The sequence below is a fragment of the Rhododendron vialii genome, chromosome 6a, assembly GCF_030253575.1.
Source record: "Rhododendron vialii isolate Sample 1 chromosome 6a, ASM3025357v1".
NCBI classification, from domain to species: Eukaryota; Viridiplantae; Streptophyta; class Magnoliopsida; order Ericales; family Ericaceae; genus Rhododendron; species Rhododendron vialii.
In genome coordinates, this window is record NC_080562.1 from 21,834,165 (window position 1) to 21,906,253 (window position 72,089).

Genomic DNA, 72,089 nt, shown 5'->3' on the forward strand with positions numbered 1-72,089 from the left:
CGTGGGCCCACGCAAAACATTGAGGGCTCTGGATGTGTGCACTTTGGTCTGTGCCCATAGACACACACTTACGGTTTTATTATGAAACCAACAATTCTTGTTTGTTTTTTGAGTGTGTGTTTTCTTTTTGTAGGTACACAATCGACTATGTAAATTCAGGATGTGTGTACCGGTTGACATATGCAACTATCAAGGCAAGAAAAGAAAAGAAAAAAAATCCAACTAAGTACTCACTCCTTGGTCAATTTTTTTCTCAAGAAAAATCTGGGTTTGTAAAATAGAACTAAGTATCTAATTTCTATGGTTGCTTTATATAGGGAGCGGGTCCCACGGCTCCAGAGTACAAGCCGAAAGAAAGTCTTGCCATGGTAAAGAGGTGGCTTGCTACATACCCTATCTGATTGACACGACACTCAAGTGTCGTTTTCCAAATAAATTGCTTTTAGAAAGCCTATTTAGTGAGGGTTGGGATCCCGTCGTGGAATTGTCATATGCGAAAGGAAATGGAGCCCTCTAAGGCTCCATTTGATTGGTTCATTTTGTAAGTATCATTATGCAATCATCCATACAAAAATTTATCGGGAATCCGTAAGTGTCTACTCGAGTAGGCAGCCTTCACACTAAATTCCCCTTTGCTGCTAGTGATCAATGAAGGGTGGTCGGTCATCCATAACGCATATTTAGCAATGGAGTATGAAGTAATATCTTGAAGGTTAAATCCCACTCCTTGTCCTCATTAAGGTAATCAGCAACTTTGGACTCATCGAGGCGAAGGCCGCCAGGGAAGGTTAATCCTGCGCAGTATGGCATTTGAACCACACCACCAATATGTCATGCCATACATCTTTGCCTTTACTAAGGAACCATATCATATCCTACCTGGGCGTGTTTGATTGCAGATTTCGTTTTGAGGGGATTCGTAATGATATGGGATTAGGATTGGGATTGAGAATGAGGTGGGATTATTAATGAGGAGATGAATTATTTATTCATGTTTGTTTTGCACGGGATTAGGATTGGGATTCGATTGAGAATGGGAAGGGATTGTAAATAACATGTTTGTTTTGGCTAGGATTAGGATTGGGATTAGGATTGAAGTGGGTTTTTAAACATGTATTGCTCAATCCCATGGGGATGGGATTACTAGTAACATCCCCCCCATGGTATTGCTAATACCCCCATTTTGGGGGATTAACAATCCCATGGGACAACTAATCCCCCCAACAAAAACCTAACCAAACAAGGTATTAACAGCTCCATGGGATTATTAATCCAATCCTCCCCTCCCAAACCTCCTATCAAACACGCCCTTAAGGATGACCTAGCTAGCCTCCCTGCTGCTAAAAATGCTCCTCCTCAAAGTGTGGGTGGATCTCTGCTTGCCCTCCCAGTTTTTGAAATTTGTGATAACGACTAGGGTATTTTTTTTCCTTGGGAGCTGAACCCAAAGGGGCTTTTTCTCAGTGAAGCCTCCAACCCAACTGGCTATTAAATGAAGTCTATGTTATTCTCTCTCTCTGGCCTTTCTTTATGCCCCTTCTCTTTTACTTTTACACACACTATCCCAGTTATATAACCAAATGGACTTTTTCTCTCAGAGGGTGTGTCCCGCAAAAGGAAATTCCTATAGATATCGACCTATCAATTCTATATATCACAAATTAATGCTAGTGGGAAGGAAGGTGGTTTAATTTGCATAAGATAATTGGGGATGGTGGAGGTAACAACTTGGACTAGACTAGACTAGAGTAGCTCTACCCAGCAAGGAGAGAGTGGAGCTAGGCTTTCCACCCACTTGTAAGTGGTTACAAGATATATCCATAGGACATCTAAAGTAACTTGCCTTGAAATAATTCCTGGCAAAAAAAAAATGAAGAAGAAAATGAAAAAGAAAACCAAATAAAATTATCATAGGAAGTCTGGTCCACCTCCCCAGTTTTGAAACCCCCTCGAATCCCTTGATATCTGATATACCCGATTTGGACACCTAATACGCAAAACAGTCGAAGACAAAGCCTTAGGCTTTTGGAAGCGTGTACTGGGTAGTCTCTGAGCGCAATTACAATTCATGATTTTTGAGTCTTAGTTGTTTATACAAGTTCTCGATTTGATTCGTGGGTGCCCATGACTGGCACTTCGATTCTTTTGATGGGCATCATCCGGGATTTAAATCAGTCGGAATTTGAAACCCCCTCACTCTTGTTTGAAGTACTAAAGACCCATTGCAACTCAATTAAACAAATCAAAACACAAAATCTGAAGCACCCCATTGCAATTGTATATACCTGGTTTGGGATTGTATGTTTGTTGACCTAATTGGCTGAATTTGAGATGAAGAGATTTGCAGTTAAAGGGAGAGGGAGAGGGAGAGGGTTTGCATGTTGTGTAATGTGGTTAAGCCTTAACCTCATTAATTTTAATGAAAAGAAAAAAGGGACCAAAAACCACCTTGTTGGGACCTCAAAACATGTGTTACATTTTTGTTTCAAATTGGTTTCTAAAACACTTGTTATGATGCCCCAATCCGGTTTTGGGCATCCATGCTCCCATTATCCCCCAACCATTGGATTTCTTTTTTTTAATCTCAACTATTGGTTCAATTTCACTCATAGTCAAAAATGGCCATACATTGTGGTAAGTGTGAGTATAGACTATAGATTGTGGCCATACATTATGGTAAGTATAGCCATACATTATGGTAAGTGTGGTCATACATTGTACTAGTAAGTGTAGCCTGCGGAAAAATCATAAAACTACCTTGTTTTTGTGAGTGATTTTGATCTAATGGCTGAGATTTATGCCTTTTCAATCTAATGGTTCATACTTATAGGGGCATCAATGCCCCAATACCACTATGGGGCATGGAAGAAAAATTCCAGCAACACCAAACCAACAATCACTGACAGTTTAAAAATTCATGACTGCTAAAAACTCATTATAATTCAACAGCAACACAAATGAAACTGAACTAGGACTAGACTCAAAACGAAAGTATTCAGCCCAACATCGTCCAACACATGCCAAATCAAGGATTGAGCCTTAGAATCATCTTTTGAACTCTGTTGGTAAGCTTTATTAGAGCACTGCCACTTTTTCCATCAAACACAAGGTGTAATGATGACATCATCTCAAAATGATGACAATACGAAGGCAAAAACATCCCTGATGACCCTTTTTCAAACATACATTTGGTACGTATTGGTACCTCACCGACAAAATTAATCAGTTAATGTCAACTGTCAAAATTAATCAGTTAATCTGGTGAAATCTAACTTCTAAGAAATGTTGAAAGTGTACGAAGAAGAATTTGCAAGGCATCTACTAATGCAGTGCCACAGGGATTCAAAGCAATCAAATCCTACTTCACCAAAATAATTTCATATACTGCAAGTCAATGTCAACTGTCAAGAATCCTTACCTAAGAACTTTATGGCCATTGGGAGTCAGCCTTCTGGCATGACGTTTACCAGTGCTCAAGTTCACGTCTTCAACAATGCGGGGCTTGAAGTCAATCCATTCCTTCAGCGATCCTCCTCCCCAGTCCTAAAAAGAAGAAAGAAGAAAGAAGAAAGAAAATCAAATCAAATAGTTGATTACGCTCCCCGCATTGAGTTAAGAAAGACAACAAGCACGTGTTAGGACAAATCACATGTACAGTGGCGACGACGACTCTTCTTTGCGACACAGACAAAAGGATTCCTGCTCTCCTCGACCTATTGTCCCATCTTGCCCCTTTGACTCGTCGGGTCACCCAGGCAGCCAGAAAACTAGAATATCTTTTTCCATTACTAGATGATTTTATCTTTTACGAAATTGTGTTTAATGATTTTGTGCTGAAAATATAATAATTATTATTTTTGGATAGAAAGACAAATAAGATGACAGTCATCTTAGAGTTTTAATTGCGCTTTAACAACATCATATCTGTTGTTTCAAATATGACGATTTTAAAGCACTTTTAATTATATTTCACAACTGCCATCTTATCCTTTTAATTACGGTTACAAAGTCTCATCGTTATATATATTAATCGCAATTTTAAATTTCCATCTAAGATTTAGACTTTTAATGACACATCCATAAGTGACGGTTTCAAAACTATCATTTTCACTTTTATTAACACTTTTAAATTGTCATACTATTATTGTACTCCCTCCGTCCCCTTATTATAGTCCAGTATTCTATTTTGGCTATCCCTTAATAAGTATCCATTTGGTAAAGTTAGTGGGTAAAAGTTGGTACATTGTCTATTTTGTCCCTAAAAGTAGATTCCATTTTGAAAAGTTAGTGAGTAAAAAGTGTAATGATGACGGGTAAGTAGGGAAAGTGGAGGAAAAAGTTGATGTGAAAGGTATAATGATGATGTTTTTTTAATAAGCTGGAGTTACGAAATAGGACATTTAAAAAGAGACAGAGGGAATAATAGTTTTGAAAGTACAATGGTGGATTCAACCTTCATGTCGAGAAGATTCAAATCCCTACATTCAGAAACCCAATCTGTTTTGGACACTATTTAAAATTGTTTGGAAAAATGGATGAATCTCGTGGAACAAAAGAGGAGGCAAAGCGAGAATGGGGTAGTACAGAAGATTGGTCTTGCAAAAATAAGATAAGGAATATGCAAAATGGTATAGTTGTGGATGATGAGGAGGTGAAAGGAAATGAAGCAATAAGGGAGGAATACAAGACGATACTGGTATCACAAATGGAAGGGGTTGTGCTTATGTATTATCTAGGTGCTTTATTATAGTACTGAAAGATTATCTTTGATTCAAGCCAACGAAGATGGAGAACAAAAAGAAGCAACACAAATGGGGGTGATAACAGAAGATTTCAAGAAACTTTCTGCACAAAGGATTTCTTTGGATTGGAAAGAAAGCCATCAAAAGAATGTGGAGGGTAATTATGATTCTTGTGAACAGATATTTAGAAAAACTAACTTACGATACGGTTGATAAACTGTTGAAGTCATTCTGATTCAAGATATATAAACCACAAGTCACCAATAAGGTAAAAAAAAAGTTTTTTACCTTGTTGGTGACTTATATATGCTTTATCTATCTTGAATCAGAATGACTTCAACAGTTTATCAACCATATCTAAAAAAAGCTAGGTTTTCTAAATGTCTCTTCACAATAAGCTAAATTTTCTAAATGTCTCTTCACAATAATCATACTACCCTCCACCTTCTTTTGATAACTATCTCTCCAATCTAAAAAAAATCCTTTGTGCAGAAATATTCTTGAAATCTTTTGTAGCCACCTCCACTTGTGTTGCTTCATTTTGTTCCCATCTTCCTTGGCTAGAGGCATAGATGTTCTTCTAGTCCAATAAAGCACCCAGGTCATACTACATAAGCACAACCTCTTCCACTTGCGATACAGTATCTTCTTGTATCTCTCCCTTATTGCTTCATTTCCTTTCACCTTCTCCTCATCCACAACTATGCATATTCTTTATCTTTCTTTTGCAGGAATGATCTTCCGTACTTTCCCCCCTTCTTGTTTTGCCTTCTCTTCTGTTCCACGAGATTCATCTATATTTCCAAATGATTTTGAATAGCATCCAAAAGAGATTGGGTTTTTGAATATAAGAACTCTAATCTTCTCGATCTGAAGGTTGGATCCGACATTGTACTCTCAAAACTACTACAATAATAGTTAAAGATGACAATTTAAAAGTGTGATTAAAAGTGTCACGACCCAAATCTAGCGAATTTGAATGTCGTGACCGGCCAGTGAGTCTGTCTCACCAAAGGCCTCTATTGCTCTCTTTTCTTTTCCTTTTATTTTTTTTTTCAAAAAGAAATAACCATAACATTTATGGAAGCCTTCTCTAATAATCAACAATTACTATTTATTCATTATGCTAAGATCAACATAAGCTACACTCTTCTCTTATTTATTACATAATCATAACATAAGCTTAATAACATTGTTACTCGGCCCGCCCTTCTAATCCTGATTACCTGAAAAATGAAAGATTTCAACAACATAAGTCACTGCTTGTGTAAAATTATGAATTATCAGAGTTACATGAGCTACCATGGAATTCTTTTTATCAAAGATAAACAGGAATCATAAATTCAGTTTTTCATTGCTTGAACTATATCCAAAACCATAACTTCAGTTTTTCATGGCTTAAACTGTAACCAATATCATAAACAAAACCATATATACGATATACCATCCAACGATTACTGCCGGTAATGAGGGAGCGACCCCCAACGCGTATACAGTGAATTGATCAATTCAAACGGACACCCGGCTGTGCCCCTTTCCATTTCGCCCTTATTTCGCCATTCCCACTAGTATCTTTAACGTCCCCTAGATTCAAGGACATTGTTCGGATGTATCGGTAATACTTTTCCATATACTATTCAAAACATCATAACTCCATGGTATATTTGCTACAAAATAATTCATATGTTAAATAAAAATACTTTTGTAAGTCAAAAATATAATTTTACGAAAATTCATGTAACAGGGATAATTCATAACTCACCTTTCGTTCCGCCCAACTTGGCTTATGATTAACTAGTTCGAATGACTCGTACCTATTTTTTTTCCTCTTCTTTCCTCCTCTTTTCTTTCTCTCCTTTCCTTTCTCTCTTTCTTTTCTCTATTTTCTTGGTGGAGTGTGTGGTGTGATGTGTTTGTGGTGTGTGGAAAGAATTTGAAAAGGCCTGCCTATTTATACTAATGAAGGAAGATTCTAGATCATATCAAATCAAATCTTATATAATCTAAGAAAATCCTACTATATCGAATAATATCTAATCAAATCTTATATAATCTAACAATATCTTTCCAAATCTATATGTTATCTAACAAAATGCAACTATAATATTATCATATCTTGCAAGATTTAGTGTATCTAGAAGGATCTTGCATAATCTTTCATTATCTAAAATCTAGGGATATTCTAATAGGATTTGATCCGATTCGCCCTATAATGAGATGTCGCCTCTTTCTGGATTAATTGTTTCGGTTCGCAGGGACAATGTTAACAGGGTTAGAGCAATAACGTTTTATAAATTGACACATATGCAGAAAATAAGTCACAAACAATTTACTTCCTAAATCCTAACGGTAAGCGGCCCGTTAAATGATTATCCCCTTACTTTTTTCTTATTCTTTTTTGTTCTAAGAAGTTTGGGTGTTACATCCTCCTCACCTTAAGAAGTTTGGTCCTCCAAACTTGGTGAAACTTAGAGTAGAACGTAGTGCAATCATACCTTATTCAAAAAGCTCCGGGTATCGTGCTCTCATGTCATCCTCTTTTTCCCACGTGGCTTCTCCTCCGGAATGCACTACAAGAAAAAACACATTTGGCGACCAACTTTCGGCGACTAATCACATTTTGTCGCTGATTGACAACTTTTGGCTACAAAATATTTTTGGTCGCCGATTGTAGACATTTGGCGACTAAATTTTTTTTTGTCGCCGATTGTGGGGCCCTTTGGCGACTAAACCATACTTTGTCGGCGAAAGGCTATCATTTGGCTACCAAAGTTTATTTGGTCGCCGAAAACAAACAATTGGCGACTAAATTAATAGTCGACAAAGATAACATTAGGCGACAAACGTTTTAGTCGGTGAAAGCTACTATTTGGCTACCAAAGGTCATTTGGTCGCCAAAAACAAACAATTGGCGACTAAATTAATAGTCGGTAAAGAGGACATTAGGCGACAAACGTTTTAGTCGGCGAAAGCTACCATTCGGCTACCAAAGGTTATTTGGTCGCCGAAAACGAACAATTGGCGACCAAAAAATTAGTCGGCAATGAAAAAATTTATATATTATATCATAATAAACTTATGTAATTTATATCATCATATATCTTATTTTTCGTCCGATTATTTGACTACCAACATGCGATGAACTTGATGTTTTGTGGGGATCATCTAATCAATAACATCTACAAAATTTACAGATCAGATGAAAATAACATACTGTTTATGGGCCCATAATCTGAGTATATCAAAGTGTATTATCTTTATTGTATATAATAATTACCAATCTTGCGACTATAGCTATCTGATCAACTCCAATATTTTGCATGACTAGAGTATGCTCGGCGGACACTATAAATTCAAGGGTCCGATGATAGATTTTTTTTTATATGATTATATAGGTACAATACCATTCACTGGTAGCAAACATATATAAACTAAATTTGTATTGTTGTTGTAAGTGAATGTGTGGTAGCTATATAATCATAACATAAACACATGATCGGAATCATTCGGTTGGTATCCACCGAGCATATTAGTTATGCAAAATATGGAGTCGATAAGATAGGTATAGATGCATGATTGTCAATTATTAAATTCCGTAAAGGTACTTCACATTGATACACCTCTGATTATGGGGTCCATAAACGACATGTTATTTTCATCCGATCCGTACATTTTGTACATTGATGTTATATCATTAAACGAAAATCATTAAATTTTCTTGGTACACGTCCTAAAGCTTCATGCTCTCTCATTCTATATATAGCTAGTGGGTTAGTGGGACATGGCACTCCCCACCAATTTTAGTGGGATTGAAATATTTTCTTTTATACACACACACACACACATTCAATAAAAAATTGCTCAAATCAAATCATTCCCGGTCATTTTTTTTATGATTTCTTACGGGTAACCTTAAAATCACGTTCTGCACACTTTGAACGGTTCGGATCATCAAAATTTGCTCGAGAAATGGGAGGTCCGCATGGTAGATTGGTAAGGGATCCCTCACTGGATAATTTGTGTGTGTGTGTATATTAAAAAATATAGTTAAAATATAAGTGTTCAAATTTTCAATCCATTTGAACCAGTGGGAATATCTTATTTTTTTAATTATTTTATCATAAATTGTCATAATTAAATTTTGGCTGTAGGACTCTCAAATGAGAGCCCTAAAATAAAATAAAAAGAAGATATTTAATTATAAAAGTCCTAAAGATAAATATTAATTATTACATTTTAGGATAAAATGACCAAAAAAAATAAGATATTTGCAATGGTTCAAACGAATTGAGAATTGAAGCACTTAATTTTTTAAACTGTTTACATATTAAAAATATGATTAAAAAAGTAATAAAAAGTATGAGTTTTTCCATAGTTGGTTATGAAAAGCATCAATTACCAAAAAAAATAAATAATTATTTTATTTTATATATTTATAATTTTTCGTAAATAATAATAATAATAATTATTATTATTATTATTATTATTTTCATACATAATATATATATATTGTTTTTAGGAACTTATTACAAGTTGTCGCGTAGCCCAGTGGTTGGGTGTCTCTCCAGAGAGTTGGAGGTTGAGGGTTCAATTCCTGGGAAATGCATGTGTGGGGATTAATAGATGTGGGCCACGTGGCGGTCCATGAGTGGCCCACGTGGAGGCACTAGGATGGTGCCATGTGGCATTTATTTTTTTAATATTATTTATTTGGCATGTATGTATTCGGCGACCAAAATTCTAGTTGGCAATACCTTTTCGCGACAAAAATATTTAGTCGGCATAACCTTTTCGCAACAAAAATATTTAGTCGGCATAACTTTCTGCGACAAACTAGTTTGGTAGGCGAAATACTTTTTGCGACAAATTGTTTTGTCGGGAAAAATAGTCTTTGGCGACAAAAATAATTTTAGTCAGCAAAAACTTTCCCAGACCAAGTGTCGCCGACCAAACTGGCGACCAAATTTTTTAGTCGCGGAAACCTTTTGCCGACTAAAAACAACCATTTGGCGACTATTATTTTTGTCGGCAAAAGTGTTTTTTCTTGTAGTGATGGTTATCCCACCCGACTTTAACAAGTGGAATTATTTTATTTCTTAGTTGTTTTTCTTGACGATCCATGATGTTGGCAAGCTCGGGAGTCTAGGCTAATCAGTAAGCCGCCGGTCCTATCCTTTCTATGATCTCAAATGATCCAATGTAGCGGGGGTTTAATTTCCCTTTCTTTCCGAAGCGCAATACCCCTTTCATTGGTGAAATTTTTAGAAATACCCAATCTTCTTGAAATTCCACTTCTCGTTTCCTCGCATCCGCGTAATTTTTCTGACGGCTTTGAGCAGCTTCTAATCTCTCTCGAATGAGTTTGATCTTTTCTGTTGTCTCCTTAACGATATCAGGTCCAGGTAACTGTGTCTCTCCTACTTCTGTCCAACAAGCTGGGGACCTGCACCGCTTGCCATATAAAGCTTCAAAAGGAGCCATACCGATGCTTGCTTGATAACTATTATTGTAGGTGAACTCTGCTAGTGGTAGATGTTCCTCCCAACTTCCTTGGTAATCCATCATGCAAGCACGCAATAGATCTTCCAAAGTTTGAATTGTCCGCTCCCATTACCCGTCAATCTGCGAGCGAAATGCTGTATTGAATCGTAACTCTGTGCCTAAGGCCTTTTGGAAGCTTTTCCAAAATCTAGATACAAATCTCAGGTCTTGGTCTGAAATTATAGTGACCAGTACCCGATGCAATCGAATGATCTCTCGAACATAAAGAGCAGCCAACTGATCCGTTGTATGTACTGGTAGAAAGTGTGCCGTCTTAGTAAGTCGATCCACGATCACCTAGATTGAATTATTACCTTTCTGTGAGCGGGGCAATCCAACTACGAAATCCATTGTCAGGTGTTCCCATTTCCATTCTAGTATAGGCAGAGGATGCAACAATCCTGCAGGCTTTTGGCGTACAGCCTTAATCTGTTGACACAAAAGGCACCGACTTACAAAGTCAGCAACGTCTCTCTTCATGCCCATCCACCAAAAGACTTTCTTTAAATCCTGATACATCTTCATGCCTCCTGGATGGATGGAAAGCTTTGAGTTATGACTTTCTTCCAAAATCCGTTGCTTGATATCTGAAACATTAGGAACACAAATTCGACTTCGAAATTTCAGCATATCATCTACTATCTCAAAGTCAAGATGCGGTGTTGCCTCAAGTTGTTCGTGGATCTTCTGCAACTTTGGATCGTCTTTCTGCTTTAGTTTTATTTCCTCCAATATTGCCAGTCGGGCAATGATAGCTTTTCCAAAATCTAGATACAAATCTCAGGTCTCGGTCTGAAATTATAGTGACCAGTACCCGATGCAATCGAACGATCTCTCGAACATAAAGAGCAGCCAACTGATCCATTGTATGAGTTGTATGTATTGGTAGAAAGTGTGCCGTCTTAGTAAGTCGATCCACGATCACCTAGATTGAATTATTAACTTTCTGTGAGCGGGGCAATCCAACTACGAAATCCATTGTGAGGTGTTCCCATTTCCATTCTAGTATAGGCAGAGGTTGCAACAATCCTACAGGCTTTTGGCGTACAGCCTTAATCTGTTGACACAAAAGGCACCGACTTACAAAGTCAGCAACTTCTCTCTTCATGCCCATCCACCAAAAGACTTTCTTTAAATCCTGATACATCTTCATGCCTCCTGGATGGATGGAAAGCTTTGAGTTATGACTTTCTTCCAAAATCCATTGCTTGATATCTGAAACATTAGGAACACAAATTCGACTTTGAAATTTCAACATATCATCTACTATCTCGAAGTCAAGATGCGGTGTTGCCTCAAGTTGTTCGCGGATCTTCTGCAACTTTGGATCGTCTTTCTGCTTTAGTTTTATTTCCTCCAATATTGCTTGTCGGGCAATGATAGCCGTACAAATAGCGTTGGACCCTTGAATTACCAATTCGAGACCCATTCGATCCATTTCTTCTAATAAAAGTGGCTGCCCTATGATAATGTAGTTTAAAGCTCCTGTTGTCTTACGGCTCAAGGCATCTACAACAACGTTGGCTCTTCCCGGATGGTACTGGATGGCAACATCGTAGTCTTTAAGCAATTCCAACCCACAGCGCTGTCTTAAATTCAGCTCTTTCTGCGTAAAGATGTATTTCAAACTCTTATGATCTGTATAAATTTCACACGATACACCATACAAGTAATGCCGCCAAATCTTTAAGGCAAAAATTATTGCAGCTAACTCCAGGTCGTGTGTAGGGTAGTTTTTTTCGTGAGGCTTTAATTGTCGAGAAGCGTAGGCTATGACCTTTTCATGTTGCATTAATACGCATCCCAATCCTTGTCGGGATGCATCACTGTAGATTACAAATCCTTCGGTTCCTTCTGGCAGTGTAAGAACAGGTGATATTGTTAGTCTCCGCTTCAGCTCCTGAAAATTTTGTTCAAGCTTTTCCGACCACACGAAAGGCTCTCCTTTTCCAGTCAGCTCTGTTCACGAAGCAGCAATTTTAGAAAAATCTTTAACTACGAATTTCTGTCACTGTAGTTGGTTTTGGCCAGTTTACGATTGCTTCCACCTTCTGAGGATCGACTGTAATTCCTTCACTGCTGATGACGTGTCCAAGGAAGATCACCTTGTTCAGCCAAAATTCACATTTCTTGAATTTGGCATACAACATTTGGTCTTTCAGCGTACGTAGAACGATTCGTAAGTGTTCTGCATGTTCTTCTTCATTTTTGGAGTATATGAGGATATCATCGATGAAGACTATTACAAATTCATCCAGGTATTGGTTAAATACCTGGTTCATCAGGTCCATAAAAGCTACTGATGCGTTAGTTACCCCAAAGGGCATGACTAAAAACTCGTAATGTCCATATCGACTTCGGAACACCGTCTTCTCTACGTCATCTGCTTTCACTTTTAGCTGGTGGTACCCCGAACGTAAGTCAATCTTCGAGAACACGCGAGCTCCTTGTAATTGATCAAACAGATCATCTATCCTTGGTAAGGGATATTTGTTCTTAAGCATTACCTTATTTAGTTCCCTGTAGTCGATACATAGCCTCAGTGTGCCATCCTTCTTTTTAACGAAGAGCACAGGTGCTCCCCATGGCGATGTACTTGGCCTGATAAACCCCTTGTCCAACAGTTCCTGCAGCTAGGTCTTTAACTCCTTAAGCTCAACTAGAGCCATACGATATGAGGCCTTCGATATTGGCTGGGTGCCTGGTATGACCTCTATCTTGAACTCGATCTCCCGGTCTATTGGAGTCCCTGGCAAGTAATCCGAAAACTCTTGGACTACTGGAATATCTGCCACCTCCTGGCTTGTTGGGGTTGATATGACGCTACAGAAGAATCCCCGGCATCCTTTCCTTAGCAGTCGTCGAGCATGAGTAGCGGATACTAGGTGTGGAGGCGAAGATACTCTGACTCCTACAAATTGGATCTTCTCTCGTTCTGGACTACGGAGCTCGACACATTTGTTAGTACAGTCGATTGTGGCGTGGTTGGCAGCGAACCAATCCATACCAAAAATTGCGTCAAAATGATTCATCTCAAGGGGTATCAGATTAGCATGCAAACATATATCGTCAAAACGCACATCGCAACTCCTATAAACTGTCGTGCAAACTACTCCTTTACTCATTGGTTGTGAGACTAACAAGTCGTAACCGAGGGGTTTTGCTATCTTGAATATTTTTGTGGCGAGTTGTGGTAAATTAAATGAGTGTGTTGAACTGGAGTCAATTAGAGCATAGGCTGGTATCGAACAAATTGATACATTACCTGCTACAACTTCTTTAGTGTTTCGTGGGTCTCCTGGCATAAGAGCAAATGCCTTCCCTTGCCTTTGTCTGCCATCGTTTCGTTGCTCGGGAGTTGCTTGTCCTTGCCTCTGCCCCATTGTTTGTCCCAAGTTTTGCACATTGAACATTGCCGGCCTAGGATTAGGGCAGTCTTTTCTTAGATGTCCTACTTTACCACAGTTGAAACATCCACCTGTTGTCCTCATACAAATGCCTGAGTGGGGTTTCCCGCATGTTGCACATAATGGCAAGTTGTTGGTTGGTTTCCCAACTTCACTTCCAGTATTTTGCTTCTTAAAGCTTCCTTCTCCAGATTTCTTTCCACTATTGAACTTTTGGCGCTTTCGTTTCTCAAGGAACCTTTTGGACTCCTCATTCTCTTGCTCAACTAACAGGGCTCGATCAACAACTTCTGCATAGGTTGGAAGCCTCATCGGGCGTACCTCCTTTCGAATTTCAGGTTTCAGGCCATCCTCAAATTTACGGGCCTTTCAATTTTTTGTTGCTACCATATGAGGAGCATACTCGGCCAAATTAGTAAATTCAGCTTCATATTCTGACACGATTTTCTGGCCCTTCTGCTTGAGTTGTTGAAACTTGGTACACTTGGCATCTTGTAATGACTGCGGAACATACTTTTCTCGAAACACCACTAAAAATCGAGTCCAGACCATTCTCGGTTCCACTTCCTCCTTCATTGTCCTCCAACGGTGTGCTTCGCCCTCCAGTTGGTAACTGGCTAAACCCACCTTTTGGGTCTCGCTACAACGCATCACCTTGAAAATCTTTTTGATGGACTCTATCCAAGCGTTGGCTCGAGTAGGGTCCATACCACTGGTGAATGTTGGCGGCTTCAATTTTAAGAATTCTCTTATATTTAGCTCCTCCACTGGTGGAACTAGGATGAATCCATTTTGCTGATTGTGATTCGGATTCTCTGCTGACTGTTTTTCGGGTGATTGGCGTGAAACTCCTTCTACAGATTGGTTTAGCGGAGGTTGAGGGGTTTGTTGTTGTCGCTGATTTTGTAGTACCTCAATGATTAATCGCTCGAGGCGATCTAAGCGGGTATTTTCTGTCTCAGGTTGCTCAACGTCTGCCATGGCTTACTCTACAATTTATTATAAAAGTTTAGTCCTCATGATTAGCGATAAACTAAATCAATGCAACTTATAGCCTTTCTCTAGTGTCGCCACCAACAACTATTTTCCTTTTAAAGGAAACAGCAAGAAACAAACATATATGAATTAACACTGAAGTTAATCCAACTATTAAGAGTACATAAGGTAATATTTCTAGAATTGCAAACAGTTATTTATTTTTATTCCAAGAAACCCTAAGTCAGGTATCTAGTCCATAGCTATAAAGCTAAAAATCGTATTTTTCCCTTTCTTTTTTTACCTCACCTATTATAAATTAACCATTGCTCTGATACCAACTCTGTCACGACCCAAATCTAGCGGATTTGAATATCGTAACCGGCCAGTGAGTTTGTCTCATCAAAGGCCTCTATTGCTCTCTTTTCTTTTCCTTTTTTTTTTTTCAAAAAGAAATAACCATAACATTTATGGAAGCCTTCTCTAATAATCAACAATCACTATTTATTCATTATGCTAAGATCAACATAGGCTACACTCTTCTCTTATTCATTACATAATCATAACATAAGCTTAATAACATTGTTACTCGGCCCGCCCTTCTAATCCTGATTACCTGAAAAAGGAAAGATTTCAACAACATAAGCCACTGCTTGTGTGAGATTATGAATTACCAGAGTTACATGAGCTACCATGGAATTCTTTTTATCAAAGAAAAATATGAATCATAAATTCAATTTTTCATGGCTTGAACTGTAACCAAAACCATAACTTCAGTTTTTCATGGCTTAAACTGTAACCAATATCATAATCAAAACCATATACACGATATACCTTCCAACGATTACCGCCGGTAATGAGGGAGCGACCCCCAATACGTATACAGTGAATTGATCAATTCAAACGGACACCCGGCTGTGCCACTTTCCATTCCGCCCTTATTATGCCATTCCTACCAGTATCTTTAACGTCCCCTAGATTCAAGGACAATGTTTCGATGTATCGGTAATACTTTTCCATGTACTGTTCAAAACATCATAACTCCATGGTATATTTGCTACAAAATAATTCATATGTTCAATAAAAATACTTTTTTAAGTCAAAAATATAATTTTACGAAAATTCATGTAACAGGGATAATTCATAACTTACCTTTCGTTCCGCCAAACTTGGCTTATGATTAACTACTTCGAATGACTCATACTTATTTCTTTTCCTCTTCTTTCCTCCTCTTTTCTTTCTTTCCTTACCTTTCTCTCTTTCTTTTCTCTATTTTCTTGGTGGAGTGTGTGGTGTGATGTGTTTGTGGTGAGTGGAAAGAATGTGAAAGGGCATGCCTATTTATATTAATGAAAGAAGATTCTAGATCATATCAAATCAAATCTTAGATCATAATCTTATAATATCTAAATATAATCTTATATTATCCAATAATATCTAATCAAATCTTATATAATCTAACAATATCTTATAATATCTTTCCAAATCTATATGTTATCTAACAAAATCCAACTATAATCTTATCATATCTTGCAAGATTTAGTGTATCTAGAAGGATCTTGCATAATCTTTCATTATCTAAAATCTAGGGATATTCTAATAGGATTTGATCCGATTCGCCCTATAATGAGATGTCGCCTCTTTCCGGATTAATTCTTTCGGTTCGTGGGGACAATGTTAACAGGGTTAGAGCAATAACGTTTTATAAATTGACACATATGCAGAAAATAAGTCACAAACAATTTACTTCCTAAATTCTAACGGTAAGCGGCCCGTTAAATGATTATCCTCTTACTTTTTCCTTATTCTTTTTCGTTCTAAGAAGTTAGGGTGTTACAAAAAGTGAAAAGTGACAGTTTTGAAACGTCATCTATGGGGTTGTCATTATTTAATGTTATGCTGGAAAAAATTTTGGAAAAGGGAAAAATTCTTAGACAAGAGTGGGGAATGAGCACTTGTATTACACTAGCTTGAACTCAAATTTTTTTGGGCGAAATGGCTAGAATCCATCCATATTTATATTATTCCATGGAAAATTCAAGTCTTACAGCATTCCCATTATAATAAACAAATGGATGTAGATAAGCAAATTTAACAACAATGCTAAAAAAACACCACACATTGTAATAAGCAAAGTTACAAATCTTTTAGCAATAACCAAATTCCACCTATTCCATAACTAAACCTAACAACTTTTACAAATAACCAAAACTCAATAATCAAATTCAAAACTCAATAACTCAAAAACTCAAAAATACCCCACATTGAAATCGTCTCATCGAGATAAATAATTTGGTGTGGTCGGGTGTGTGATTGAAACTTGTTTGTGATTGGACAAATGTGCATTGTGTATTATGGGGATTTTTTTGGTTAGAGGTGCAAAAATAACCAACTTGGAGGTAAAGGTTGTTAAGTTTGATTATGGACTAAATGGATAATTAAATTCTGAAGTGACACATTTTGATTATTGGTTTTGATTATTAGCATTGTGGATGCTCTAAAGATACTTTCATACAATATGATACTTTAAGTGAAAATATCTAGATATTTCATAAGGATATTCTAGAGCTTTTAAAAGCCAAATATTCTAGACCTTCTATAGACAAACATATTTATCTCTTTAATAATTTCTTTCAACTTTGAACTTGTCAATTGAGCTTCACATTAGCTTTATTTTATTGGGCCAAAATGCTAAATCTAGTTTATGCTCCAACAAATCAATAATACCTCAAAATTATACGTTTTGCATGAATATTATACCTCTCCTAGTCAGTCAAGTACTACCTAAGCTTCTTGATTTCATGCGTACGTATATCCCTTTCTTCGCAATGGCATGCATGCATATATCCCTTGACCCTAATGCCAATAGGAAGACTATGAAAGCGTTAGTAGCTTATTGCAGAATTATTTGAATTTGTGAAAAGATAACATTTGAGAAGCTGCTGGTAGAAGGGACTCAACTTATTTAATTTTTGTGTATCCTTATTAGTAATGTGTGAGTCTTTGATGAGGGTTTTTTTTTTTTTTTTTTCTCTTTTTGAAGTGTTTCGCAAAAACCGTTGATGTGTTAATTATGTGTAAGCATATCGTCTATTGTGTATTTGCTTGACTTTAACAATTGGATTATATGATGATTTTTGCGGCTATAACTTACTTAACGTGCAATAGATTGTGCATTTAGCATGTATCCCCCAATGATTGGGGACACCTTGTTCTAGTGTATTAAACGCACCACAAGTACACAATGTTGCGTTAAAACAAGAAACAATATATGTGTACTAGAGTTTGCCCGTGCCTGAAGGCATGCACAACGCAACGCGTTTTGAATACAACTAAAATAAATTGTGAAACTATTGACCACCCCCCGCCAACGGAACTGATTTATACGGGAAGATTTTTTCTTAAATTAGGATCAAACATTTTTTTCTTACCCTTTAATTTGTTTAGTTCACAAAAAAAAACACACACACACACACACACACACACCAAAAAAATTGAAATTGATCAACCGATAAACAAAAATATTTCTTACCCTTTTGCTTAGTTTACAATCTGCCTTGCACTAATTTTATACATGGAATTTTATTACTTTCTATCTTTCAATAACAAAAAAGAGGTGGGATAGGAAAAGTTAGAGAAGATTTTGCCTTGCTTCGGAGAGAGAGAATGCTAAGGTTTCAAAAATTTCTTCCCTTTCTTATTTCAAAATCCGGCTCTTTTTTTGGCAATGAAATTTTATTGCTTTCTATCTTTCCATAACTAAAGAGATTACTTCCCTTTCTTATTTCAAAATCCGGCTCTTTTCTTGGCAATAAAATTTTATTGCTTTCTATCTTTCCATAACAAAAGAGAGTTGGAATAGGAAATGTTAGAGAAGATTGAAAAGTTGGATTTTCCAGCCCTAGGACTCTTCTCAGCTGTAGAATTTATGAGGGATAAGTTTTGGCTGTTAGATATATATATGATTCAAATACTGAGTTGTTTTATTATATAGATATATATTAGTGGCCGGTTCTATGGACACTTGAAATGACACTCTTTGTTTAGGAGTCCCAGCAACTGATCGGAGCCGTTCAATTTGTTTAAAAAAATCTTTTTTAAGGAGTTTTGTTAAAAAATCAACTCATTCGAATATCGATAAGGCTTTGATCGGTAAACTGTCAAAGTTAAATAGATATAAATACTGATCAAGGTTTTACCGATATCCCAAACTCATTCCATTTATTAAACGGGCTTAAAAACTCAATCTAGCCCTAAATCTCAGATCCTTGAAAATGTGAGCTGGGTTGAGAGGGTTGGGCGGGTTAGCAGGCCCGTGTACCAACAGGTGTGAGTTCTGAGATATAATAAGGGGTGTAAATAGAATTTCTCGTCCTTGGATTGGACCCATGGCATGGACATGGAGTATTGCTATTGATAGACAAAAAACACATTCGGGGAGAAAAGAAGACAAAAAATATTGGTGAGGTTTAGCAGCTGACTAAAGACTTCGCCCCAAAGATGAGACTAGCTAGGAAAGTTGCATGCCCATTTGTCTCCTTTTTTTTTCTTTTTTTTTGGTAAGTAAAAAAAGACTTTGAATGATGGGCACGAGTACTGAACTCATGACCTTCACACATTTGTCTCTTGTACAATAGTACATCCGAAGCTTCTTCAAATCCCGTCCCAAACCACTTCCTGGGAAAATGAAAGAAGATCAGAAGAATATTAGGGGTCCAGGTTAGGCTAGGGTTTCCATTCCCATTCCATCGGAGGTTGAATGGCGAGCTTGGGACCCTCAGATAGAGGAGGGGAGCACAACGAGGGAGAAGGAAAAGGTAATAGCTTACTACACCATGTACATACATAACTACGGGCTGGCAGAATCTATCATAGACTCATTTAAGTACGCGATAAATTACTATAAGGATGAAAATTAGAGTTGTCGTATTATCATGATTCATGGAGTTTCAGATTTGCATTTGCATCATTTTGATTTGACCCAAAAAATAAAAATGAAGAAAGCCGAATAAGCAATGCTCTCTGATGCGTATAGAGTCTTGCGCATAATTGCCACTATATCTTTAGTTAGAAACGAGTAGGATCTTTTCACTGACCACACAATTTAGCACGCGATGTAGTATTATATTTTGCAAAGTAGATTTACTGTCACAATGCAAGGATATTCACCCGGACGATGCTCTTATTTGTTAAGAAGAAAAATTGCAAATATTTAGATGGCTAAATCTACCATCCGCCCAAAGGGCTGATTATTAGTGGGTCCCTTAGCTTTCAAATTGTGTACCTATTAACAAAATGATGAAAATAGCCCTCCCCTCCCTTTGAATAACAAAAGTTTAGCATGTTGGTGACTTCTGCCACAAAAGCACGTCGATTGTTCCCAAATAAGTACTAATTTATATATACAACAATTCAAATACAACTTTCATATATATCTTTTTGATCGAAACTCATAATTTTTTTTAAAAAGTTAAAAACTGTTTTTTTGACTTATTTTTTAGAAAATGATTTTGCCACTTCCTTTTTTGTTAACACCACTCCATTGCAAGTGTATTTTTGGTGCAAAAATACACTTGCAATGGAGTGACGTTAACAAAAAAGGGAGTGGCAAAATCAGCAGCCTATTTTTTTTTTGTCTTTATTCTTTTTTTTTTTTGCATTTTTTATTTTGCCTCAATTTATTAATTCGTGTCAACGAGAGGAATCGAAAAGATAAAAAAATATTGATCAAAACTCTTAGTTTTTTTAAAAAAGACAAACTATCCTTTGGACTTATTTTGTCTTTTTCTAAAAAATTATAATATTTGATAATTTTTTTCCTCTCGCTAAGACGAACTAATAAGTCATAAAAGTTTGATGCAAAACTACGCATACTGAATGTTTTTGTTGGTGGGTCTTCAACGCAATTGAAGAAAGTATCAAACAAATGTCTTTTTTGTTTACAGTATCGTCTTATATGAACTTTTTTCAACATCGGTCCATATTTTTATATTTTTTCGATTCGTCTCGTCGAGACCAACGATTAACCCCAAAAATTACGACGAAAACTAAACAAAAAATGAAAAATACCAAAATAACATCGCGTTATTAAGGTTTGCTTCCTCGTAAAGTCTCATATTCGAAATCTTAAAGGTGCTATCAATTCTTTTAGGGCCAATTCATACAAAACAGTTGCTCCAACTTTATTTAGGCTCCACACAAGTGAACGGTAGAATCGAGATTCCAAAATTAATTGAGATACGAGTAAGTTTGTTTGGACACCAGAGTTATTAAAGGAAAAAATAGCCGTGAATTTTTTTTCCAACAGGAAGTAGCCGTGCCCGTGAATTTGTAAGAGCAAAAGGTAGTTATGGGTTGTTAAGGGCAAAATAGGTATTTTAGACAAAATAGAAAGTACTCATACATCTGACAAAGTAGAACACTCACGCCCTGTTTGGATGGAGGAGATGAAGGGGGATATGTGAGCCCCCCTGATTTGTACTCTGGGTGTCGACCAAATTCGGTGTTTGGTTAAGATTTTTGGAAGGTAGAGATAAATACTGCAGAGGTTTCATGTCCGGCTGAAGCTGGATTTGTGAAGGGGAGCTCAGACCCTGTCGTTGGCAAATCCGGGAGGTTTTGAGACGGTTTCACCCCTCCAAATCCCCATTTGGTTTATCTATTCTCATCTCATTTAACAGAGAGAGAGAAGACAAACAGAGAGATCGAAGACAGAGGAGAGGTGAAGGAGTGGTACCTCGAAGAGAACATCGGCGTCGGAGAAGAAGGAGGTTGACGATCGTCGGCGTTGGAGTAATCGGACCAGGAGTGGGCGAGGACCGTGCGACCCTGGCTTGGTTTTGTCAAGTGGAGGCTGGAGGAAGGGGTTGGCGGGAGTGAGGGAGGCGGAGGCGGTGGTAGTGGATCTGTGGGTGGGGGGTTTTATTTTGGGAAATGAGGAGTGAAAGTAATCTGTGTATATCTACACCCCTTTACATATACACATGTAATTTTTTCTAATGCATGCTGATTTTTCCATTTTTTCACTTACTAATTACTATATTTGTAATTTTTCGGGTAAAAAATATGATTTCAACATTTTGTAGTTTTCATTAAAAAAACATTTTGTATTCTAAAATGAAATTATTTTTTTCTAATATTAAAGATAAATATCAATTATTCTAATTAGTATAAAATAAACCAATCTTGACTTATTGAGCATTAAAAAATCAAAGTGGGGGCAATTAAGTCATTCAACATCTAATTCCATCATATCCACCTTTCATATCCTCCTTCTCAAAAAACTATCCAAACACATCATTACAAATCCACCTTTCTTAAGAGGTGGGGCCACCCTTCTTAACATATCACCCCTTATTACTTATCCACCATCAAATCCACCCTCATTCTATATCCACCCAAAACAAATCCTCCATCCAAACGGGCCGTCAAGTATGGTACTAGAAGAAACAAACATGTGACATGTGGATTTATATTATAAAAAAATAAATATTGCTATTCTCCATCGTCCATCCATGGGTGGTCCATATTGGGTAAAGTTGGAGGACTATTTTGGTCATTTACCGTTTAGTTGAAGCCTTCAGCTTTTATTCTGACACACTGCAAAAAGTACTGTCCATTATGCCATGAATCTCACGCCGCTCATCCGCCTCCTGGGCGGACTATAGAAGGACCCTATTTAGATAAGCAGAAGATTCGAACTAAAGAGTACCACGATTGATCATCAATCCCTCAACCCTCCACCATTCTGTAAGATTCTTGATGGAACAGCAAACCGAGCTGAAAAGGAACGGGAGAGATCTTCAAGGTTTTCCCACATCAAGCCCTCATCGAAATTTTGGGCATGCGTATGGATTAAGTGATAGTATTATGGTTAGTTGAGCTTCAATAGATGTTGAAAAACTTCTCTTCTCTTTCCTGATCTTCCTCCACAAAAGTCTCCAAATATTGGACAGACACGAAATGGGTATAAACACAAAGTAGGTTAGGATCGAGAGAGTGAGAGAACACAAGACACAAGATATATTATTAGAGAACACTAAACTCTGGCTTGGATATTACACTGGATAAAGTCCTCATTTTATAGGCTTAAGAAGGAGGTACATCACTCATACAAATAGTACCCATACATAATTAGTTCGTACTACAACCTGCCACACTACTGTTGCTAGTCCATATTAACTGGAAGAACCAATTATTGGTACACCAGAACTTCACCTCATATTATTGTACTTACTATTCACAAGATGTGGCTTCGCCCATTCCAAAAAGGAATGACTATTACTATTCTACAGTACAAACCAATAATACAAAACAGTACAAACCAAGAATTTACACCACATAAAAGAGACAGCTGTCATGAGCACATGGTTGTTATTCTGGATCATCTGAACCACTTTCTCCAGAATAGTCTTCAATTCTGTCGGTCAAGTAATACTGTTCCAAAAGATAGCGGATATTTTGGCTTCATTCTTCCGGATAAGTATCATTGAATTTCCAGTTTGCAGATTCATAATGGAGGAGAGATGAGGAAACATCTGCAGGTATTAATCCATGAAGTGAACACAGTGTTTGAGTCATGACAAGATAATTTCCACTGTCAATTTGGATTCTCTGAGACTCTGGATATGCAGAAAGGAATATAGTGTGATACTCCTTTTGCCAAGTGATAGAACTATCTGGATTAGGAAGACATCTATTGTTGCGACTTGTCCAAAAAGCAAATTGAAGATCCCACCTGCACTATTGGGGATTTGTCTGATCATCTGTTGCCAGTAGGATATGCTTCCGAAGAGTAAGAGAAATTTCAAAAAGAAATCTTCTGGAGGATGGATTTGATTGAATGCCGCATGAGCCAGATAAACCAAGACTGCTGATTTATTAAAACAGACACTTATAGTATAAACATCTACTAAGTACCATAAAAGGAGGTAGGTCTCTTTTTTGAAATAAAAAATATGGTGGTCATATATTTCAAACTGGGTGAGAAAGGGATAGACCAGATGGAAAGGTAGACCTCCTATGGGATCTTTATCAAGACCATACTTAAAAATGCAGAGATGTTGAAGGTTTTGACACATTTGGACACACTTGGAAAGAAGGATTAACTCTAAAATGTGACACTGAAGGCGGACAGAAAGATTAATTGGGTGGAAACAGGAAATCATTGGGAAACAACCATGAACAAATGAATGTGGTTTTGTTTTTGAAAACTGATTGATTTCTTTTTTAAGTCTTGACAAAAAATCTGGAAGGACATTTATTTTTCCTTTTATGTGAACAATATTAAAACTCCAATTGGAAAATTAATTTGCCCATCTGAGCAACTGTGCCTTTGGAAGGTGCTTCTGTTTGAATTTGAGCGTGCTGGAAAAACTCATCATATTAGTCTCAATTAGAAAATGATGACCGATTAAATGAAATTCAAACTTCTCAATGCTCCTTTTAATTGCCAGAATTTCTTTATAAGTAGAGTGGTAATGAAGTTCTGCTGGAGAGAATGCATCACTCTTGTATCCACAAATTCTGCGCTTTTGTTCTAAATTTTCTTCCAAAAGAACTGCTCCCCAATATAGATCAGAGGCATCTGTCTAAAGGACTCTCTTCCCATCTGAAGGTATGGTTAATGGAGAAAAAGTTTTGGCTATGGCTTTGAGGTCTTTGACAGCTTTGGTACACAAAGGGCTGACCAATGAGAAGGGATTTTCTTTAATAAAGCTGAGAGAGAAGTATGGTATTGGGCAAGGTTGGGAATGAAATTAGCTATATAGTTAACAATTCCAAGGAACTGTTGAACTTGTTTGACCATGAGATTTTCATCTGAAAAATGGTCAAGCTGAGAGCCAATGTGAGGCTGGAGAGAATATTGACCTTTAGAGATATGCATCCCTAAAAAATCAATTTCTAGTTGAGGAAGAAGCATTTTTTTCTCTGAGAGCATGATACCATGGGTTTGGACTAGGGAATGGAAAGTTTGTAGTAAGATAGCATGAAACTCAATATCTGGAGAAAATAGTATGATGTCATCAATGTAGACTAGTGCTGAGGATAAGATGGGAGCAAATATCCGAATCATGGCATTTTGAAATAAAGATGGAGCTATTTTCAATCCAAAAGGCATAACTGACCACTGGAAATGGTAATCTGGAATGCAAAAACCTATTTTGGGACGATCATCTAGATGGATGCCCAACTGCCAAAAACCTGCTTTCAAGTCAAACTTTGAGAAAATTTGAGCTTTAGGCAAGTTTGCAAAAAGAACACTTCGCCGAGGAAGAGGGAACTTGTTATCCTGCAGAAAATGATTCAGAGGCTGGTAATTGATAACCAGGCGAAGTTTTCCTCTTATCTGCTCTATCCTTTTATTTACGTAAAATGCTTCACATGCCCACTGAAAGGTTGTGGGCTCGATCAAACCTTCTGACTAAAGTTGTTGGAGCTCTTGGAGAGTAAGCTGGTAGTGTTCTGGGTTCATTTCATGATGGATAGCTTTGGTGGGGTTAATGTCTTCATTTTTTCTTAAAAGAAAGAGAAATGAAGAAATCTGAATTTTTCCATAAAGGGTTGGAACATTTGGTGAGGAATTGGGAATGAGATTCAGCATAGGAAGTTTAGATTATGGCTTCTTTGATGGAGGAGAAATTTTCTATGAAAAAGAGATTTGGTTGGGTGGTCTAGGGTAACAGATAATTTTTGTACATCAAACATTTTTTGAGCCAAGAGACTTTGCCGAGATTTTGGAGAATATCATAGCCTAACAATAAATCTTTTCCTGGGAGATCAGAACCATAGACTTGGTGTTTTATGGTGTATCCTGGAAAAAGTTGGATGGTAATAGGCTTACTGATCAGAGTGAAGACAAAAGTTTCTCCATTGGCTGCTGTAAATGGTCTAAAACACGATTGCCAATAGGGCCTGGGGAGGATTGCTGGGTTGAGAATGGAGGTTGTTGCACCAGTATCAAAGAAAGCAATAACTGGTATAGGTTTCTCATATTTTCCAAGCAAGATTTTGACATTGGCTAAGGGTTGAACTATCATGATGTTTGAGAACTCAAATGTTTGGATTTCATAGGGGAATGAGTCAGAATCATCAAAAGAATCATCTAATTCTGATGAATCATTTGAATCATCAAAAGTGAATGCAAGGATTGCTTCAGCTGTTGCTTCATCATCAATAGAGAACAGAGATTCGATATCAGCATCGTCAAGATCATTACCAATGAGAGCTAAAGAATTTACCATTTTGTCCCTTACTGCTTTATTTGGACACTGTTTGGCATAGTGCCCTTTCTTTCTGTATATGTAGCAGCGATCAGACTTTCGTTGCCCTCTGAACTTTTTCTTTTTGAAAAATTTCCATTTTTTCTGACGTAAGAACTTGCCAAATTTTGAAAACTTTTGAAACTTGCCCGGAGATTGGAACTTCCATTTCTGAAAGTGTTTGAACTTCCAATAGGAAGGACGGCAAGTGCACTCTTGTCTTTGCACTTTATAGATAGGTCTGGTCGGTCACACGCTTTGCCAAGAAGTTTTCCATGTTCTTCAAGAGTTCTGAGAAATTTCTGATGATTGCACAGTTTTTCCAAGGCAATCAAAGAGTGCTGGTAAATACCACCAAGAGATGTTGCATTCAGCGTTAATCCTTTTGTTTGAAGTAACCTTGTTGTCTCATTTCCCAATGGTTCAGGAAGAAAATTGAGAAAAGCTTGTTTGAGGTTAACATCATCCATGCCGTTGAGAAGATAAAATCTTTGAGACATACGGTCATAATGAGTCTCCAAATCTTTTCTTTTGAATGAGCAACACTTCATGCTGAGATATTTTTCTCGAACATACTCTTTTGTGTTGTTATGGTCTCCAAGAAACTCAATATGCAGGACTGAGATAAATTGATCAAGGGTTGGCAGTTGTTTAAGTTGTAGTTGTCGATACTCACCAAGAGCCAAGTACCATTGACGAAGACAGCCAAGAAATTTTGTTGTACACTTAGTAATGACAATGCTCAGTGTAGCATTTGGGGAAAGCATAGCAGCAGTGCACCAAGCATGAATCTCATAAAGCTTATTCAACCATTTTGACGGGGGAACGTTATCAAAGGAGAAACCTTGGGTATGGATGTTGGAATGTGAGAAGGAATCAAAGGTTGAAATTTCTGGAGGTGTATCAAACTCGGGACCTTCTTCAGTAATAAGATCTTCAACATGTTCCTCTGGAGAATTTTCTGGGTTCATTATGAAAACATGAGGAACTGGGATAGAGTCAATAGATTCAATATCCGAATCAAACTCAATGGTTGGTTCAGGAGATGGGGTTTCTGGTATAGTGGCTATGGTATGTAGGAGAGTGAAAATTGAATTTTTGGAAGGGCTAGAAGTTGACTAAACCATTAACTAAGGTAACTTTGAATTTAGATCGGATGGTTTAGAAGGAGTGGAGGTAGTAGGAATAGAGGTAGATGCAGATGGTGGAGACGGAATTGTTGGAGGTTGGATAGGTTTTATCTGAGGCTTTGGGAAAGGATGTTTTGGTGGAAATGGTCTTTTTGCTAGAGGAAGGAAAGTTGATGAGCTTCCAAAGATGGAGCTTGACTCACCAAATTCTAAGGTAGGATTTATAGGTAAGGGTTGAGACATTTGAGAATATATCCAAACAAACTTTGTTGAGAGGAAGATGTGAACATGTCAAATGGGCTTTTTTGCTGAGAATACTGCTGAGCTTGGAAAGATTGAAGTTGATTCCTTAGATGCTTCATTTCAGCATCCTTTTGGTAAAAAGCTGCTGAAAATGCTTGGTTGGCGTATGCCATCTGAAGGAGTTCCTGGTGAACATTTTGAATTTTCTGCTGCAAATATCTGATAAGAAGTTCCAAAGATGATAACTTCTTATGGACAACATTCTCTAAATTTTGCTGAGTTAGCAATTCTCTGAAGAATTTTGTTTTGGGCTAAAGAATTTGTTGACTATCAATTTATTGCTGCTTCTGCTGCTGACACCGCTTTGGTGCTACCATCAGGAAGAATGGTAGTATGGTCTGGAATTTTATGCCGGTGGGTCGTCCTTTCTTGAGAATTATGAAATTCCAGAGGAGTGAAATCTGCTTCAGTCCAAGGAGAGGATGAGGTGAACATAAAACACCCACTTGGTTGACTTGAAGAACCATCATCAGATGGAGGTTGAGGAGGAGGAGGAGGTGGAGATTTACAAGGAGTGGGGGGCAACGGAGAACATAGTGGACATGGATTTTCAAAGTCCTCTTCATCTTTTAGAAGACTGTCTTCTAGACACTCATCACAGTCACAGGCATCAAAATAACAATGACCTGTTTCTGAATTTTTGAAATAGAAGACTGGAAGGCCACTGGGTTGGAAGTATTTAATTGGAGGGCCAGGTCGAGAACCATCTACAAACATGTCAATTCTCGAGGGAAAAATAACAAGATGGGTGGAGGATGAGGCAGAGACTTCTTTTTGGGAATGAAATCTCCACTGTACCATTAGGTTTTGGGATGAAAGTTAGATTTAAGGATTGAACTGGCATAGGCTTTTGTTGGTTTTTCTCATAAGCTGTAACCCAAGACTTTGGGAGAAGCTTGAGAAGCTCAGGACGGGAAATCTGACGTGGAACATGAACACAGAAAGCTTGATGAGGTGCGTTGACAGTTACAAAAAGTGTTTCATCTGTGGAGGAAGGTAATGACATGTCTAAGGAATGATTTTGAAGGCGATAGGTCATTTGATAGTGAAGGGTTGCTGCATATGTGGTAGAAATTTGAGAGGCACCACCAATTTGAACTTGCACCTTCAGAGCTGTTAGTAGATGAAGATCTGCTAGTGGCATGTTGAAATTAGGGTAAAAGGTAAAGACCACAGTTCCAGCATTTAACGTGGTTTGAACTATAGCAATACATGCGTGCTGGTACTGTATAAACCTGGTGTTTACCAGAGCAAGTCTGGAAGTAACAGGTAAACCTTTTCTGCCGTGGAAAGTGACAGCCAGTCTGATTGCTCTAAAGTGAAGATGAGTAAATCCTTGTTGTTGCCAAAGGCAAGAAAAATCAACTGAAATTTCCAAGGGTAAAAGTTGTTCAGCTTCTGTAGCTGCTATGATACATTAATCAAATTTGAAGGCTTGGACATACTCTTTTACGGAGGTTGGACGCTTTGTGGAAAAGAGTTATGTGATAATCTTTTTTATAGAGGTCTGTGGTCTTACAAAGGCATTATATGGGTTTAGGAAATGAAGATCAGTAAGGGGGAACCTTACTATCATCAGGTAGATATTCAAACTCATACAAGTACTCAAGATTAGAAGAAGAAGCTGAGGAATTTCTACAAGTGGATGATCGTGAAGGAACTAAAGAGGAGGTAGCAGAGGAATAGGTGGAAAACAAATGATTCATTTTTTTTTATGGATAAAAGTCCGGATTCTTCGTTTCCTCATACAACAAATCTTTTTCTTTTTCAATGTGAAATCTTTTAACCAATTTTGATTAATAAAATTTTGTATACTAGGGTAGATAAACCGAGACACATTGTTCCAAAGTCAAAGTCTCAAGTTACTTTTAACCCACTGATACAAAATTCTTTAATCAGAATAGTTAATGAAGTTTCTGATGTAGAGGATCCTTTAAAAGGCAACTACAGAGCATACGCTTTAATTTTTCTTCTTAAAAAAGATTTGAAGTAATTTTGGAAAAGAAGTTCCCAGAAGGGGTTTAAGCTAGAATGAATAACATTGGCTCTGATACCAAATTGGACAGACACGAAGTGGGTATAAACAGAAAGTAGGTTAGGATCGAGAGAGTGAGAAAACACAAGACACAGGATATATTATTAGAGAACACTGAACTCTGGCTTGGATATTACACTGGGTAAAGTCCTCCTTTTATAGGTGTAAGAGAGAGGTACATCACTCATACAAATAGTACTCATACATAATTAGTTTGTACTACAACCTGCCACACTACTGTTGCTAGTCCATATTACCTGGAAGAACCAATTATTGGTATACCAGAACTTGTGAATAGTAAAGTACAATAATATGAGGTGAAGTTCTGGTGTACCAATAATTATTCACAAGTTCTGGCGTACCAATAATTGGTTCTTCCAGGTAATATGGACTAGCAACAGTAGTGTGGCAGGTTGTAATACAAACTAATTATGTATGGGTACTATTTGTATGAGTGATGTACCTCCTCCTTACACCTAAAAAAGGAGGACTTTACCCAGTGTAATATCCAAGCCAGAGTTCAGTGTTCTCTAATAATATATCTTGTGTTTTGTGTTCTCTCACTCTCTCGATCCTAACCTACTTCATGTTTGTACCCACTTCGCGTCTGTCCAATTTAATATATCATGTGTCTTGTGTTCTCTCACTCTCTCGATCCTAACCTACTTCGTGTTTGTACTCACTTCGTGTCTGTCCAAACCATTGATCCGCTATTGACAGGCAAGTTAAATGGCACACACCTTGTACCGTAGTTGCTCGCAAAGAAAGTTGGGCCATATCCGGCGTGAGTACTGTGGTCTAAGTTGCACAAACTTACGACATCCATGGCTCTGTGTGTGTGTGTGAGAGAGAGAGAGAGAGAGAGAGAGAGAGAGAGAGAGAGAGTTTTGTTGGAGGATCTAAGAGTTTCTCTAGTTGGTCTTTTATGGCAAGAGTGTAAATGCATGCACTGGGCTACATATATTAAACACTTTGCCAATATTATGCAATCTGAATTTCTGCCGTCCAAAAAAATGTAATATTAACCAATCTAAATTTTGGCGCCCAACGGACCAGAATGAAGAGATTGAGCAGAAGCAGGCAGCAGCAACAAAAAGGAAGGAGAAAAGGAGCAAGCAAAAGAAGAATCGCAAGGCAGCAGTGGCGGGAGGCTGGACGAACCAGAAGATCTACATTTTCTCCGAGGTGCTGAAAGAGGAAGTACTCAAACTGGAACTGCATGTTTGCGCAGTAAATTCTACTTCACTTTTTGCCGTAACCAAGTACGTTGCACTTGGGTCGAAACTATATGCTATCGGTGGAGCTCATTACCGCAGTGATTGCGGATACTCTTGGTCTTCATCTGTGACCTCACCAAAAAGAAGGTAGGAGGAGGTGGTGAGCGTAAGTGGAAGAAGGGAGTGATCTTGACAACAATTAAGCCTAATCTGATGGTTGTAGCAGTAGAGGGGAAAATCTATGCTCTGGCTTGGTATGCGCTGCCTAATCCTCCCTTTCTGTCATTCTAAAGAAGAAGTCATGGCCCTGTGTTGCTTTCTCACACTGTTATTGATAACACCATCTATGTGCAAGTGGAAAATCCAAAAGTGCGATTGGGGGAAGAGTTGGAACAGTTGTGCACGTACAATGTTACTGAACGAGAATGGAAATACCATAAACGTGGTGCTGCTGTGTATGGCAATCCTAAAGGGGGTATTCTAAAATATCACTTTTGGTTTAGGAGGGCAGATGTTGGGTGGATGAAAAGCTGTACTCCTGTTACGTTGCTGCCTCTGGGTTTTTAGAAGTGTATGCTCATCATTTAACTGCTAAGAGGGTGAAGGTAGTTGAAAATATGTAAGGAAAAACCAGTTTGGCCGCCTCCAGCACCATCCATGATGACAATTCCCTATATTGGGATGTTATATGACCCTAGGCATAGTTGTTATGGAGTTCCCTTTATCTTGTGGCTCACCTCGGGAGCCAAATGTTGCTTGTGGTCTGTTCCTATTACAAGCCCCCCGCCTAGGTTTCCTCATAGTTGGCGCCTAGTCTACACATGCTTGCTAAAGCTCATGATGGATCATGCTATGATCGTGAAACAGGACTACTACAAAATCAGCCTCCATTCCTTCTCTTTTCGTGGATGGTCAACGAGGTTAGTTGTTCATTCCCTTAGATTTCTCTTGTTTTTCCTTGTACATGCTCTACTTTCTTCTTTTCTTTGGTTCCTCTTTTTAGTAGGTATTATGTATTTGAGTTGGCTATTTATACCTATTCCTTTTTGTTTTAAGGCATTTAAAACTTTTAAGGTTTGCCTATTTATGTTGGAACGTGTTCATCATTCAATTTGATGATAATGAACTTGCATAATAAAATGATCAGTTACTTTGTTTTTTTTTTTTTTTTTTTGAACGGCAAAAAATAATTTTATTAAACTTTGAAAGTCCAAAGACTAATAGGACAAGGAGAACGGCATCATATCCCTAAGAACAATCCTATACCCAATCTGAGACATAATTCCTTGATTAGCAAGATACCAACCAAGAAAGACACTCAATGGAATAAGACCAAGCACCTAAAAGGCCTAAAGCCTGGATAAGATGGGACAAGCCCAAACAAATAAGATCAAAACACCTAAGAGGCCTAAAAGCCCAGATAATTGAGACAAGCCCAAATACATTAAAGTCCAAAGCAAACCTTATCTACTACCCAAACAGCCATAGCCACCCCACCACAGTAACCCCAACTGCAGAACCCAACTGTCGCCGTCCCTCCGCCAATCTTCCGGCCAACACCCAACCAGCAGCTAGAAGCGCAGATACAAGATCGGGGTACCCCGAACAGAGTACACGAAGCACGGCAGAGACAGCTCCTAAAAAACATTTAAAAAAAGTCAGTGGTTCTTGTATTGATATGAAATTTTTTCATACGTCTGGCATATAATAAAACTATTAGATTTCGTTCTATGAATGTATATCTATAGAAGGGATTTCTGTAGGAACTGAGTTTCTCTACATGTATTTGGAACTAATGGCCAATGATAGATAAATAATGCATTGCTTCTTCTAATTCAAGTAGTTTCGTTTTCATGTAGGAATACTAGAACTAGTTGGTTTGGGAAGTTGCCAATGTCTACATAAGGTGACATAATATAATGTCGTGTATTGCTCCCAATTCTAGGGAGATCTGTTGGTTACAGAAAAAGAAAAAAAAACAGCGCTTTTGATGCCTTTTGGCTTTGTGTGATGTCCAAGGGACTGTAGGAGTGATTCCAATGTTCTGCCTCTTTTTATCTTTCTTTTAGTCTTCTGCACCTAAAACTGCACCAATGTGCATGTGTGTTGTCCATCGGCCTTAAACAGCCTTGATATTACCATCTGAAACCTTGGGCGGAGGATATTTCCATTGGGGGTGACAAATCCGCTTTAAAAGGTAGCAATCTACTAAGAACCTCACTCCCTTGTGGTTTTGCATGTGCGGCTGATGGGGGTGATTAATAACATCATATACTCTTATCAACCAATCCTGCTTATCCCGTCTTGGTTTGAACACACTAAGTGACCATCCAATTAAATAAAAGCATAACCAACGTATAGCCAATACCACCGATCCCCTATGTACCAGCCAACACAGGATTTTCCTTGATGATAAAATCAGATAAATAAAAAAAACAACACTTAATCCTTGCTTTTCTCGATAATCTAGTTCTTGAGGAAAGGTTAAAGTGTGTATCGAAGACTGGCAAACCTATTATACTAATTTTTATTACATCCTTGTCATGAGCGAAGATGAATTTATTGCATCCACATCCATTTTAGATTAATGTAGGTTTGCATGAACATTTTCTGGTTAGTGTAGTGGGAGGTGTGATGATACCCGTTGCAACAGTGATCCAGGTAGAATAAGGTCTCAAATACGTTTCTCTTGGGGCATCTTTCTACACGCACATCCAAATTGTACAGTTGTCAATTTCCATGTACAAAAATAGTCGTTTTTCAGCCTGCAGTTCACATAAAATGTAATTGCAACTTTAGTTGAAACTTTAGAAGTAGTCATTATGACTCTATACAGAACCACAACAAACAAATGACCAACAATAGTTAAGTGAAAGTGATGCAGCGCAGCCTCCTTTTACGAAACTATTTGCAAGAAGAGATCATGAACTTGCTTATGTTAAAGATTCTCTCTTTGAAATATAAACACAAATGGGTATGAACTAGAGGTACTCCCTCTTCAAACACACGACAATGAGAAAATTCTCAATTTTTCTTTAATTCAATAACAACTCACTTAGCCCTACGGCTTACAACTTATTATATAGGAAAAAACCATAACCCTAATTGATTCTTCTGAAAAGGAAGCAGAATCAATTAATGAACAAAAAATACCAAAAACAAAAAATTCTACTTTGACTAGGAAATCAAATACTAGAAAGAAATGTAAGGTTGCCAAAACAGGAGGCAACTAAAACGGAATTTCCTAACAAAATAATAAACTCAAAATAATGCGTAATTAATTTATATTCTTCATATTTCTGTTCTGCATCATTCTCCTCGTCTTGAAGAAACTCGTCCTCAAGTTTATATAGTTGAGTATGCCGAACCTTGTCTGCATCAAACTTGTATTTCAAATTGATTTTTGCGAACCCAACATGTAAAAAAAAGTCTTGATAATTTGAAGGAATGATTTCCCTTAACAAAACAAATTCACCTCCCTCCTAGATCGGAACACAATGATGCTTGTATGTAGTGTCTTCAATAAATTCCCAAAATGGATTAATAAATTCAGTTTTCAATAACACTAACATTGTAACAATTTTTTTTTGCAAAATTTTTTTATTTTCTCCTTCTGTAATTTTCTCCACCGATTCTTCATCAAAAACTGGTGGCTTACTCCAATCTACAATTGGATCCGGAATAATATTTGATGTGAATGGCCACTCAATAGTAGCTTCATTCACCATTGTCCCCTCCCCCCTCGTCTGATGATTATCAGTCAAAGATTTGGTGATAGAAACATCATCCAACACCTTCTCCTCTTTCGAAAACAAAGGTTGAACTGGACGATGGCGAGGTGGGATTGCAACTTCAAAAGCCTCCATGCGTTGGGTAAGCAACCCAATCGCCACCAAGACTTATTGCAACCTTTCCTCCATTCGAGCATCTCGAGCAACCTCATCTCGCTCATAGACTTTATTAACACTAGCTGTATGACCTCCTCTTCCACCTCGACCTCCAAAATGTCCTCTGGCCATAGTCAGGATTGGAACGAGAGCTCTGATACCAACTGATGCAACGCAGCCTCCTTTTACGAAACTATTTGCAAGAAAAGATCACGAACTTGCTTATGTTAAAGATTCTCTCTTTGAAACATAAACACAAATGGGTATGAACTAGAGATACTCCCTCTTCGAACACACGACAATGAGAAAACTCTCAATTTTTTCTTTAATTCAATAACAACTCACTTAGCCCTATGGCTTACAACTTATTATATAGGAAAAAACCCTAACCCTAATTGATTCGTCTGAAAAGGAAGCAGAATCAATTAATGAACAAAAAATACCAAAAACAAAAAATTCTACTTTGACTAGGAAATCAAATACTAGAAAGAAATATAAGGTTGCCAAAACAGGAGGCAACTAAAACGAAATTTCCTAACAAAATAATAAACTCAAAATAATGCGTAATTAATTTATATTCTTCATATTTCTGTTCTGCATCAGAAAGTGAACGGCACTAATGTAAGATAGATTTCCATTTACATATCTCTTTCTACTGCCTAGTCAACCTCTCCATATCCTTGTCATTTAATAGAACTGTAGAAATGATTCTGAAATTACTACATAAATGAAATGCTCATGAGGTGATACTACGGAAATTTTACGCTCCAAGAAGTTGCTCATGGTTTCTGGAAACAACACAAATAGATCTCTCTCGAATTCATATATTGTTTTTCCAAGCTACAAAATAAAAAAGGTGAAAGTACATAAACACACTCTCAACTATCACTTTTTCTTGTAAACACCCCCTCATATTTAAAAGCGTCCATGGAGATCCCCTCAACTACTCCCATCACCCAAGTGACATGTCACGTCCTCGATTTTAAACATAAATATATAAATCATTTCGATAAAAGATACTCGCATAAGGTAGATAATACCCAAAATGAGTTTTTCACCTGCTTAATTACAAACGAAGTCCCCAAGTTTTGAGAAATACATCCTTGGCACCATGGCCCAAATTAATTAAGTATAAGTACGAACAAGTCATTAAATTACAAATGATTTAGACAAAAGAAATCAAGACGGATTAGTTACAGAATCATCTTTAACAAAAGTAGGTGATTTACAAAGATGATTAAATAACTAGACTTCGCTAGCTTCCAAAAATGTATTCCACACTGAGCATTGGATGCAATGCAAGCTATTGCCCAGTACTAGGACCTGAAAAGAAGAATTTTGTTGAGCTATACTAGCCCAGTAGAAAATTCTCTACTCAAGTTATATGTAAATGCGATGAAACATGCAACAAGAATGATTGATTTGCAATAAACGGACAAGAGATGCAAAGAGGCATCACAATGAACCGAAGGACTACGATTACGGGATGCTATAGCTATTCCTAACCAATTCATACATCAAGCTAAAAGCAACATTTAAACTCATATCGATCTAATAGACTACAACAACTGTTCAACTATTTAATAACATTTCGAACGAATGCCACATCAACTTCCTTAACTCATATCATTCATCATGGACCTCATTTCATAAAACTTTCCTTTTTGATTTCCAAAACAATTTTAGGGAAAACTCAAGACCACTTCGGGTCGAACTCCGTTGATTCGAGCTTGAATGCCGGAGTCCGTTAATTTGTGCCCAAATACCTGATCCGTTGATTCACTCAAGAATACCGGAGGATTTTTGATAAAAATCCTCTTTTTAAAATCCAAATTTCTTTCTTTAAGAAAACCTTGATAAAACCAACATTTCATTCTCCTTTTCGACAACCACAATCTCAAGCAACAAACAATCCAAACATCAACATCGACTTCTGAAGTCAATCAAAATTCTCTTCATCATGCGAGACATTCAACTGTATTACCACCCCTTGCGTCACATTGAATTCTCTCCACCTAGGTTTCCGCATTACCACTCATTACGTTGCGGGCCCTCTAGAGTCTCCGCATTACCACACCTTGCGTTGCAGGACCCTCAATTCAGAATTCACAACTCACGTAAACATAAAAGCATTATCAATCAGTATATAAGCTAACATCATTTTTCAAGTTCACATTTGTTCATGCATCATCAACAATGTATTACAAACTCATAAGCATATCCCATTGCACATTGATAAATACTTTAAATTCACGTTATTCCTAATCAACCTTACAGTACATTCCCCTCCTAACGACACTAATATTATACTCTAATGAGTGCCAAGAGACAAGATCGAACAACGAGCCATTGGGACACAAGCAATCATACTCGAGAGTGACTTAAACATGTTCTAACCATATAGGGAGCCATAACACGGAACGAAAACGATGTTAGGAGTAGCTACAGACATTGGCAGATTGACACATCTCTACTCAAATGGTCATAACTTTCTGTGTACTAAGACTTTTAAGGCGATTCTAGTGGCAATAGAAATCCGACTTCAAGACCTTCGATTCGACATAAAGTTTGTATGAAACGGACATCGGACGAGAAAGTTATGGCTGTTCAAAATTGAGCGCAAACCCAGAAAACGAGACAGATTCATGACCAGATTTCTAAAATCTACCATTAATTCAATTCTCAACGGTTTTGGGTGATTCCAGCGGCATTAGAACGGGCTCTAACTCTATTCTATTTCATATGAAGAAATAAAAATTTATTTCCGAACTTAAGATGACAAAAAACCCCCATAAATAGTGACCGATTCTGCAGAATTTCGAAAATGAAAAGAACAACCTCAAACAACGGAGCAAGGCACGATCTAGCTACATAATCACCACATAAACGCATAACAAGAGTAAGAAATCCCTACCTAAATGGGTTTTAAGCAAAACCCTAGGTCTACCAAGAGCAATAAGCTTGAATCCTTCAAAGACAAGCTTCACCCAAGTTTGGATACAAGATCTAGAGCAAATAAAGCCCAAAAACATGAATAACAAGCAAAGATCAACAAATAATCGAGAGGAGAGAGAGAAAAACATGATAAAGCTTCAAGGAATGAGAACAAGAACACAAAACTAACCACTGGTTCACCAAATGCAAGAATCTTGTGATTTTGAGGAAGAAAGCCCTTGAATCTTGAAGATTTAAGGTTGAAATCAAGAGTCTTGGGTGAGATTGGAGTTGGGTAGGTGAGAGGAGGTGTTTTCATGTCTGGTTCAAGGGTTTTGGGTGTGAAAAATGATAAAGAGAGGTATTTATAGTAAGCTGTCATGCATGCTGAAAAATCAGAAATTTTGCATGATGTACCGGTACCGTGGAATGACAATACCGGTACAGGTACCCAGAAATTTTAGCATTTCACAATTTCTGGCCATGATGTACCTGTATTGGAAAAATCTGTACCTGTACATCTTGGACAGATTTGAAATTTTTGCCAACGTTCAACAAATCAAACCCCGATTGCTACCAACACTTCCACACATTATTACAACATCAAAACTCGTAGTTCAACTATTCTTCGAATGTCCAATACACAACGGTAGTCGTATCCAAATAACCTCATTAATAAACATATAATTTAAAGTAAATGCGATCTTTTACATATTAAACGATTAAAGAAAAATAGAAAAACAATTACGGGTCTCTACATGACACCCTTCCGTCTTAGAACCGTTTGCTAGAAGGTCACATGTCAATAATTTGGGCTTTGTTTTTGGACAAAAATGCCCTCTCATAAAGAACCATTTTGTTATGCCTCTCTCTCTCTCTCTCTCTCTCTCTCTCTCTCTCTCTCTCTCTCTCTCTCTTGGCTCGGATAATCAGCTCTCTCTTCTTCTTCCCCTCTGCTTCTCTCTCCAAAGAAATCAGCCAAGAAGAAGAAGCCCCTATGGAAACGCCCAACGTTCTAGTTCCTCTGTTTTTTTCTTGTAATATTAAAGATTGGGTTCAATCTCGACCCATTGGTCCCATTCTCGCCAAACCCATGTTCTTTTCTTGGGGTATAGGCCATGATTGGGGTATAGCCATAGAGACCAACATCAACAAAACTCAAAATTAATTTTACAGAGCAACACAAAGTGGGAAACTCTACCAGTTGGTTAGAGATTTCTCTCAGTATTTCCCCACATAAGGCATAAATTGATTGGAAGGCATTTACGAGCTTTCCGCCATGAGTTTTGTTGATGTTCGTCTAAAATTAACAAGTGGGAAACCCATCCTCCAGCCGCCGGCACTCCCTCTTGATCAAGCAATGAAGCAGGACCCAATCAAAGTGCAAATTGGGAAACGATGTCGTCGGGGTCGGATTTAGGAAAGTTCCAATTGTGAAAGCGGAGCTTGACGGTGAGGAGGGATATGTGGCTTGGCGGCGAAGAGGCCGGTCGCGATGGGGGTTTTGAGTCGTGGTGGTAGGAACGGTGGTTTTGCGGAATGGCTTGGCGGCGGGGGTTGGTGGTGTGCCAGGGGGTGGTCGGAGGACAGTGGTTCAATGCAAGGAGAGGAGAGATTAATAAGTACAGAGAGAGTAGGGATGGCCGAAGTCAAAGCTTTCCTTCCGTTGGTGGTGGTGGTGGTGGTGGTCGCCGATCACTCTCCTCCTCCTCCTCCTCCTCCTCCTCCTCCTCTCTCTCTCTCTCTCTCTCTCTCTCTCTCTCTCTCTCTCTCCCCGAACCAAAACTAGGGAGGGGTGGGGTAAATAAATTCAAGGTTTTTTTGAAATTATCATGTAATAGTATAATATAATAAGGGTATATTCGTCAATTTATCCATTCCGTTAACGGAGTTTGTCTTTATTTTGTTTCCAGTAGTTGAGGGGGTCTCCATGAGCGCTTTTAAATGTGAAGGAGTATTTAAGAGAAAAAGTGATAATTGAGGGGGTATTTATGTACTTTCACAAATAAAAATTTTGGGTGACTATAAGTACTTCAGAAAAGACTCATAGTAGGAAAACCATATAAAAGGAGGTGACATGTACCACGTGCTCAAGACAATTCCTCATAAACAACATAATGCAATGGGCATTGAGTCAATTGTCAAGCACATGACCAATTTCATCCTTGTTCTGTTTTATATCATCAAGCCATTTAGTTTAACACGGTCCATGGACTATGAGCCCAACCCGCAATGGGCATTGAGTCGGTTGTCAAGCACATGACCAATTTCATCCTTGTTCTGTTTTATATCATCAAGCCATTTAGTTTAACATGGTCCATGGACTATGAGCCCAACCCTTAGTCAGCGACATTGATTTTGCCCCTTTTATGAAATTTGTATTATTTGAAGTCTCATAATGACATTTTAATGCAAGTATGGTCTTTATAATTTTATCCAGCTCCTGAATACAGGAATGGCTAAAGATCACATTGTGCCTCAAATTGAGTACTCTGCTCATTAACTTGCCTATACAGTTGTCAAGTCATTTCATTAATATCATCCTAGCAATTAGTGTAGTACACCAAACCAAATAAAGCATACATGGGCCCCCTTGCACCGCAGTCCCATAAAATGGATGACATTAAGCAGCCGTCTATTATTTTACTTTTCATCATCGCTATAATGATCACATGCACGTTATGAAGCTCTTGATGGCCTTCGTGGTTGAATCAATTACTAAACTATAATTGTCTCGAGTGACCTTGATGTATCTCTTCCACCCATGCTTACGAGGACGACACACAATCAATATACATGTGGTCAAGAGCTTCAGAATGTGCATGCAATCATTATAGCAATGATGAAAAGTAAAATAATAGACGGCCGCTTAATGTCATCCATTTTATGGGACTGCGGCGCAAGGGTCTAGGTATGCTTTATTTGGTTTGGTGTACTATGTGATCTTTAGCCATTCCTGGACCTGCATGAAATGATAAAGACCATACTTGCATTAAAATGTCATTACAATACTTCGGATAATGTAAATCTCATAGTAGAGGCAAAATCAGTGTCATTGACTAAGGGCTAAGGGTTGCGCTGATAAAGTCGATGGACCATGTTACACTAAATGGCTCGAGGATATAAAAAAGAACAAGGATGAATTTGGTTGTGCTCTTGACAACCAACCCAATGCCCTTTGCATTTTCTTGTTTATGATGAATTGTCTAGAACACGTGGTAAGTGTTTCCTCCTTTTATTTTGTTTTTCTACTATGAGTCTTTTCTGAAGTATTTATAGTAACCCAATTTTTTTGGGTGGCTTGAAAAAACAACCTATGAAATTGAGAGAGATCTATTTGTGTGGTTTCCGGAAATAATGTGCAACTTCTTGGAGTGTATGGAGGTTGTTGCCAAAATTTCCATAGATATCACTTCTTGAGCATTTCATTGATGTAGTAATTTCACCAATGGATAGCATTTATTCATCTATCCATTGGTGAAATTCTTCTATATACTCCCAGTCCCCCACCCACACTTCCTATTCTACTTTGGCACCTGTTCCCCGTCATGCAACTAAGATCTAAACTTCATTCCCATAAGCCCAAACCTATAGCGATCTACTCCCTCCGTCCCAATTTGTTCGACCAATTTCGGCATACGTGTCCTTCAAAAAATTGTCTCTATCTCACAATCTATAAGGTTTTTTATAATTTCGAAAACATCATATTATAAAACTAATTGATATCTATCAAACAAGATCCATATTACATATAAAAACCATTATAAATTGAAACATATAGATAATTTTGTAGGAGGTCCCAAATTGTGAAAAGAGATAAACATGTAACGCCCTAATTTTTGGGAACGTTAATTTAATAATCTTAATTCAAATTCAACATTTATTTAATAGAAGTTAATATAACGTCATTACAAACCAATTTATTTTCAATATCCGAAGTACATTATTTAAAGGATAGGGAAGGGCACTATGGCAATAGGCAAGTCAAGATCAAACAGACCTGCACATTAAAGTTAAGCTTTTATCCCATGTATAGTAAAATTTTGAAAAACAAGTAGGTGCTTTGTGTATTACCATATCTCTCAAGCACTGTAAAAGTGTGCTGCAAGAAGTATGCCAAAAACTTCGGAACAAAAGCAAATAATAAGCCCTGAATTTTGTTCGTGGAAGTGGATGGCATGGTAGCTGGTTCACAATAAAATATTTTTTCTTGATAGGCAAAATTAATTTCATTCATCCCGAAAGATACAAAATGAAATCAGCATAATACAATAGGAAAAGAAATGCATCGAGCAACTTCTTCTCGCGAGATCTTAACCTACTAGTCCACCCCTCAATTTTAAGATAAATCCAGTTAGCAAAGATACCAACAAGACAAAGCCCAAAAAACTACACTTAATGTTTGATCCACACCCTAGCTCACCCCTAATTAGAACAAAAACCAAATGCAACCCTATTGGGCCAAGCCCAAATGCATTGGGCTAGCCCACACCAACCAAACGCCCCACTACAACCCTAACCCAACCACCCCTGCAGCCGCAACTCTTCCGCTGCCCATCACACGGCCACTGCTCCACCGCCGATGCTCCACCTCTGCACTGCCGCTGCTTTGCTGCTACACCACCTCTACTCCACCACTGCACCCCCACTCCCAATACATCAAACCGCTGCTACACCACTGCTCCGCCGCTAGCATCACGTTGCCGCATATCCCACCAACCCCCCCCCCCCCCCCCCCCCCCAGACTGCCGCCACTCCCAGATCCCATCCCCATAGCCACCCCCCGGAATCGCACCACCCCACCACTGGAAAATGCCTCTACATTATAAAGATAAAGTGAGGAGATGACGGATCAAAACTTATGAAGAGAGAGAACCCTCACCGTTCGGGGTCAAGAGAAGAGGGAACTTTTTGAGAGAGAGAGAGAGAGAAAAGAGGGATGTTCACAATAAAATATATGATAACAAAAGGGTAGTTTATTTTAACATATGATCATATACCTTTGTTAAGAATATTTTGTGATGCACTTAGTACCTCCTTGGTTACTTTCCAAGTATGCGTGTCATGTGATATTGAATTTGTATCCCGTGTTAGTGTTTATATCTGTCATTTTAGATTGCATAAGCATATCGGTTAGTCTGTTACCCCGTAGGTTAACCTTGCAACGTTTTCATTGTCTGAGTAGCTACCATGCAATCCACAGTACAAAAGGTATGCAAAAATCGGTTTACACGGAGAAGAAAAAGGGAGATACGTAGTAAAAAGGGAGCTGCAGGAAATTGTTCCGAAGAAAAACGGTATTTGGATAATCGAAAGCTGCCCGTAACACCTCTTTTTTTTTTTTTTTGAACGGCGAAATAAAGAAATTTTATTAATGAAGGAAATATAGAACACCAAGAGCAGATAGCAACACAACATGAAAGTAGAATCCCAACTATGTTGGCACCCTATATCACGACAATCATATGCTATTCAAGCCCAAGGATTGACAAGGAATCAACCCAAACAAAATACAAAGAAACTCCCAACGTGCTAATAGAAGCTCCCAAAATACATTAAAAAAGAAGTATAATGCTTCACAATAAGGCTCAAATCCAATCAGCATCACATCCGGTATCCAAGATCTTGTTATCCCTTCCAATTGAAGTAACGCAGTCATGAAGATTGCCATTGCACTGACAGGATCAGCCAAAGCCCAGGACTACCATTGTAATAGTAGTAACAGAATCACCAAAGTATCCCAGCATCAGGTTTCAAATCAGTAAGAGAATTGTAGCCTATGAGTTCCAATGAGTTATCCCAGCATTCCGAAGTGTGCCAAACCAGTTGCTGAATCCCTTCTGGAACAACCCAGCCTTTCATTAGAGTTCCTAATCTCATTGAGATCACCACCAAGACACCTTTCAAAAAATAAAGTTTCGGGAGCCCACAGTTTCCTCCAAGCAGAAATTTTGTGAATTAATGCAGAGAAGGCCCCCAACTGATTCATTTGCGTCAACTTCCAAAAAATCACAGCTGCCATTCCACCAAATTAAGTTGATGAACTCTTTTGACACAGATATTTGCTTTGTTTCTTGAAAAAAGATCGACCATATCCACTTTTCTCTCTTTAGGCACCTTCTTTATTCTTCCTCATTTTTATTTTTTGGATAATCCTCTGACATTCCAAGTCAAACACTTCATTGTATTTATTGAAGTGAAGACCTGTACCACCCTTCTGTAGATATTAGTTTAGGGCTGCCCAGCAACTCTGTCAGCTTTGTCCAGATCTGAGCTTCCATCTCTGCTATCTTGCTAACAACCTCATCCTCATCACCATCATAACCCATTCCCAAGATTTTGTTGCATGTCCAAACAGCCTGTGCTTGCCCCTAACACCTCTTACCAACAATGTTCTAAAACTCGGTACTCGGTACTCGCTCGCCCGGCCACCTTGTACCTTGTAGGCCGAGTACTCGGCGATTACTCGGCGAGTAGAAATTACTTGGAATTTTTTTTTTATATGTTCCCCAAATGATATTCATAATGCATAATGAGAAGTTCAATGTTCATAGTTCAAACCAAATGAAACTAAGTACAAAATTACTAGTCCATTGCAAAGTTTTACTAGTCCATTGCATAGCTTAACATTCAAACCAAATGAAACCAGATACGAAATTAATAGTCAATTACAAAGTTCAACGTTCAAACCAAATGAAACGAAGTACGAAATTAGTAGTCAATTATTCCTCCTCTTCTTCTCGAAGAAGAAGAGGCACAGAAGCAACAGTAGCTTGATTGGTGTGCTCACTCGATTAGGGCAAGTATAAAACTATACTGAAATTACACTAACGACCCTTCAAATTTAACATATTATGTATTTTACCCCATTTTTTCAGTTTTTTTTTTTCGATTTTCTCCCCACTTCCGAGTAATCTCGTTTTACCGAGTAATCGGTACTCGCCGGGTACTCGCCAAGCAATGCCGAGTAATTAGCTGGCCGAGTAATTCCACCGAGTAGCCCTAACTCTACTCGGCTAGGCACCGAGTACCGAGTACTCGCCGAGTATTTCCGAGTTTTAGAACACTGCTTACCAACCCATTGTATAGGTTTACAGACTTTGGACCATAGTTCAAAACATCGGTATCGGTCTCCATAATGGTATTGGTTGGGATGCCGAGTTTTCGGGGCGTATCAGTTGTTGCGTAACCGTATCAGCAAGCGGAGGTGTAAATTTTCTAAAATTTTGCACAACTTATTACTGATACAACCATTACATATTCACCGTAATCTTGACCAAATCGGCACTAACAGACCATACCACCGTTACGTATCACCAATACGTATGCGATTTTCCTTCACACTACAATATCGGGACTCCAAACATACTGACACCGATACGTATCGGCTGATACCGATGCGTATCACCGACATTTCAAACCATGCTTTAGACTCATTAGAACTTATTCGACTTCAAAAAGCAGAGTCATGAAACACTTTCCAAGATTGGCGGCAGCCTATGCAAGTCTCACACAAATGGCTCCGAGAGGGAGTTGGGCGTGAGGGCATCACAAGGAGAATTGGTTGGTACAGAAGGATCAGAGTTAGTTGAAGGAGGGACAATGGCGGGAGCAATAGTGATGCCATGCTCGGTACTAGCTTATATCTTTGCATAAATTCAGCCCTTCTAGCGGCATCCAGTGGACTGGTGGTTTGATTTAGAAGGGAACCAGACGTGTGCGGTTAATGCATGGCGACACACAGTTGTGATGGGAAGAGGTCAGCAACTGGAAAGATGGAGGGGTATGTCACAGACTCACAATCATAGGCAGTAAGTGCATGGTTCCATGGCGTGTTGCACATATCCAGAGTGCATGAGGGGCTCTTACGTCCAGGATTTGGACTTCGAAGGAAGTCAACGGTGTGGGGGAAGGTGGATGGTGTGGTCATGTGAGGTGTAGATCTAGCCCATGTAACATGCCAACCAAATCTACATTCTCATGGGCACTAGGCTGAGTAACCTTAAGGTTAGACCGGTGTCTAAATCATTAACTTCAGACTCCATGAACCCAATAGGGTCTAATTGGCATTTTTAATGGTTTCCAACTATTGAGGTGTTCTGGGAAAAGAGGTCCGCTTTTCAAGACTACCTAAGAGGCCCTATAGTATGGCTTCTCAAAACCATTATGGGTTGATAAAAGGAGACATTGGTGGTGCAGAAGGGAAAGAATAAGAGGAGGAGGGCTTCGTTTGTTGTGGGGTTTGGGAAGGATTTGGTGTTGTCCTAGAGTTTATTGGCAAGGACGAGGAGAAAAATCCAAAGATAAGCCAATCAGGTACATTTGGGCTCTCGTAGTAGTCAGGAGTCCTTTTCCTCTTTAATACTGTTATTTATCTTTCTATTGCAGAATGGACCGCTAGGAGCAATGACTTAATGTGGAGGTTAGGGCACAAGTTTCTTAGGCAAAGCGGTCCCAAAAGATCAAGAAGTATCGATGGGGGGACTTGGATTCTCTGCAATCTGGGTTTGGACTGCACGAGATCTTGGACGTCTATATGAACATCGATGGCTCAGATACACTCAAAGACTCTAACCCATAAAATAAAAATAATCCTTGATTGGTCGGAGTCTTTCAAACACTTCTGAACCATCGATTGCCGAAATAAATGACTGAGATTTCGTGCAATCCGGGGGCAGGACGGACTGCAGAGAAGCCATTTCCTGATGGGGATGGCAACAATGGTTGTAGCTGAAGAGGTAGCTTGTCCCACATCAGGTAATTATCACCTCCAAAACTAGTATATGAGCGGTGCCAATTGGTTGAGTTGGATGCTTTATCAGGCACCAAGACTGCGACCAAGGTTGTCGAAATATTCGATCGATATATTATTCTTCTCACAATGAGGTACAATATATAGACCGGATACAAGGTAAAATAAGGAAAGAGAATAAAATCAAATCAAATCCCTAATTGATTCTACCTAATCGAGTATCTTCCTTATTACATTCAATACATTAATTACAGTCAACACTCCCCCTCAAGCTGGAGCAAAAACATCGTGTACTCCCAGCTTGCGACAAATAGTATCAATTTAAGTCTTGGGAAGTGCTTTGGTGAAAATATCAGCCAATTGAGAGCCTGAGGGTACAAAAGAAGTGCTAATATCTTTAGATTCCACCTTTGACCGAATGAAATGACAATCAACTTCAATGTGTTTGGTCCTCTCATGGAATACTAGATTATTAGCAATGTGGATAGTAGCTTGATTATCACAATATAGAGGAGTGGAATCCCAAACTCTTATATAAGTGTGCGCAACCAAGTCAACTCACCAGCGGTATAAGCCATTGCTCTATACTCTTCCTCAGAACTAGAACGTGCTACAACTAAGACTGTTTCTTACTTCTCCATGTCACAAGATTGCCTCCTATAAAGGTGCAATAGCCAATAGTAGAACGACGATCAACAGGAGATCCTGCCCTGTCAGCATCTGTATATCCTTCAATACGAAGATGTCCAGATGATTTGTAGAGAAATCCATGTCCGGGAGTATTTTTGAGATACTTCAAGATACGAACAACTGCCTCCATATGAGAAACTCGAGGACGAGTCATAAATTGACTAACAACACTGACTGCATAAGAGATATCGGGTAAAGTAATAGTTAAATAAGTTTTCCCACAAGCCTCCGATACATCTCAGGGTCGTCAATCAGCTCACCATCGTCAAGCATTAACTTAAGATTAGTCTCCATGGGAATAGCTCTAGGTTTAGACCCAATATAACCTATATCTTTCAAGAGATCGAGAGTGTACTTCCTTTGTGATAAACTGATGCCCGCTTTGCAACGAGTCACCTCAATGCCAAGGAAATATCGAAGCTTGCCTAGATCTTTGGTAAGAAAGCTAGAACCAAGATGGCAAATTAGTGTTCGAATCCCAATGCTATCACTACCAATGATGACGATATCATTCACATAAACCACGAGAATCACAATACCACGAATGGTCTTTTTAAAGAACATGGAGTGATCAGCCTACTCCGAGTCATACCATGAGAAACAACAGTATTACTGAACTTATCGAACCGAGCCCGAGGAGACTATTTGAGGCCATATATAGAATTGTGAAGACAACACACACTCCCCCTTGGACTCAAAACCGGGTGGTTGTGCCATATAGACAGTCATAGATAGATCCCCATGTAGAAAGGCATTCTTGACATCAAGTTGCTGCAAGGGAGATAACAATCCGTAAAGAATTAAGTTTGGCCACTGTAGAAAATTCTCAGTATAAATCGAGCCCATAGGTTTGGGTGAAATCTTTGGCCACAAGACAAGCTTTCAGTCAATCAAGAGTACCATCAGGATTTTGTTTGACGGTAAACACTCAACGACAACCAACAATATGTGCTCCACTAGGCTTGGGAACAAAGGTCCAAGTATGATTTATGGACGAGGCATGCATCTCTTCTTCCATAGCGGAGCGCCATCTAGGATGAGAAAGAGCCTCCAAATAAGACTTACGAACAATAGCAGAAGATAGAGACACAGAAAAAGTGCGAAAAAGAGGGAGATAAACGATCATAGGACACACTGAGAAATAGGATGGAAAGTCAGATCCTTAGATACCATGTTAAAGCATCCACCTCAAAACCAATTGGCCTCTTCTAAGGTCTTAGGTATTATTCCAGATGCTATCAACTCTTATGTGGCCAGTCCACCCGGTAGTGGAAGGTAGGTTTGGTTCTAGAGATCAATCAATGTGCACATAAATTGGTCCGAACATTCCAAAAAATATACTCCCTCCGTCCCAAATGAAATGACAATTTTTGAAATCCGTGTCATTTTTCATTTCTTATACCTTTCAATCTATAATGGTTTTCATGAGTTTGAAAACTTTGTATAATAGAATTAATCAAGAACAATCAAACAAGATCTATATTGTATATTTTTTGAAATCCACATTGAAAGATATAAGAAGTTGAAATTGACATCCAATTTGGGAAAGAGGAAGTATTTTATTTTGGAGAATCAAGTGGGGGCACGTGCCCCCATAGGACACTTACTAGGTCCGCCTCTGCTTGTATAGGAAGAGACATGGGTCCGAGGCTTTAAAGCTTTAAGCCTCGCCCTTGCCTGTCATCTATAAAACACTATTAATCATGCTAGGGCTTGAATTAGGGGAAACAAGAATCCATAGTAAAATTTTGACCAAATATGCTTTCATACTAGATGTAATACTTAGAAAGATTGAGGACTTATTACTATTAATCACGCTAGGGCTTAAATTAGGGGAAACAAGAATCCAAAGTAAAATTTTGACCAAATATGCTTTCATACTAGATGTAATACTTAGCAAGATTGAGGATTGAGGACTTATTATGTACCTATTGTTCGAAGAACTTAAACCAAAATTATTTCAAAAACGTAAAGTTGAAGTTTCACCAGAATTACAGGAGATACTTGATGAGGAGCAATGAGAGTAGATAATTGATCAGTACCAGTTATTTGAATCTTAAATATCTTTAGAGCACGTATTTAATTTTCCAGCAAAGAACAAGAAAAAAGAGTTGAAAACATGGCCAAGATTCTATTAAATACTTTAATTGCGGAATAATTAGTATATAATGCATGAGCATCAATTATGTTTGTGTTAAACACATTATGAAGTTATATTCTTGGTTTTTCACAAATAAAGAGGTAACAAGGTTTCCAGTTTGAAGAATGCGACATTTTGCAAATATGCAATATTGGGAATCGAATTGTGAATCCACTTGGCGAATCATAAGATTCATCACCCATTGTACTTCAAACTCGATTCACCTATAGATGTGTGTCATTTTTGCATTAATCATGAATTTTATGATTCTGGCAACAGAGAATTCCCAAGAAGAAAGTATACACAAAATTATATTAACATATATATCATTTTTATGACAGGAGAGATTTGAAACCTTTCAGAGATTGATTGCTCACTACATCGGACAGAAATGCTTTATTTCCCTCTCTCTTTGCTAGGGTTTGGAGCCTGGTTAAGAGTTCACATTCATGTTGGAGTTTCTGCGCTAGAGCTCTTTCATCTTTCTCATAAGCCATCGATTCTTCCTCTTCTTCAATTGTTCAACTTCTTAGTACCTCCTAGTGTTATGCTTAGAAGTTAAACTTGTCTTCTTCAAATGGAAGCTTGGCTTGTGAGTTCTGACCAGAGTCACCAGACATCTCATCTCCTGCAATAGCAATCCAGTGTATACGTCATTTTCAACATGATACATACAAACTTAACACAAGTGCAGTAGCATGCACATGGATGTTTAACATGTAGACATTTTTCCTTCAAATAAAATAAAAATCTTCTCTTTTTCGTGGCAAATACTCAGTTTAGGTTCAACATAAAGTAGCCACAATGAAACATAAACCTCAACAATAGTAAAAATGAGAACTCTGATTCCAACAGCTCAACCACAAACCTATGCAACACAGAGTACCTTGGAAACTAAAAGAACAATTAACCAGCTTCTTTAACTCACAAAAAAAGTGTCCTCATTCCCCAAAAAGAAAGTGTCATGCTTCGGAGAACATGACCGATGGATGAAAGTGAAATGCAGAGAAAAGGAAAAAATTCATGCTTTCTGGAGATAAATCGCATTTTCAAAAATAAATGATAGCTTCACTAAATCTGAAATTGATAGGAGAGAGAATAGGAGGATGAGAGATGGCAGGGGTGTTTGGTGAATAGGGGTGTCTCTTCTTAGTTTGTGTCAACTTGCATCTACTTCCCCACCGAGGAGCATGCACAACAATCTAGCTATTTAGAAAAGCCGTAAAACTAGTATGCGACTACAATGTATGCATAAAGATTAAAGCTGCCTGACCAAATTATCCGAAAAACTAAGTTATGAGAAAATTTCTGAATTATTCCAGGAGCTAAAAGGATTTGAAGATTTTTACAAGTCTCAGATGGAAGTGTCAAAGCATAGAGGTCACTGATATTGTAAATGGACGACCGCTTAAAAAAGGTAAGTTCCATGGAGCAATGGATAAGAAAAACATATGAAGAAGTGAACTTTGCGCTCAAACAACTGAATGGTTTCACAGAAGAAGCTAAGTAAATCAAGGCCTGGTGCACTTTTCTTTACAAGGGTGGTGCTGCTCTTTTGTAGTCTAGACGCTACTGCCATCACCCAATGAAAGTAGGGATCTATGTTACTAAACATAGATGATCATGAACTTCTAACTTCTAAAATCGGTAAAATGTCATATTACTGGAAAACAGAAAACCAAGCTCGACCGTCCTCCCAATATATGCATGGAAGTTGGATTGAGAAAGAACCTGTCCACGCTATCTTCCTTTTAAAAGACCAGACTTCAAAATTATAATTCTCAGCCATGAGCCAACCAAAAACCGACCAACATGAACTACAAGTAATACAAATCTCAACCACCAATATAGGTACCGAAAACAAAATGCATTACAAGCTACAATGGAGAGAGAGAGAGAGAGAGAGAGAGAGAGAGAGAGAGAGAGAGTTTCAACAGTCATTCAATCCATCTTTCAACAATTTTAGCACTTGAACAATTTCGAGAATTAAAGAATGGTTCGAATAGATTTTTCAATGGTCACCAATTCATCACATCCACATCTTACTAATCAATCCAATTTGACCATTAAGAATATAAGCTATGCACGTCAACCACAAATTCAACTTAATTAAGGTAAGAAGCACTGCATGCCCCATATAAATGTTTTGGGTGTCACTGGATAACTGAAGCTATTATTTATGGTGTTTCTCCTGTCATCAATTGAACAAGATACTTCTCTGAAAAGGTTCATGTTATCCCCACCTACATGGTTATGACCTACCTTGGGTTTCTTCCGACAGTAATGAGGTCACTTTCTCGTTTGGGCCTCTTTAATTATTTCATTCCGTGATATGAGAATAGAACCACTCGCATATGACTTAACTACCATTCATGGAAGCCATCAACTATCTGAAATACCTATCCCTGTTGAAAGCCATCAATTATCTGAGATACCAATGTTATTATTATACTTCACTAAAAGAGCAATTATCATCGGAAGTAATCAGGCCTAAAGTCATTAAGGTTGGTTGGATACACTATCAAATTACAAGCATTCAAGCTCAACATGAATAGATACAGTCAGTTGCTGCGAAAATCAAGGTGGTGGCTGGTACATTGCAGATTTGCAGCACCTTTCAGAAGTCTAATTTAAAATAGGACAAACATTTTGAGATGAGCAAAAAGTAAACAAAGATACTGGAAAGAAGGGAGTATTACTGATTGCATATTAGCTTATGGTTGGGAAGAATTATTAAGGATTTAGGACTAAGCTGATCAGTTGCCTTGTTTGGGTATACAGACAACTTGACTTTTTGAAGTTATGTGTTTGGTAGCAGGGATATGCAACCATACCGTTATGCATAGGTAGGAGTCATAGGACCAATTCCTGGACAAACTCTTTTTTTCTTAGCATTCCTTGACAAGCTGTTGATCATTTTTTTTTTTTTGGATCTTCATGGAGTTTACAAAAACACAGGAATGTGATTACTTATTGCATTATTCTAAACAAGAGCATATAAATGTATGCTTAATTATGAATTTATGATATAAGCTCCCGATGTTTTCGCAACCTATGGAATACAAACCCTAAACCGATGAAGAAGAAGAACAATTGAAGAACGAAATCTAAAAGACCAGTTTCAAAACCAAAGATGCCCGAAATAATATTTGGAGGCAAAATCAAACATAGACTAAATGGTGTTTGAATGTCACGGATATACCGAAATACGAACCCTTCATTGGATATCCTTTTTTTCCCAAATGCAACATTAAGGACACACAAACATATGAACATACAACATCATTAGGCATACACAGATTTCACAGTGTCAACTGAAGCCACAGGTATTCACCTAGAGTCGTGACTGGTCACTCACATGCCACAACGTAGCAAAAAAACATGTTTTAGTCATAGGTTTAAGTGGAATTGCACATGTGACGCCATCGAGTTGAAAAAAAAGTATATAAAACTAAAATATAGAGAGGAGAAGAGGGGGGTATCCGATAAATCCAGGACCAGTACCGGAAAATGAGTTAAGGAAGATCATGTTTAATTTCCCCAACACATACACGCTCCTGACTCCCGACCATCTTTTTCGTTTGCCATTGGAGGCTACTGTGATCCTTCTGATTATTACTCTTCTAAGAATTAGACGCTAAGAGTTTTGTATTTATAGGAATGGCAAGAAACTAAATTGACTCAAAACGAACGATTTTATTAGCATCAAATATATGGAAGGTTGGAAGCATACAATCGGTACAAACACTTTTAACTCAACTCCAATATCCTCCCAGTAGTAGAAATATAAGAACTTAAACCAAAGAGGAATAAGAACACAACACATAAACTCTCACACAATTTCTCAAATAACAGTGTGAAAATCAAGACGCCCCCAAAAAATAAATCTGCAGTAAAAAAATCAACAGTAGGATGAAAAGAGAACCTTTACAGAAAACCAGAACTTGGACAATTGCACAGAACTTGGGGCATTTTCTCGAGCAAAGGCAAATTGATTGGAAGCTATCAAATCTGAGACACCTTGCGCATGTAATCACTAAACTACAACCGAACACACAATTTTCCAAACCATAGAAATTAGGGCTTTTTGACGAATTCAAATTGGATTGAAAGTCGTGGGGGAGGGAGAGGATGTACCTCAGCGACTCTCTCGGCGAATTTGCCGGCTTTCCTCGACGTGGCCTCCTTCGACGCTCTAGATAATAGGGTTTTGACTCCGCCGGCCATCGGTTGGGATTTGTAGGGAGAGAGAGAGAGAGAGAGAGACGGTTGTGGATTATTGAGGGTGGGGATCGAGGAGAGAGGAGGCTGAGGAACTGGTGTCGTGGTGGTGAATGAGAGGTTGTGGGCGACGAGCTTGTGGTTGCCCAGAGACGGTGACGGAAGGAGGAGTTGTCGCTGGTTCAATGGATAGGCTGAGAGTGTGGTTCAGGGCCAGTTTCCCTTTCTTTTTAAAACCTTCTTCTTTTTTTTAAATTTTTTAAAAAAAAATAAGATAATTTCAAACTTAAATACTATAATAAAAATAAAAAATAATTTTTTAATTTTTTTTGCACCGTTTTAAATATCTCAACAAAATCTATCAAACAAGATTCATATTGGTAAAAAAATTATTTGCGTAAACATAATTTTTTAGCTTAAAATTACATTCATTTTCAAAAGGTTCATTTTCTAAGAAATTGGAACGAGCATCAATGAAATTTATTACGAGTGCACGCGATACGGATTGGTCCGATTCCCTAGAAAATTAATAACCGGATCATTTCAAACGGTTCTAGAAAAATGGAAACCAAAACCTAATCAATATATTCGTGGAATCTAACAAGAACCATATAGCAAAATTGGTCTGATTTTGGTTCATTTCCGGTTTTATCCAATCAGAATCCAAACACTTATTCATATGAACTCATTAAATTTAAATTTAAAGCACCAAATAACTCATTGATAAAATAAAAATAGGAATTTTATTAAGAACTTTCCTAACGAATACAATTTCATCTCTAAATAAATTAACTTTAGCAAGAAAAAAATAAACCTGCCAAATACAAACACATACTTATTTAATTACACATATATATTAGTTCTAAATGGTCCGATTTAGTTTTAACCACGATTCTTTAATTGAGAATCAGTAATCTAACCAAAATTAATGATTCTTATTTTTTTAAACCATAACCTGACCAATTAATCATAGAACCGGACCAAATAAAATGGTTCAATCCGAATCAGACCGATTTTGTAGTTCGAACGATTTTCTTGAGCACCCATAAAATTTCTGGAATATCAGGGAAGGAGAGGAAGATGAAACTATGAAAGTCATCAGCTGGAAAATTGGGAAAATTTTCAAAAAGACCCCTAACCTTTCGATGCAGTGTCCCATAAAGCACCTTAGCTTTCATAAATGTCAGTTAAATACCTGTTATTTTTATTCCGTCATCAATTTCCACCCTTACTTCATTTTCCGTCCAAAATCTAACGGAATGGTTGACATGGCGCTTACCTGGACATTTTGGGATACCTTGACTGATATTTGACAGTGATGTGGATAAGGGAGTATGAATTAGCGCCTAAACAAGCAAATGAATCAGGCACATTAATTCCTCTTTCTCTACTCTCCTGCCTCCAGAATTCTAAGATGGTTGAGATTCTCTCTATAAAAAGAGTAGATCTTTCATTATCCCCATTATATTTAGACTTCAAATATCAAGATCTGGAGTTCTAAATCGGGATTCTAGCTCTTGAATCGATCGGGAGACAATATTCTTGAACTCTCCAAGGGTGACGGTGAAGGCATCAAAATGCAAATCCAATGATGATAGTGCAGTGGAAACAAGATCCAGTGATGATCCTTCACCCACCTCCAAGAGTGGAGTGTTGGGTGTCCAACATTGGAACTGAACGACTTTTCCTTTCTTTTTCTTTTTTTACTTTTGTTTGTTCATGTTGTATTTTGTGTATTTTATTTATTTTTTGTTATATATATACACACACGTAGGGACTAATTTCGCTCACACGATATTGACACAACATTTGACTAAAAAATAATCAGAGTTCCATGCAAATAATTTGAGCACTTCAATTTGTTTAAAACATATTTTTAAAAGCTCCTGTAAAAAAATCAACTCATTCAAATATCAGTAATATCAGTTAGGGCTTGATTTGTTCATTCAGTTTTTATCATGTAAAAATTTAACAAGAATCAATTAAATGAACCGATCATGCGCTTACTGATATCCAAATGAATTAATTTTTTCCGGCAACTCTTAAACATATTTTAAATAAGTTGAACAACTCTGATCATTTGCGTGGGGTCCCCACGCAAAACTTGTGTCAAATCATGTGTGACTCACTTCTTCTTCTTCTTGCCAACTTCTTATTCTTCAAGTTTGTTTTTGTAACCGGATAAAAAAAATTAAAAAAACGGTCTTGCTATTGTCAGCTCACTGGACTGATAATAAGTACACTAGAAGACAAGGAAAACACATATTTCTGTGTACTTTTTACACTATTTAATACACATTCACACACTTATTATTGTCAGCTCATTGGACTGATTTTAGAATTTTCCTTAAAAGAATATATATTTTTGTAAAGATTCTTCCGCACCATCAACTGCAAAACTACATTTAGAAGCATCTTTGAGATAGAAAAATGCAATAAAGAACAATAGTATTTCCACTATTTGTGCTCTTCCTAATTAAGGAGCCAACTCCAAAATTGGAATTGGAAACCAATTTTTGGGAAGAAATTTAGAAACAGCTAGAAGTGTGTTAGGTTAAGTTTCGATGGGTTGTGTTTTCTACAAGTTCACTACATAAACTGGTCAAATCTGTGTGCTTGCAATTCAACTGTTTCTAAAATGTTACAAGTCCAACGTCAAAATTATATCACACTTGGTTCAAAAGGAAAACAATAACATCGAACATGGCTACGTGATCTCCTTACAAATTTTCTTGAAAATATAAATGTCATAATATACCATGCCTACATTCCTGAAACTTTTAAAATGGAGAACTAGAAGTCGGAGAAGCCAATGGTACACAATACCCCTCACAAGTATGCTATAGTTCTAAAAATTGCTCAACATTCAAGCCAGTTAAGACATAAACTTCAAGTAAGATGAACATACAAGTATTTTGTCAATGCATGTTAAACATAAAATGGTCAAGGTCTAAGAGCCAATGAAATTTGACTTTGGCGAAGTTGTTGAAAATGATTTGAATGCATGCAGGCATGAGAATTATTGTCGCACGTACAATGAACGTTTAATTATATGCAAGGGCAAAAGTAAAGCACCAGAAGAATGAATGAGGAAAGAAAAAAAAAACCACTAAATATTTCAAGGACTTCAAAAACTTTGATTTGTATTGGAACATCTACGACGATACAAATCTGCATGAATAGCTACAACGACAATCAAAACGATGACGACTCAAGAGAACGAAAAATGACTAAGAGAGAGAGATTGATTGATTGAGGCCCCGTTTCATAAATCTTCTTAAAAAATAAGCAGCTTATTTTATATTTTTAAACTCAAAAATAATATAAATAAAAAATAAATTTTCAATTTTTTTTGCATCTTATGAAAGATCTTCGAGATCTTTCAAATAAGATCCATATTGCATATTTTTAAATTTCAATAAATTTATAATTTTTGAGCTTGAAATTGTCTTTTTAAAAAATAAGGGCCTTTTCCGTTACGGAACGAGGCCTGATTGATTGATTCAGAGCTATAGGTACGTAGGTTGGAACAGTAAGTTGGTCCTGCCAAACCGGGGGAGGCGGCCTTGTCCTCCTAATGTATCACAAACAGATTTCATGGGCATGATATTTATTTTCATCTTTCCATCTGTTTAGATATTATAAGACTTGAATTGATGAAAGTGATATAAGTAGCTTAAGTGTCACTTGTCTGAAGTTTTTCTCCATGGAAGAAGAAGAGCCGTGTTTTATATCGCGACAGTCAAAGTCAAGAGCCAAAGTCTTCCCAAAGGACCAAAAACCATAACTGTTGTCAGTCCAAGTCTTTGGCACTAAAAAATAAACTTCTTTGGAGTCCCAGTCAACTTAACCCCCACGACGCGCACACCACCGAGTAATTATTCAGTATTCCTAGAATACCATCGCGCTATAGCGTGACAGTCTTCATCACACACTTGAATACTTAATGGTGGAATTCACACACATGTATAATAGATAATGTCCGCAGAAAATCGCGTGATGGTGTGCTCGCAAAGCATGTAATATATCTACCCACACTGGCACACAACCACCAACACCAATCTCCTCTCTCTAAAACCCACTCAAACTTTTCTCTCCCCTCTCCACCATCTTCATATGCCCTCCCTCCCTCCCTCCCTCAGTTCCTCTCTGCATCCCCTCTTTACTTCACCGATTGAACCAAATAGAATATTCACTCTCACATAATTTTATAATTTTGTTGCCGCATAAAATCCTAAGATTTGCTGCAGGCTCAATTTCTCTCCACGCCCCAAAATGAGAAGGTATGTGCCCATTACTTCTCTCCTCTTACCCCTCTTCTTCTTGTTTCATTTTGTTCTCTCTGAAATTCCTTTAAACCAGAGAAACACCATGATCAAACTCTGCAGTCTCCTCCAAAACAACACGGCTCAACCTCCTCTTCCATGGAATATCAGCAGAGACCCATGTTCATGGAAGGGAGTTACATGCAATTCCGACAACTCCTTCATCACCCGATTCTCTATCCAATTCTTCTCTCTCTCTAACCCTGATTTCCTCCCTCTTCTTTGCCAGATCAATAGTTTGGAGTCTATTGATCTATCCGACAACCACTTGAGCTCTATCCCAAGTGGGTTCATGACTGCTTGTGGAAATCTCAGTGGGTTGAGAGAGTTGAATTTCAGTAGGAACAGATTGTCTGGTTCTTTACCTAATTTTGATGGGTTTTTGAAATTGGAATCTTTGGACTTGTCTCATAATTCATTGAATGAAACTATTAGGTTACAGCTTGATGGGTTGGTTAGTCTGAAAATTTTGAGCCTTGGGTACAACCAATTCATTGGTTCTGTTCCTACCCACTTTGGGAAATACATGGTTTTGGAAAAACTTGGGCTTTATGGCAATCACTTCGTAGGTAAAATACCCGAGGAAATCGCGAATTATTCGAATTTGACTTTCATTGATCTTAGTGTAAATAATCTTTCTGGGTCTATCCCGGATAGATTCGGAGAGCTTCAAAATCTGCAAGTTTTGATTCTGTCTTCCAATAATTTGAGTGGTGGAATCCCACAATTCCTTTCAAGTGTTGAAACACTACAGCGATTCGCTGCGAATCAGAATTCCTTTTCTGGTGATATTCCACCTGGGATTACAAAGTTTCTGAGGAATCTAGACCTTAGTTATAATCAGTTAAACGGGCCACTTCAGAATGACCTTTTGTCCCAACCAAATTTGGAGACTGTGGATTTGTCTTATAATTCACTAGGCGGGTGGGTACCCATAAACATGTCATCAAGTTTGGTGAGACTGAGGTTAGGAAACAACCGTTTGAATGGGGCAATCCCATCTTCAGCCTTTGGAAGCCTTAAAAAACTGACCTATTTGGAATTGGACAACAACAGTTTGGGAGGTTCAATACCTTCTCAATTGGGTCTCTGTGAGAATTTAGCACTGTTGAATCTTGCTAAGAATCAACTCACTGGTGTTTTGCCAGTTGAATTGGGTAATCTCACCAATCTTCAGGAACTTAAACTTCAAGCCAACAAATTGGTGGGGGAAATCCCAATTGAAATTACCCAATTGCAATGGTTGAGGAAGTTGAATATCAGCTGGAATGCACTCAATGGTTCGATTCCTCCTTCGGTTTCAAGGCTCCAGAATCTTAATAACTTGGACTTAAGAGGAAACAATCTCAGTGGTTCAATACCGGCTTCCATTGGTAATTTGACTTCTCTCATTGAACTCCAACTGGGGAGTAACAAATTGGGCGGGAAAATTCCTTTGATGCCTCAGAGTTTGCAGATTGCTCTAAATTTAAGCAGCAATCAATTTGAAGGCCTGATACCAGAAACTCTGTCGCGATTGAACGGATTGGAAGTGCTGGATCTATCCAACAACAGATTTACCGGGCAAATTCCAGACTCTTTTGTTACAATGGAAAGCTTGACACAGTTGGTGCTTTCCAATAATCGTCTCTTTGGATTGATTCCCAAGTTTCGTCCGTATGTTTCGGTGAATACAACCGGAAACACAGGTCTTATAGAGCCCACAAACCCTAGCCCAACTCAAACGAAAAAGAGGGTCACTGTTGGCCTTGTTGCAGTCACTATTGCTGTTAGTGCTTTCGCTATTTTCATAGGAACAATCGTTGTTCTGTTGATTTCCAGACGGTTTTACAAGACTAAGGATGAGCGGATTCAATCCGAGGAACACTTTTCTCAGCCTCAGGTCATTAGGGGAAATCTTTTGACCCCAAATGCCGTGCACAGATCCAACATCGACTTCAACAAAGCCATGGAAGCAGTGACAAATCCGTCCAACATAATTTTGAAGACTCGGTTCTCTACCTATTACAAATCCATAATGCCTTCTGGGATAAGCTACTTTGTCAAGAAGCTAAACTGGAGTGACAAGATATTCCAACTGGGTACCCATGAGAAATTCAGTGAAGAGCTAGAATCCTTAGGGAAGTTGAACAATTCCAATGTCATGACTCCTTTGGCTTATGTCGTGACCCTTGACAGTGCTTATCTCTTCTATGAATTCGCACAAAAGGGTACCCTTTTCGATGTGCTCCATGGAAGCTTGGGAGAAGCTCTGGATTGGGGGAGTCGTTATAGCATAGCAATTGGAGTGGCTCAGGGCTTGGCATTTTTACACGGGGGTGCTTCTGGTCCTGTTCTTCTCCTCGACTTGTCGAGCAAAAGCATTCTGCTGAAGTCACTTAAGGAGCCTCAGGTTGGAGATATTGAGCTTTGTAAGGTGATTGATCCTACAAAAAGCAGTGGAAGCCTTTCTGCTGTGGCTGGTTCTGTTGGCTATATTCCTCCTGGTAATTAACTCAATGACCTTACCTTAACTGTGTGAACTATTGATGGTGCTATTCCATAACTAAGTTTTTCTCGAGATTTTAGGTTGCATGCAAATTTATGGATATGAAATGAACAAATTTTGCATCACTCATTCAAGCATTGTAGCCTATAAAAAAATGCAGTAGTTTGGGTCTGAGTTACCGATTCAAAATAACTCATAAATAGTTATTTGATATCCTTGAGTTTTTGATTCAAGTGTACATGGATTTTAAGAAAATACATCTCTACTATCTGTGGTCAATCCTCCACCCTGTCAATATCAATCGAGATCCGATATCTATCATTTGTACAACTGCCTTAATCTTTAACATCGAATTCCTTTGTTTTCAAATCCTCTAGTCCAATTGATATCGACGTGTTCTAGGAATGGATTTGAACTTTAGATTGATAGATTGAAATAAAATGGTGCATAAATTAAGCTATCTGAAATCCTCTAATGAACTTGTTCAGGGATTATGAAACATATCCTACTATCTCCAAAAGGCCTTTGGCCCAATGGCATCTGGAGTGCACATAGGTGTCAGGAGAAAAGATGTGCTCATGTAACTATGGCGTCAGGAGTGCACATAGGTGTCAGGAGAATAGATGAACTCCTGTCCAAGGTGCTCATGTAACTATTCTAACAATATTGATTTTCACCAATCAAGAAAAAAAAAATCTACTAGCCCTAGTCAAGCCCGCACTTGTCATTATTAATCCATATTCAATATAAATGCTTTTTCATGTTGAGTAAAGGTCCACTTCATATTCCTTCATTTTAAATCCACCTATGGAACTGAACTCATGCTGATAGATGCTGCAATTGTTCCATATGATGCTATCAAGCACTATAAATTCTTACTAGCATTATATGCTCTTTCCTGGAAATTACTTCCATGAGTTTGCCCTGAACAATTGTTTTTCGTAAATATTTGGCCTAAACCAAGTTTGACATACCATCGAAGTTTCGCTATCTCCTCTAGAGAGCTTCTAACTTTTGTATAATTGGCTTTCAGAATATGCCTACACAATGAGGGTGACGATGGCGGGGAACGTATACAGCTTCGGAGTCATTCTATTGGAATTGGTGACCGGAAAATCTGCAGTGAGCCAGGGAACCGAGTTAGCCAAGTTGGTTTTGAGCAATTCGGTGAAACAAGATAAAATGGATCACATTCTTGATTTCAGTATCAGCAGGACATCACTTGCAGTTAGGAGCCAGATGCTTGCAGTTCTGAGGGTTGCTCTAGCTTGTGTCAGCATATCACCAGAAGCAAGGCCCAAAACGAAAAGCATTCTACGGATGCTCCTAAACGCGCGATAAGCTTAAACTTGCGGGATAAATTTCTACGAAGAATGATCATCCAGAGTTTTGGTCATGTCCCTAGCAGTATGTTATTAGATACAAAAGAATGGAAGCCTCTAACCATTTAAGGTATTAAGGGAGCGTTTTTTGAAATTCAACAAGCCTGTAATATATTGGCCATGTTATGTTCCATTTTCAGTTACTAAAGTATATGTACGCGTGTGCCAGCTTTCAAAAAAGACTCGATGTATAAAAGTACTGGTGATGTGGATTGTTGCTGCTTGATCAACGGCTACTGAGTGACAATGATATTCATACTTACATTTGCTAAGAATCTTTGGAATGTTCATGCTCATATATTTCTTACATTGGTTTGTACTGAACTAGTGAACTTATATACTGGTAGTCCTACACGCCTACTCTCTCTCTCTCTCTCTCCAAAAAGAAAAAGTCATGTACGGATTTGTTCGTTTTGGGTTTTGAAGGAGGTTTGAGTGGAGAGAGATAGATAGAAAAAATATATTGGAGAGCATGAGCAAAGATTTTAAAGCCTTCAAACGAGCAAGCTAAGTATCGTATAGGAATTGGTTCGGTGCTTGTATTTTATGGTATAGGAATAGAGTAAGAGTGTTCTTTTAGGCTACAAAGATGGATACACTAGCTCCAATTTTACAATTTTCAGATGGGAATTGATTTTCACACTTTATTTTTTTATATCCACACTTTTTTTTTTTTTTGTCTTTTATCAAGAAAAAAATATACACTTTCAGCGCTAAAAAACAAAAAGGGAGTGTGGATATCAAAAAGAAGAGTTTGAAAATCACTCCTCTTTCAGAATTTAGCTCCCAATAAAAATAAATAAATAGTCAAACAACCTCAACCCTCAAGGAATAAAAACATCAATGATTTGGTGTTTTCGAACAACTAATGTTGTGTTTAGATGAGTTTTTGAGAAATTTTGTAGAATTATGAGTGGAGAAAGAAATTAGAGTAATGATTGGAAGTAGAAGTAATGATTGGAGAGAGATAGAGAGAAATATGAATAATGATTGGAGATAGGAGTGAGTAATGATTGAAAGTAGGTGAGTAATAAATATTTTTTGGGTTGAGAATTTTTTTTTCAAAAAACAATCCAAACAAAGCATATACTCCCTCCGTCCCTTTTTAAGTGTCCTGCTTCGTAACTCCAACTTATTAAAAAGACATCATCATTACACCTTTCACATCAACTTTTTCCTCCACTTTCCCTACTTACCCATCATCATTACATTTTTACTCACTAACTTTTCAAAATAAAATCTACTTTTAGAGACAAAATAGACAATACACCAACTTTTACCCCCCTAACTTTACAAAATGGACACTTATTAAGGGACAGCCCAAAATGGAATACTGGACACAAAGTGGGTTTTGACCTATTTGACGCCAACCGAACCCAGCCGGTATGGGTTGGATCAAAGATAAATGGGCTTCCCCCAAGTACATACATTCTTTTCCAGAAATAAAATTTTATTTTGGGCTTTCTTAACATTTCTCTTTCCTTTCGTCGAACTTGTTGGTCGGCCAACAGTCGCAATCTTTATCCTCTCATTTCATTCACTGAAATTTTTAGGGAAAAAATGATGGTCCTGGACATATTTTGATAATTAATACCCACAAAGGACATGCTGACAACATTTGTTAATACTGAAAATGTCATTGGCGTGTATTAATTATCAAAACACGTCATTGACTGTTATTTTCCCAATTTTTTACTGCAAATTTGCTATACTGCGTACAATAAATTTTGAGAGTTCAACACTATTCTGGACTTTTGGTTTGCCTGGCAGGAAAATGGAAGTGTTGCTTCTATGCGTCCATAATCCTTGTATCCCCGGCTGCAAATGTTCGAGTATCTCATTAGCAGTGTGGGCACCGAATTTGCTTTAAGGACATAGTGTCTAAAACTAACCTCGATTACTATTTTCCCAATAATCTTATGCATTCGCATTTTATATTTTCTGAAATACTGTAAGTTAGGATTGCATATTTGATTACAGAACTTAAGACCTTGTTCGTTTTAGGATTTGGATTTTGGATTTTATCTCTGCGCAAGGTCCCTAATAAATTTTTTCTATCTCTCTTCACTCATTATCAAAAATTCTAAAACGGTTAGGCTTGTTTGGATGACATTTTGAAAAAAAAATTCAACTCAAAAAACTCATTACCCTTACTTCTAATCATTAATCTTATTTCTCTTTCATCTCTCTAATCATTATTCTCATTTATCTCTCCATCTCTCTACTCATTATCCCTATCTTCAATCATTACCCAATTTTCTCTCTCAATTCATTACCCCAAAAATTAAACTCAAATTTTTTTAAAACATCATCCAAACAAGGCTAGGTACCCACTCATTTTTTCCTTTTTTTTGTTGTTGTTGGAGTGATGACTTTAAAAACTACAAATATGAGTCCTCAAAATTCTACCTAAGTTGACAAAAGCTTTAATTGGATTAAAAATTGGAGTGGAAGAGTGGCTCGGAGATGTTCATCCTCAATAATCATCAAATATGAGTCCTCAATGATCATCAAAATGGAGACAATGGTAGCTTTAGATCTCGTTCGTTTAAGGGTTTTGAATTTTAATTATTATTTTATTTTTTTCAATCATTACTCATTTTCTCTAATCATTACTTATATTTTCAATCATTACTTTATTTGTCTCTACACTCATTACCTACAAATCCAAAATCCCAAAACGAACGGGTAATGATTCTTAAATCTTAATCGCCTATCTCTCAAGTTTGCATTTTCGAAGGTCCTACGGTGTTAAAGATATAGGGGAGAAACGGGTTTCGCGCTCAAAGGCAGCTGAAATAACGGAGGGTAGCCGGAAAGGCCAAATTGGAACTGCTTAACCATGGGGTTTTAGTTGTACAAAGAACAAATATAGGATTTGATTTTAGAAGTCGTTGAAACTGAAGAAGGTTTCTTATGCAATTTTCCCAAAAAGCAACTGGGCTGCTGGTCTGGGCTATTGAATTCGCCCATTTGCAAGAAATAACTGCAGCCCTTTTAACCGAAGTGGATGTGGTAGTAAACAACATCAACGCTTTTGTCATTGGAAATGTTCGAAGCAGCTGTTGTTTCGGCTCATGTTGGCATCACCACCACCACCACTGCCCCATGTCTTGCTACCTTAGGAATCAACCAAAGAACCAAACCCAAAGCGCTAAAGTTATGGAAACTCAGAGCCCCTGCTGCTGATTTATCTGGGGCCCTGACTCGAACAGTTGGTGGGCAATTGATGCAACACGTCAATAACAACTTTGAAAGCTTCAGTGAAGTGAATGAAAGCGAAATTATAGAGAAGAAGAGGAGGAGGAGGAAGAGGAGGGTTTTCTTCTTGGACGTTAATCCTCTCTGTTACAAAGGAAGCACACCCAGCTTACTCTCGTTTGCTCATTGGATTTCCCTTTTCTTCTCTCAAGTCAGCCTTGCCGACCCTGTTATTGCTGTAAGCAACTTTATTTTTTTGTGTGGAATTATTATGCAGTAGTTAGAATCTTTGTTGGAACCTACTATCGAAATTGTGGTGTATTGATACAATGCTATGTGGGGTTCATGAATTTGGTAGAGCATCTCCACTCGTTACCCTTTTTTTCTACCCAAACTCAAAAATTTGAGTAGAAGCATTAAAAACTCATGTCCAGTGGCATACCCTTCGCCTACCCATTTTGTGTTTTACCCTTTTTCTTACCCGAATCCAAATCCGTTTTCTCAACTCCTCTTTTCACTTTCTTAGTACAAATTGCCATTTGAAACCCAAATGAGGGGAAAATGTGGAGGAAAACATACAACCAATAGAATTGGGTAAAAATTAGGGTTTAATATTGGAGGAGGCATACCCAAATGGATTTTTGACCCAAGAATTTACCCAAATTTGGGTTAAAAAAAGGGTCAAGGCCAGAGATGCGAAAAAGATAGTTCTTCCTTAGTTTTAATGTTCATTACTAAACATTAAAACATTGAGGAAAACAAAAGAGGCTACAAGTATGTGGGGATTTTTTTTTCCAGTTCTAGATATCATTGCTAGTCTTTTATATTGTTACTGGGTTTTTCATAACTAGGAGAGAAGTGCAGCTTTCCTCTTCTGACCTTTTCCTTACTTGAGAAGAAGGTTTTGGTCCTTATGCGACAAAGATTTTAGTTACAAGGTCCAAACAAAAATTTCAATGTGGATCTGAGAAATCATGTCAATGATTAGCTAGCTTACACCCGAAGGTAATGTAGGAAGTACAAAACTATGGATGTATCGAGACCCTTTTTCATGATATGTTTAGTCAGCTTAAGCAATCAGACAAATCATTTTACACACCTGGGAAGAATCTCGAACAAATAAATACTTAAAGGCCATACTAAGTGCACAATTATGCTTATAACTGTAAAGGAATGAGAGGTTAATAGCTAGACAACCTTACTCTGGCTTTTTGTTAAGGGCAGCCGTGAATTGAAAATTGAATCTGCGCCACAAATAAGATAGTACTTGATATCTTGGCAGCTCACCACCACTTTTATGCCTCTGTATATGTATATTGATTTACATAGCTGTAAATTGCTATTATTCTTCTCCTCATTTGTTTTTTAACCTCTCTACTGGAATATTGTTTGTAGGTTATAGACGGGGAAAGAGGCAATGAGTATCGAAGACAATTGTTACCTTCCTACAAGTCAAAAAGGAGAAACTTCTCTAAAGGTCCTGTTTGGAGGTCACATCGTGCTGTCATTGATGTGCTCCAGAAATTAAACGCGCCAGTGAGTCAATCTTCTTATTCACTTCTTATGTATTATGGATATCTTTGAAGCCCTTATTGGCTTCTGAACTCTGAAGTTTTAGGATGTCATATTAGCTGTTAATCTGGTATATCATGCTTTATTACCTCCGAAGGTCATTCGGTACTTTCGTTGTTATGGTAAGTCATAAGAAACACTGTTTTTTATTTTTGTAAAATAGGATTGTTTGACTTAGAAACTCATAAATATAAAATTGCATCTCATGATAATTGAGAAGTGGGGATGTTTACTGTTTACAACACAAGCATTCCATCCCCGAGACATTTTTCTCTTGTTCCTTTCCCTTCTTTCAACCTATGGAGCTTAAACCATTTCCTAATGCATTCTTTTATTTACAAGGAGTATACAAAAGAGTCTCAGCTTAAATCCAGTGATGTGTGATGAGGGAAGGGGCTATATTTCTTTTATAAACATAGAGACCACGGTGCCTTATCAGTTCGAAGTACTTCATCCAGATTTTTTACTTTCAGATAGCGTGGTTTGTAGATTAATTTTGGGCAACGCTATTCCCAACAACAACTATTTGATGTTTTCAAGTCTCAAATGAAACCTTCATATTTATTGGACCAATAAGACAACAAAAATGGGATAGTTAATCCTTGGGAGAGGAGATGGGTTCATTACATGTTGCATCTGTATACTGTGATTGTCTCCATTTCTGCGTAGACGTATTTTGGAAGATTATTTGTCTTGGCTAGTGCTGGTTCAGCAAGTTGGCAGGAATGACAGAAAAACAGTGTATTGCTTTCCTCTTTTTGGTTATTTTGGGATGACATTTCATTTGGCTCAACATTACAAGCATCTGACTACTATTATTCGGTCGACGCTGTGAGTCACTCCCCATCACATTCTTCAAAGAATAACGATTAAACATGTTGGATATTGATGATTTTATATATTATAGTTTTAGTTTCACTGGGTTCATTTGGTGAGAATGAAATTTGTTGCAGATTGTGAAAATTGAAGGGCACGAAGCAGATGATGTTGTGGCTACACTTGTTGATGAAGTTTTACGAAGAGGGTATCGAGTGGTCATTGCCTCTCCAGACAAAGATTTCAAGCAACTCATCTCTGAGGATGTGCAAATTGTTATGCCCATGCATAAGTCTGACAATTGGTCATTTTACACCATAAAGCACTATAAAGCACAGTATCACTGTGATCCATCCTCTGATTTGAGTCTTAGTAAGTATGTGACGAATCTTTTCAGATTTCCTTTTCATGAACTTACCATATGGGGTATATCTGAGATCTCATTTGTGACGAGGTATAATTATATTCAATATGGAGCAATTCGGGAACTTGAAGACCATTTAAATTTGTATATATCTATTGCTTGTTCTACAAATTAGGTTTTGCTGCTTCTTTTTTTCTCTTTGTTTTTTCAATTGAGTGGGGTGAAGATCAAATATCTTGGGGAGGGAAAGGAATTTGATGCTAGGATCATTCAGGAAGGAGGGAATTTGCTTATGAAAAAGGGAAACTGTCAAAAGAGATTGTAGGGGGACTCTCACAGGCTCCGTTGTTCAGTCCTTAGTTGTTCATTCTTCCCAAATCCCAGTGAAATCCTTCTATTGGAATTGAAAGTCTGCGTTCTGGTTTTGTTGAGCAAAAAAAAAAAAAGTCTGCATTTTGGTTTTTCTCTCTTTTTGTCGCACCAAAATTCCAATTTGATTTTGGTGTATATGCATTTTCAGGAGAAGGTTACTGACGCAGCGGAAATAACAAAGAGATTAGTTGCGTACTAATCAGAACGGGATAGGTACTCGTAGCCACGAGCAGTTCTTGAATCCTCAAGAAGAAAGACAAAAGTCTGAAATATTATTGATTAAAAGTTTAAAAGTTTTTATAATTGAATAGGTTACAGCCCTTTTTATAAGACCCTAACCCTAGAAATCCTACTGTAAAAGAAATAATAAATCATGCCAAAACAAGCGGCATTAAATAAAAGATATTTCCTAATTAATTAAAATAAAATCCTAATTCTTATTGACCAAGAATCCTAATAAAGGTAGAAATCAAAATCAACTGAATATGGAAAGTTAATAATTCTAACCTAAACGAAAATATTCCTAGCCAAAATCTTATTCTAAAACAATAAAAATAAAATACAAAAACTCTCCATTTTTGTCCTACATCAGTCTCCTTTTCTTCAAAAGAACTCGCCCTCGAGTTCTCATTAGAAACTTGCCACCTTCCATTCCAAAGAAATAGATATTTGGAATACTTCAACTCCTTTCTTAACTTCAAATAAAAATTCAAAGAAAAGTATACTTGTAAAGATTGTTTCTCAGCTTGCTTCAACTCATTGATATGATTTACTAAACGGGTATTGACAATTAATGCAAACGGCTCCACCCCGAGAAAATCAACAAAGTGAACCTTAAGCTGATGTTGCAAGTTCTCTTGATGTTGTTTCATCTCAAAATTGCTTGACCCCTTAAGAATTGGCGCCGTACTATTAAGGGTAGTTCCAAATAGTTTCTTCACAATTGCTGTTGCATGGTGCAATTCAACGGCCACTTCAACTTCAACAGTATCGTTAGCAACCTTTGTGTCTTGAAAATTATTGCCCACCATAAGGGTGTCCTTTTCTAGTGGCACATGTACTCCAATTGTAGATAATTGAATGGCCTCAAAAGAGTGTTTGTCCACTAAAGTAGTAGTATTCACAATGAACTCGATGCTTTTTTCTTCCTTTGGTTTATCTATGTCGTCATCTACCCTTTCAACTGTAGCAACTTGAAGGGCCTCTTTGTAACAAACATCCATCTTGCTATTGTGCAGTTCACTTATATTAGTATCAACCACCTCCAATGTACAATTATTTTGGTCCTCAACAACTTGATCACCAACATCCGTTTCGATTTTCGTATCATCAACTTGAATCGCAACCTCTTTAACAACTTCTTTGTCGGCATCAAGTTCAACCCGATCTTCTTCCTTTTTTATCTCATACCCATTCCATTCATCAAGAATTGAAATTATATCTGAGCTTGAAAATTCTTGGAAGGATTGTTTAGACTCAAGCTTCCTTCGATACTCTTGATATAACATTTGTGCGTGATTTGTCTGAAGAAATCTATCACTCATCAATCGTCTCATCTTAGGCCATGTCCTAATGGGTTGTTTATATTGTCGTAGTCTGTCGGACTGCAATCGTTCCCACCACGTAGAAACATAGCCATATAATTTACGAGCCACATATTTGACCTCCTTCTCTTCAGGAATATCCGTGTAGAACTCAAAGAATTTATCTACTTTACGAAACCAATAAATGAAATTCTCAGGATGGCAATAACCATGAAAAGTAGGAATTATTGGTTCTACCTGAAAAGTTGGAAAGTCGACATCTGTGCGATAAAATCCTTCGGACCTTGAATGTCGCTTCTTCGACTGATATCCATAATAATCCTCAAATAACTCGTCTTCAGATTCATCCTCACTATCAAGTTGATAATATGAATATCTTCCAGAGACGTTTTGATTAATAGGTGGGTTGCGGGCAAATCCCTCAACGCGGTTCCTATCAACTTTGTGTTTAACAGGTTGACCATGGGCAAATCCCTTGGTGCGAGTCCTGTTAAATTCTTCCCTACGATCATCGTCAATAGGCTTTGTGTATCTTCCACGGACGAATGCCATCGAACCAGGAAAAAGCGTGGCTCTGATACCACTTGACGCAGCGGAAATAACAAAGAGATTAGTTGCGTACTAATCAGAACGGGATAGGTACTCGTAGCCACGAGCAGTTCTTGAATCCTCAAGAAGAAAGACAAAAGTCTGAAATATTATTGATTAAAAGTTTAAAAGTTTTTATAATTGAATAGGTTACAGCCCTTTTTATAAGACCCTAACCCTAGAAATCCTACTGTAAAAGAAATAATAAATCATGCCAAAACAAGCGGCATTAAATAAAAGATATTTCCTAATTAATTAAAATAAAATCCTAATTCTTATTGACCAAGAATCCTAATAAAGGTAGAAATCAAAATCAACTGAATATGGAAAGTTAATAATTCTAACCTAAACGAAAATATTCCTAGCCAAAATCTTATTCTAAAACAATAAAAATAAAATACAAAAACTCTCCATTTTTGTCCTACATCAGTTACAGATTTCAATTGTCCACTATTCATTTACAATTTGGCCTTAATTTCTCACCTTATACATACACTTATGTGTCTTAGAATCTTTTGCATTGATTTGAATCTCCTTAACTGAGTTAAGTTTCCTGATTTTAATTGAGTTTGGTATGCTACATATTCTTCCGAGCTTCCAATAAAAACTGATTGTTATCTTTCTAACTAATGCACTGGGTTGTCATTAGGTTTAATGAGCTTTTTCACATTGCACACATTTTGGGTCCAAATTGCCAAACTTGGGAGAGATGTGGCAAGTATTAGGCCTGGATAGGCTATGCATCTTCCCCAGTGTCAGGGTGTGTGGGTAGGGATGCCACCCTCTTCACTAATGAAGGATGCGTATTGTGTGATAGATTGATGGGCTATTGTAGCCCTGAAGGTGATTTGGGATACCAACAAGATCCTGAAGGCTCGGAGTGCCAAAGGCGGAGGAGGAGAGAGCCCAAGGCAGATCCTAGAGAGAGAGGGGTAGAAGAGAGACCAAGACCAATACCGTGTAATGTGTTGGACAAAGGCAAGGGTCCTTTATATAGGAGAGAGAGATGGCTTGAACTCTATAGCACCAACACTCCAAAAGGGCGCCGTGTCCACGTATTGGACACGGCGGGGACACGTATTGGACACGCCACATGGCGTGTCCGATAATTTTTATTAATTTTTGATAGGGGACACGGCATGGACATGGCTGGGGACACGCCGGGGACACGGCTAGGGGTCAAAATGTAATATTTTAAAAAAATTTGGGGGTTAATATGAAATTATTCAAAACATTTGGGTTAAACTGTAATTTTTCCTTTGAAATTTTTTTATACAATTTGTGAAATTATTCATATACAATGGTTCATAATTTTTTATATATATATGTACATATATTTATTTTTTATTTATTTATACACGTGGCGTGTCCCCCGCCGTGTCTGTATCCCCATTTTTTTAGAATTCCCGTGTCCCGTGTCCGTGTCCGTGTCCGTATTCGTGTCCGTATCCGTATTCGTGTCCGTGCTACATAGGGCTTGAAGTCCAGCTGGACTGAGGACATGTGGAAGGTCTTTAATGGCTATTGCCGGAAGGTCGCAGGCCTATGAGGCCAGAAGTCAGACCTAAGACTAATAGAGATGTGTCATATATAGTAGTCATGTGATGTCTGGGCCCTAGGCCTAAAAGTCTACTGATCAGAAGTCAGTGATAGGGGTTTCAAGTGATAAGGGTGTCGGGTGGTAGGTAAGGATAGTGACGTTTCAATCTACCTCTCTCGGGGTCTTAAACCTCTGATGGGATTTTAGGCCCTCAGACAATCCCTTGAGCCCCAGCCTCCATTCCACAAGCCTTCTCCGGTCCTGAGCAACTTGGGCTAGGGAATAGGCCGTCCTTCATGCTAACCTCGGGGTTGACCTTCGTTCATGGTGACCCTCACTCCTTCAGTCCTTAAGACGGAGTGCCATGTACCCACACATATTGAGCAGAAAGAAGTATCTTATTGGATTCTTAAAGTATCTCCTTCCCAATCGGTACATCTGTAGGTTTAGGAAGCTTTATGGTGTGTATCAGGTTCAACTACATTGATGAATTACAGGTTACCTAATTTACATGGACAGAACAAACCGAAAGGAAGGAGTGTAAATTGATAAACAAGCTATACGGTCCCTCTATCAGCTTACCATAAAGTTGATACAAGTAAGATATTCGTTTGAGCAAGACCTACTATCGTATGCTTCTTTTAGTAGTTCAGGTGACTGGC

At 37.9% G+C, this 72,089-nt stretch overlaps 2 protein-coding genes, 3 long non-coding RNA genes and 1 pseudogene across 12 annotated transcripts in view; 3 read left to right on the plus strand and 3 right to left on the minus strand.

The window, feature by feature from the left end:
* LOC131329032 (serine carboxypeptidase-like 18) overlaps window positions 1-585 on the plus strand; it is a 7,251-nt pseudogene extending 6,666 nt beyond the window's left edge.
* Window positions 586-717: 132 nt separating this feature from the next.
* Window positions 718-3,770, minus strand: LOC131329034 (uncharacterized). The gene is made up of 3 exons (XR_009200602.1): window positions 3,650-3,770; window positions 1,305-3,543; window positions 718-875 (listed from the first exon to the last, which is right to left on the minus strand). It is a non-coding gene; the product is annotated as an uncharacterized LOC131329034 (long non-coding RNA).
* Window positions 3,771-18,204: 14,434 nt separating this feature from the next.
* Window positions 18,205-33,381, minus strand: LOC131329035 (uncharacterized). The gene is made up of 4 exons (XR_009200603.1): window positions 33,253-33,381; window positions 22,377-22,444; window positions 19,268-19,342; window positions 18,205-19,175 (listed from the first exon to the last, which is right to left on the minus strand). It is a non-coding gene; the product is annotated as an uncharacterized LOC131329035 (long non-coding RNA).
* A 9,458-nt stretch (window positions 33,382-42,839) lies between these two features.
* Window positions 42,840-52,311, minus strand: LOC131329033 (uncharacterized). Of its 2 annotated transcripts, XR_009200601.1 has the most exons (3): window positions 44,268-52,311; window positions 43,333-44,038; window positions 42,840-43,272 (listed from the first exon to the last, which is right to left on the minus strand). It is a non-coding gene; the product is annotated as an uncharacterized LOC131329033 (long non-coding RNA). The 2 variants fall into 2 exon arrangements; XR_009200600.1 differs by having other exon boundaries at window positions 42,840-44,038.
* Window positions 52,312-57,298: 4,987 nt separating this feature from the next.
* Window positions 57,299-61,705, plus strand: LOC131329097 (LRR receptor-like serine/threonine-protein kinase GSO1). 2 transcript variants are annotated; one of them, XM_058362169.1, is made up of 3 exons: window positions 57,299-58,057; window positions 58,130-60,046; window positions 61,082-61,705. In XM_058362169.1, exons 1-3 carry the CDS (start codon window positions 57,511-57,513, stop codon window positions 61,387-61,389), a joined length of 2,772 nt encoding a protein of 923 aa, XP_058218152.1. In that variant the 5' UTR covers window positions 57,299-57,510; the 3' UTR covers window positions 61,390-61,705. The 2 variants fall into 2 exon arrangements, with proteins under 2 accessions (XP_058218152.1, XP_058218151.1); XM_058362168.1 differs by having other exon boundaries at window positions 57,299-60,046.
* Window positions 61,706-64,208: 2,503 nt separating this feature from the next.
* Window positions 64,209-72,089, plus strand: part of LOC131329804 (uncharacterized) — a 10,986-nt gene continuing 3,105 nt past the window's right edge. For 2 of the 6 annotated variants that reach the window (XR_009200851.1, XR_009200852.1), the window contains exons 1-3: window positions 64,209-64,869; window positions 66,027-66,167; window positions 67,157-67,391. Coding sequence is in view for 1 of the 6 variants with exons in the window: in XM_058363181.1 (XP_058219164.1) it covers window positions 64,480-64,869; window positions 66,027-66,167; window positions 67,157-67,391 (766 nt within the window). In the remaining 5 variants the exon portion in view is untranslated. The remainder of the gene's footprint in view (window positions 64,870-66,026; window positions 66,168-67,156; window positions 67,392-72,089) is intronic. The other 4 variants (XR_009200849.1, XR_009200850.1, XR_009200848.1 and 1 more) reach the window with 2 other exon arrangements.

Excerpts from the sequence above, each read along its gene's own strand:
- LOC131329097 (XM_058362168.1), top strand. The coding sequence starts at position 57,511 with ATGAGAAGGTATGTGCCCATTACTTCTCTCCTCTTACCCCTCTTCTTC. Across the intron at positions 60,047-61,081 it reads TGTTGGCTATATTCCTCCTG|AATATGCCTACACAATGAGG; the intron begins GTAATTAACTCA and ends ATTGGCTTTCAG.